Source organism: Cantharellus anzutake (assembly GCF_015039405.1).
Source record: "Cantharellus anzutake strain C23 chromosome Unknown EI90scaffold_43, whole genome shotgun sequence".
NCBI classification, from domain to species: domain Eukaryota; kingdom Fungi; phylum Basidiomycota; class Agaricomycetes; order Cantharellales; family Hydnaceae; genus Cantharellus; species Cantharellus anzutake.
In genome coordinates this window covers 476,217-547,676 of record NW_024066993.1, presented here as the reverse complement: position 1 = coordinate 547,676, position 71,460 = coordinate 476,217, and the positions used below count along the sequence as shown (strand labels likewise).

General features: G+C 50.6%; 4 protein-coding genes across 4 annotated transcripts; 1 reads left to right on the top strand and 3 right to left on the bottom strand.

Annotated features, from left to right (window-relative positions):
- Positions 1-20,370: 20,370 nt before the first annotated feature.
- EI90DRAFT_2929153 (ARM repeat-containing protein) lies at positions 20,371-25,144 on the top strand (the record flags this gene model as incomplete). The annotated part of the gene is made up of 20 exons (XM_039054981.1): positions 20,371-20,532; positions 20,597-20,798; positions 20,871-21,153; positions 21,213-21,288; positions 21,346-21,571; positions 21,643-21,761; positions 21,834-22,094; positions 22,159-22,383; positions 22,452-22,552; positions 22,631-22,784; positions 22,841-22,957; positions 23,022-23,267; positions 23,320-23,475; positions 23,534-23,627; positions 23,689-24,061; positions 24,129-24,258; positions 24,329-24,564; positions 24,634-24,714; positions 24,803-24,887; positions 25,001-25,144. 20 exons carry the CDS (start codon positions 20,371-20,373, stop codon positions 25,142-25,144), a joined length of 3,471 nt encoding a protein of 1,156 aa, XP_038913276.1.
- Positions 25,145-27,062: 1,918 nt separating this feature from the next.
- Positions 27,063-28,474, bottom strand: EI90DRAFT_3068854 (uncharacterized protein). The gene has a single exon (XM_039061121.1). It carries the CDS (start codon positions 28,135-28,137, stop codon positions 27,292-27,294), a length of 846 nt encoding a protein of 281 aa, XP_038913275.1. The 5' UTR covers positions 28,138-28,474; the 3' UTR covers positions 27,063-27,291.
- Positions 28,475-30,678: 2,204 nt separating this feature from the next.
- Positions 30,679-31,758, bottom strand: EI90DRAFT_3068848 (uncharacterized protein; the record flags this gene model as incomplete). The annotated part of the gene is made up of 4 exons (XM_039061120.1): positions 30,679-31,107; positions 31,193-31,225; positions 31,312-31,624; positions 31,686-31,758. 4 exons carry the CDS (start codon positions 31,753-31,755, stop codon positions 30,720-30,722), a joined length of 804 nt encoding a protein of 267 aa, XP_038913274.1. The 3' UTR covers positions 30,679-30,719.
- A 745-nt stretch (positions 31,759-32,503) lies between these two features.
- On the bottom strand, positions 32,504-33,784 carry EI90DRAFT_3127502 (uncharacterized protein; the record flags this gene model as incomplete). Its single annotated transcript, XM_039064016.1, has 2 exons — positions 32,504-33,465; positions 33,538-33,784. The coding sequence occupies 2 exons, from the start codon at positions 33,782-33,784 to the stop codon at positions 32,504-32,506; spliced, it is 1,209 nt and encodes a 402-aa protein (XP_038913273.1).
- Positions 33,785-71,460: the final 37,676 nt, after the last annotated feature.

Here is a 71,460-nt window from a genome sequence, read left to right as displayed (position 1 = left end):
GGCCACTGAAGTGGAAAACGTGAATTGTTATTAAAAGGAAGAACTACACTACTTACCTGAAGTGGAAAACGTGAGAAGAAGGTTACTTCTTCAGTTCCCACTTCAGGTACATTTATGTACATGCGGCTTGGGTCACATGATGGGTGCCACGTCATCTACGGAGAGGGCCGCAGCCATCCGGGTATCCCCATGGGGGATCCCGAGGGCGTCCGCTGCAGGTGCACATGCTGGGCGTAGCGGGAAGTCGTCCGGGGTGTCCGAGCCGGACGGGTCAACAGTACAATGATACAAGGGAAGGTGGTCCGTGTAAATAGAAAGAATAAACAGAAAGGGAGAGTGAAATAAGGGAGAAAGAGGAAAGAGGGAAGAGGGAGGAAAGGGGGGAAGGGGAAGAGGGAGGAAGGATGGGTAGCGGGGAGCGGGTGAGCGGGTGAGCGGGTGAGCGGGTGAGCGGGTGAGGTGGGCCCAGGTGGGCCCGGGTGGAACCGGGTCAGGCAGGTGTGCCCTGACAGGTACCCATTTGTATTCTTGCATCCTAATCCTCTGTAGGTATTGTTCATTGTTATACTAAGTCATCCACAATGATACCATATTTTATTTGGGGCTTGAGACCTCTAGAAGTTGTCTTCCCATGTGTCTTCAGGTGTCAGGGCACACACCCTGACTAGCCCAGACCCGGACCCACATGTATGCTTCCACCCTGCACGCTCCACAGGCCGCATGCTCCGGGCCCGGTTCCTATCCTTCATGTGACTTCCGGGTATCCCCGGAAGTTTTTGCCATATTGGGCCACTGTGGGAAAGTGAGAAGTTAACCTTCTTCTCACTTTCTTACCCACAGTAGCATTGTGTCCTAGGATGGGCTGTTACAGGTCAGACTGTGGGATGTAGAGAGAGGGGTCATGGGGACCCAGGGTCCATCCCCTGACATCAGGTTACCAACTTCATTTCCATATATCTCACTCATTTCTGAATGGTTTTTCACGTTCTTAGCACCATAAATTTACATTTATTCCAACCTTTCTAACAATACTAAGGTCGTACTCTAACTCTCATTATTCACCAAGTTAGTAAAAGTTCACATGCACAGTTGGCAATCATGTGTATTGTCCCCATACTCATTTGTATGCAGGTGACATTTGTGTTTAATTATTTGGGATTATTGTATGCATGGGTGTTTGTAACCTTAATACAGGCTTTCATGATTTATTTCAGATTTTTCCATGATGTTCTAAGGTGTATTCACATTCTCTGTGCTTTGTTTTGACCAGAGTCTTCCATATTTGGGCAGAAATTGGTCCTTGCAATCTCCAAAAGTGTGGATCTCAGTTCTGATGGCCGGTTCCCTTCACATCACCACCCTCATGTGTCCTTCGACATAGTGCAGGATACTCTATTCCTGTCACTGGCATAACTTCACAATGGCTGGGCTGATTGGCCTGAAAATTTACGCAGTGCTAGTATCTGATTTATTATATTTTCAATGTAAATTTCGTTATATGTTTTCAATATGGATATTGCGTGAACGTCGGCTTTTCCCTGAGCTATGACTTCAATGTTGCTGAACCCATTAATGAATATCTCCATGATGCATGACCCTTTTGCTATGAAATTTTGTGTGAATTGAGAGTAGATCCCTCCCTTTTCAATGAGCTATCAAACTCGTCTCAGTCGTTACTGGTTGTCCTTTGCACTTTCCTTTTGAACATTGTCCTTGTTTCCCATGAATTTCAGCTATTTCTCCACCCTCTATCAGTAGTTTTTCCTGAAATCACCTTCATTGAGTTTATCTAAAAGGCATCTACATTCCTTATTATAAACACAACATCGAGTTTTACATTGGTTCCTACAGAATCCTTGTTCTGCAGTACTTCTGGCCTCAGCTAAATGTGTGGATGTGGGAAAGCAGTTTCTGTGGAGGTTTTCTGGTTGGTTTCATGGTCAAATCTTACCCGATTGGCCTCGTTCTTGCTTTGATATTCGTTATTGTCAGGGCACACACCCTGACTAGCCCAGACCCGGACCCGCATCCGGACCCGCATCCACCCGTGGTGCTTCCCACACGTGTGCACACTGTCAGAGACCAGATTCGAGACAAGGGAGTGTCTCCGTAGCAGAGGGCTTTGGCCTCAGCGACTTCTGCCAAGAGCGCTGTGCCTAGTGACATGTCCGTGCCCTAACTTACTGACTGGCAATCAGAACCGAAGGGGGGGTAACTCTAGTTGATTTTACTACTGGGGTGTAACCTATGTACAAGTGGGATATATATATGGTTACAGCGAAGACGGGTCCGCAATTGGCGGAGCCGAACAGAGTGGAGCTAACGGGGTTTAAACATTAGCTGACTGAATATTACCGACGAGTCGGGTCGCAGGGTTAGCGGAAAGGCAGGCGATAACCCAGAAACGGAAAGGAGGGATAGGCCCGAAGGTGGGCTCTGCAGGGCAGGCGAGTGTATTGCCCAGCGGAGGCGGGGGTGTGCTAGCGGACGTCGGAGCTGTCCGGAAGTCTTTGGGGCTCCGTACTTAGGGAGGCGTAGGTAATAAATTGAAATGAGGGGGTGGTGACCATCGAGGGGTACTGAGAGGATTGCGGAATATGGGAGCTCCGAGGTTAGTGAGGGAGGAGCGGAGTTAGACCGGAGGGATCGGAGGAACCGTGTCAGGGCACACCCGCCTGACCCGGCCCCACCTAACCCGGTGCCCCACCATCCACTCCTCCCGACCTCCCCCCTCTTCCCCTTTTCTCCCTTCCCTTCCTCCCTCTCCTTCTTTTCTATTCTCTCTCCTCTTTATTCCTTTCTTATCACACAGACGACTTCCTTTGTATCAATGTACCATTGACCCGGCTGCAGCGTAACGCGCCCGAACCCGGACACACCAGACGACCCCCCGCACACCAGATGCTCCTAGGACCTCTTACGGAGGTACCCAGACGGAGGTGGCTGTGTGCTCGGATGACGTGGCGCTTCCCACGTGGCCTTCAACCACATGTATATAAACACAGCCTAAGTGGGAACTGAGAAGCAACCTTCTTCTCACATTTCCCACTTTAGGCAAGTAGCTTACACTTCCCTTGATAATGACAATAACACATTTCCCACTTTAGTCTTAGTGGCCAGGGACCCTTGTCTGCTTCGGGCCCGCTGCTACGCGTGCCCGCGTCATACCTACCGGACCCTCAGCCTCGGGCGATACACCCGGGCGCTCTCGACCCCGGGTCGGTCCCTGACAAACCGGAAGTCGATGGCCGGGGATGGATATGACACACACTCCGCATGCCGCATGCTCCGGGCCTGGTTCCTACCCCTTCATGTGACTTCCGGGTATCCCCGGAAGTTTTCCTGAAATGGTGGCCACTGTGGGAAGATGAGAAGTTAGCTTCCTTCTCATCTTCTTACCCACAGTAGGTTGTGCCCTGGATAGGGCTGGTTACACCAGTAGGCTGTTGTCAGGGCATGCCGCTCCACTCCGCGCCACACCCTCCCATTGCTCCTCTTTCCTTCTTCTCCCTCTTTCCCTTTCTCCTTTGTCTCCCTTCTTTCCTTTCTTTCTCTATACGGATGACCTTTCCCCTTGTCAGAGACCAGATCCGAGATGAGGGAGAGTCTCCGTAGCGGAGGGCTTTGGCCTCAGCGACTTATGCCAAGAGCGCTGTGCCTAGCGACACGTCCGTGCCCTAACTTACTGACTGGCAATCAGAACTGAAGGGGGGGTAACTCTAGTTGATTTTATTACTGAAGTGTAACCTATGTACAAGTTGGATATATATATGGTTACAGCGAAGACGGGTCCGCAATTGGCGGAGCCAAATGGAGCGGAGCTAACGGGGTTAAACATTAGCTGACTGAATATTACCGATGAGTCGGGTCGCAGGGTTAGCGGAAAGGCAGGCGATAACCCAGAAACGGAAAGGAGGGATAGGCCCGAAGGTGGGCTCTGCAGGGCAGGCAAGTGTATTGCCCAGCGGAGGTGGGAGTGCGCTAGCGGACGTCAGAGCTGTCCGGAAGTCTTCGGGGCTCCATACTTAGGGAGGCATAGGTAATAAATTGAAATGAGGGGGTGGTGACCATCAAGGGGTACCGAGAGGATTGCGGAATACGGGAGCTCTGAGGTTAGTGAGGAAGGAGCGGAGTTAGACCGGAGGGATCGGAGGGACCGGAAGTTGATGGCCGGGGATGGATATGACACCCCTTACCCATGTAGCATGGACACATCCGGCACTGAGTACTCCATGTGGATACTGTGCCGCGGGATACGCCGCGCATCTTCACTTGTACTTCTCCCCTCTGACACTCGGGATCGCCCATGGAGCCATCTGCGATAACCCGGCTCCACCCAGGCTGACGTGGCACCCCCCACATGACCCGTTCCCACCTGTATATAAACCGAGCTGAAGCAGAACCAAAGAAGCAGCCTTCTTCTCACTGCTGCTTCAGGCAAGTGTCTTTAGTCTTTCATCCTAATAACAATCACTACTGCTTCAGCCTAAGAAGCCAGACAGGGATGCGAGCCCAAGTGAGGGCCATTTGCTATACAATCCCACTACTCTGCTGCCACCTGGGCCACTAGTGCTGGGGGCTATGCCGCCACTCCCACCTCTCCTGTACCATCCCTGACAGCTGTGGACCATAGGGGAGGGTCATGGGGACCCAGGAGTCGTCCCCTGACAGTTATATATTCTCCTGAGCATCCCATCTTGTTGATGCTAAGCTTGAAGTATTCTTATTAATTTTCTATCCTCATATTTGTCATATGTAGTTGTAAGAATTTGTAAAAATTTGTGAAAATTCATTAAAATTCAAGTTCTTCTATCCTCTCATTTCTACTTGTTGTACAGGGGTTTTGTGATTTTCTGGCATATTTCCATAATGAGGTTTCATAGAGTGACCATTATTTCTCCTACACCATTCATACCTCCACCCTGAGATCCCATGATGGTCCCAACCTCAGACTTTGACTCCACCCCGGTTTAAGTCCATTGCATTGGTGACCTCATTTCATGTAAACACCATTGCCAATATTCCTCAGACTACCAACCCTGCCTCTGTAAGCTCTGCAACCTCTGAGCTTCATGGACCTACCTCGGCACTTTCACCATTCATAGTGTATATTTCACACTTCTCCCTCACCCTTATTGGGACTACTGCTTCTTTCTATTTAGCCAGTTAGTCATCCACCCCACTTCCCCACTTCCCCTCGTCCTCCTGCCCCTCTGGGCCCTCACCCTCCCTACCTCCTTTTGGATGCACCATAGAGTCTAACCCTCGACCCTCAGTGTAGTTCCCCATCTGTATTTCCCTTTGTCTTCATTTGGACACCTTTGTTCCATTTTGGACCCCCTTGCCTCCATCTCTCCATTATATATAGACATTTGTACATACTCACTCGCTCCTCACTCAGTAAACAACCTGAGCAACCTGAGCAACCTAAGCTACTTGAACAACTCGAGTAACCTATGCCCCTGTGAGGTCTCAGTGGGGTAGCTCAGCACACAGAGCTGTAAGTGATACAAAGATGTGTATTTTATGGTGTGTGTAAGCAGTTAACAGAAGTTACCGCTTACCCACGTGACTATATGTATCTTGTAATTACATATGGCTTGGGGTTTGGGGCTATTGCCCTGACATTCTCCCCCCTTGCATTGCATTTGCAACACATACAAGGTTGATGATGAAGAGAATAAAAATAATTAAAAAATGGGTTACATTGAGTTTGAGATTATCAATGAGTGTTTTATTGTCACCACTTTAAAGTGGACGATTTATATATGTCAGTGAGAGGAATTGAGAGAATAAATGGGTGTGGGGCTGTCACTTTGAAGTGAACGGTGATACATGGGTATCACAGAGGGGAAAGTGATGAAGGGAAGGAGTTTTTTGAAAATAGATTTCGACCCAAAGGTTATGTCTTTGGTGTTCCTCCTCACTTGTTCCATGAGGATTCATGTGTAAATGGTGTTTACACATGAGCGGTGGTGGATGTGGGTTTTTGATGAAGTAGAGATTTCCACAATTGTTACTTGCAGTTCCTTGCATACAATATTGTGTGTGGGGCCTCAAATTGGGGGAAGGTGTTTTCACAGGCGCCTCAATGGCGTATTACCATGTCACTTTCCCTTTCCTCAAGGGTAGAGTTATTGCCCTGGAGGAGGGTTTTCCTCTGGGTTGTTCATCTGGACATCCGATTGCTGTGTCAGATGCGATGACATAGCCTGAGCTACACTGTTGAGCTGTGGGCTCAACAAAGTGGGCGCTTCCTGGGTGGGAGTGGGTTGTTGCGTTCCTGAGCTACTTGGCTCAGGTGTAGAGTATGGTAGGTTTACCGTTCTTCCTGTGGGGAAGGGTGGTTGCTGGCCTGTTTGTCCAGCATGGAGACTTGCATCTCTTTCCCGGTATTTGGAAGCTTTCGCTTCCTGTTCCGCAGATCTTGTGGTGTGTTCCTCAGGAGTCCTGAGTGGTTTGAACTGGGACTTTATATAGGCAGCTTTGCCTAGACTTTCCCAGGAGATTTTTCCCTTGTTCTCCAGGGAATTGTACTCCTCTGTGAGTCTTGTGATACTCAAGAGTCCTGAGAAGTATTTCTTGGTTTCCTTCGCTTTTTTGCAAAGGACTCTATGTACCTTGCCGCTTTTAAAGACAGCTTCAGCCTGTTCGTACCAATGTACGAATTCTTTCCCACTCATGCTTGTCCACCAAGCATATGCGGTATCATGTGCCACTTCTGACCCCGCTATTCTCCTCATGGGGAAGTTGGGGTCGATTGTTACATCGACTGGAGCTTCGACTTTACTGAACTTGTTGAGTTCGGTGGTCTCATATAGCATGTGGACACTTCCCTGCAGGGTAGCTTGCCCATAAAGTGCTGAGGTACTCAGCAGCCCGCCGCCTCTGGCAGTGGTTCCCGTTTTGGGGTCTGCCGTCGGTTGCCCACTGCTCTCCCTCTTCCCCTTGACATGGGTTTGCCCTTCTGAGGGCGGCCCTTATGCAACCTGGACAGGGTCGCCTGCCCACAGGGTGGTGGGATAGTCAATTCCCCAGCACCATATCCCCTCCCCCTGACCTGGGAGGCCCCCATCATGATGGGTTTGGCAGCGAGGTCTGCCAGTGTGCATGCCTCTTTGAGCTCGCATTTTAGTAATTCAATCTCCCTCTTTTGGAGATCGACTTCTCTCTCTGTGTCTTTCAGAGAGGTGAAGATGCCCTCGGCATCTCTTCATGCTCTATTGTACTTGCACCTCCAATGGGCACAATTATCACAGGTGTCATCTGATGCCCTCGAGTTATCAGACTGTGCCCGTTTGGATGGCCTGGACGAGGAGCCACTGTCGCTCCCTCATCTCCCTCCTACGAGGGACTTCATCTCTTTCAGCTCCTGGCAGAGTTGACCTGTCTGAGCAGCTACTGCTGATGCAATGGCTGAGTCCCAGCCTGCATTTGGCTGAGGCGTTGTTGGACCTGGGCTGAATTGGCTGATCCAGGGGGTGATTTGGCCAGGGAAATTCCCTGGGGAGTATGCCTGGGGCTGCAGCAGCAAATGCTGCCCCTGGAATGGTGCTTGTTGTGCCATCAGTGCAGTTTGCACCATGTATGGTTGGAAGCCCCTTTGAGGAGGCTGGGGGTATGCAGTGCTTGTTGGCATTGCAGATGGTTGTTGGTTTGCAGCACTCATTTGTGCCACATGCATCATATAGTCCATGGTGCTTATCTGTGCCTGGTGTCGTTGTTGTTCCAGGGAGCCTTGCTCCTCGGGTTGTTGTATCTCGATGTCCAGTGGCTTGTTCAGATCAAATCAAGGGTTGCCTCCCCCAGAGAATGAAATTTTCATCATTTTGTTTCTCATGGTGGTGGGAGGGGTTTAGGTTCTTGTGTGCGTGGGATTCACCACAAGTGTGTGTGGTTTTATGTACATGTGAGCCTGTGGTTCATGTGATCTAGGTAGATTACTCCTAGCCCATGTGATGTCTAGCACATGGTGTGGCTGTCCAGGCAAGTTGCTCGCCCAGAGTTTTCCCATGCTCTTGGCGGTGGGCAATTGCCCCTCAGCTTTACTTCTTCCCCCTCTGTTTTTGGGGGCATAGTGATGCCAAGAGTTCCCTATCTTCTTTGATAGGGAGGTTTTCTGGTTCCCTCACATTTTGTAATGTGAGGTACTTGTCCAGGTGGACAAGGTCGTTGCAATTTCCTAGGGGTTTGTCAGAGACCAGATTCGAGACGAAGGAATGTCTCCGTAACGGAGGGCTTCGGCCTCAGCGACTTCTGCCAAGAGCGCTGTGCCTAGTGACACGTCCGTGCCCTAACTTACTGACTGGCAATTAGAACCTAGGGGGGGTAACTCTAGTTGATTTTACTACTGGGGTGTAACCTATGTACAAGTGGGATATATATATGGTTACAGCGGAGACGGTTCCGCAATTGGTGGAGCCGAACGGAGTGGAGCTAACGGGGTTTAAACATTAGCCAACTGAATATTACCGACGAGTCAGTTCGCGGGGTTAGCGGAAAGGCAGGCGATAACCCAGAAACGGAAAGGAGGGATAGGCCCGAAGGTGGGCTCTGCAGGGCAGGCGAGTGTATTGCCCAGCAGAGGCGGGGGTGCGCTAGCGGACGTCGGAGCTGTCCGGAAGTCCTCGGGGCTCCGTACTTAGGGAGGTGTAGGTAATAAATTGGAATGAGGGGGTGGTGACCATCGAGGGGTACCAAGAGGATTGCAGAATATGGGGGCTCTGAGGTTAGTGAGGGAGGAAGCAGAGTTGGACCGGAGGGATCGGAGGAACTGGAAGTCAATGGCCGGGGATGGATATGACAGGGTTCCCATGTGGTGTCCCCTAGCTCCCATTTAACCTTAAACCAGAGTTCATCGTGAACCCACACATGGTTTAAGATTTTGCGAACTACTGCTTTGCAATCAGGGTCTTCCCTGAAATCGTAAAATATGTTTACTTCCCTATTCAGGAAGGTTTCTTGGTCATTTGGCTCGTGAGGCACAAGCTAGGATACGTGGAATCTTGGGTGGATTCCACATTGTTCAAGTTGTGGTGGCAGCTTGAGGACATAGTTTGACGTCTCTGGAAATGTTTCCAGAATTTTGTAGAGTCTACAGCTCGACACCATAGCTCAGGCTACATCATTGCATCTGACACAGTAATCAGATGTCCAGATGAACAACCCAGAGGAAAACCCTCCTCCGGGGCAATGACTCTACCCTTGAGGAAAGGGAAAGTGACATGGTAATATGCCATCGAGGTGCCCATGAAAACACCTTCCCCCAACTCAAGGCCCCACACACAATATTGTATGTGAGGAACTGCAAGTAACAATTGCGGAAATTTCTACTCCATCCAACCCACATCCACCACCACTTGTGTGTAAACACCATTTACACATGAATCCTCACGGAACAAGTGAGGAGGAATACCAAAGACATGTAATCTTTGGGTCGAAATTTATTTTCGAAAAACTTCTTCTCCTTATCACTTTTCCCCTTCACAATACCCATGTATCACCGTTCACTTCAAAGTGATGGCCCCACACCCATTCATTCCTTCAATTTCTCTCACTGACATGTACAAATTGTCCACTTTAAAGTGGCGATGACAAAACACTCATTGATAATTTCAAATTCAATGTAACTTCTTCTTTCCTTTCTTTTCTTCATCATTAACCATGTATGTGTCGCAAATGCAATGCAAGGGGGAGAATGTCAGGGCAATAGCCCCAAACCCTGAGCCATATGTAATTAGGATGTACATATAGTCACGTGGGTAAGCAGGAACTTCCGGTTAACTGCTTACACACACCATAAAATACACATCATTGTATCACTTATGGCCTCGTGTGCTGAGCAACCCCCACTGAGACCTCACAGTACATCTGTGACCGGTTATTGCTAGGCATTGTGCTGGTGGAGGCAAAGGTCCATGGTGTCATATCCGTGCATACCCGACCCCTACCCGACTTCCGGACCTCCACCCTCTTCACCTCCGGAGTCATACCCTACTGTCAGGGCCCGGCCTCGGACTCGGAGGCACCCTGACCTCAACCCCTATCTAACCTGTCCTCACACTATGTGGGGCATGAGATGTATAGTAAAAGGAAAGATAATATATACACTTGCCTATGCGGGGCATGAGATGAGAAGAAGGGTAAAGGTCTCATCTCCCCGCATGGTTGCTATATAAAGGAATGGGTCACATGCCCACAACTATACAGCTCTTAGAGTTGTGTAGTGTGACCCGGAGGGAACATCCAGGTGGCAGTGCCCAGTAAGCGTGGGAACGTTCTGGGTGAGTTGCTTGCCCAGAACTGTGGCTGTGACCCGTGGGAACATTCTGGGCGAGCTGCTCGCTCAGAAAGTTCTCACGCTATCCCGTGCGCGCAGATACACAACACAGAAAGGCAACAACAAGGCAACAATGAAGGAATGGAAGGAAGGGATTGGTTGGGGAGTCTGGGGCACCCTAGGGCAGGGTGCTGAACCCTGACACCTACCGCTGCCATTCTGATACTCACCTCCGGTCCTGGCAACACACCTCCTTCTACCCTCCCATCACCCTCCTATGCTTCCCCCGTCCGCTCCGATACTCACCTTCGGACCTGACAACTCTCCTCTCCGCCACTCCTCCTCCCTTACCTTTCCCCTCTCTCCTCCCTCTGGTACTCCTCCGCCACCCTCCTGCCAAGTTACGACCTTCCACCGCTGTCCTGTACTTCGTACTTGGACACCTCTCGTACCTTTGCTCCGAGCCTCCATCATAGTCCCTACCTCGGACTTTAACTCCACCTCGGTCTTAGTCCATTGCATTGGTGACCTCATACTACGTAAACACCATTGCCAATATCCCTCGGACTTTCAACCCCGCCTCCGTAACCTCCGTAACCTCCGCAACCCCCGAGCTTCACAGATCGCCTTCGGCACTTTCACCGCTTGTAATGTATCTCTCACCTTTACCCCCCATCCCTATTTGGACTACTGCTTCTTCCCATTCTAGCCAGTTAGTCATCATCCCCACTTCTCCTCATCCTCCTGCCCCTCTGGGCCTCGCCCTCCCTACCTCCTTTCGGACATACCACAGGTCCTACCTTATGACCTTCGGTACCGCTCCGCTTCTTCTACCCTTTGTTCCCGTTCGGACGTCTTCGTTCCAATTCGGTACCCTTTGTTTTCCTTGTGCTTTTGCCCCCTCCATTATATATATTGGCACTTGTACATACTCGTTTTGGTTCAGTCCAAAATCGACCTGAAATGCCCCCTAGAGACTTCCTGCTCACCTACTGTGAAATTAAGGACCAAATGGACAAACAGCAATGGCACAGCGCTCTGCTTGAGTCGCTGAGGCCAAGGTCCCTCCACGCTAAGTCTCCGATTCCACTCCAGAGTCGTCTGTTTCCACCCGGTTCTAACACATGGCGTATGCCTGATTCACAAGATAGCTGTAAGGGATTAACCTTACTTCACTATAATTCCAATTATAGTGATATTTATATTATGTTGCATCGCTATAATTCCCATTATAGTGATGCTGTTCTTTCTTTATTTATTTGTGCCGAGATATGTAATTTACATATATATACCTTGGAGTAGTTGTAAAGGCCTGGTAGCCTTTTACCTCTACCCCATTGAATATACAGCACATTAAAGCTTATGTTTAGATGGACCTACTGAGGCCTGAGGCAAATGGGGGAACGGAACGTTACCATCCCCAAAATAGTAAGCAACCTTTCAATAGCAAAGTTGACAGACTCCAGGAATTCGATGAGCATTCATGCAAGGTAAATAGATTGGACTGTCGACAGATATCCAGCTCCAACCATGGTAGAGCACAAGTATTGTATGAAGTCCTGCTTGCTGAAGGTGTCTGGAGAGCTTCACTGAATGTGAGGCCAAATTTCTCATGATAGCAGTATACAGCCATTTTCAATTGAATTGTCATGTGAGCAATTTTCGGTTCCGCACTTGCTCGCACTTGAAAACGAGGCCCAACACAAAGTACTGCATATCTTGGCACCCACATGAGCTAGCCTCTTGCAGTTTGCTGAAAAATGTTTGTCACTTCATTCCCTTGAGACCTTTTTGAGCGATAGTCGTAATTCTCATTTTTTGTGAGTTTAGGTTTTCCACCTTTATGCATGATTTCCTTGACAATGGCTTGGCAGAATTGGCTGAAATTTAGGCAGAACAGAGTACTACCCTATACCTTGGGTGTTTTTTCTTTGTTTGTTGGTGCGTTTTATTTTTGATTTTTTATCATTTATTTGGTCTCAATCACATTGAAATGTGTTTGTGCACAGTTTCCTTGACAACAGCTGGGCAAAATGGGCCAAAATTTAGGCAGGGAGGAGTGAAACCCTATACCTTGGGTGCTTTTTTTTTTTCTTTTGTTGGTGCATTTTGTTTTTGTTTTGTTATCATTTATATGATCTCAATAGTGTTAAAGTGCATTTATGCACAGTTTCCTCAACAACTGCTCAGTGGAACCGGGTGAAAGCTGGGCAGTAAGTAGTCTTACCCTTTACTTTACCTCAGGTTCTCTTTCTGATTTCTATCATTTTCATCTTCCTTGTGGCTATCTTCAAGTACATCCAGAACACTACTAATTTATGTATTGTTCAAGTGTACATAGTGGCTCCTTCCTTCATCACATCTCATGGTGCCTCTGAACTTTTCAAATGATGATTTTAAAGTCTGGATTGGGGTGATTGCTCTTTGTGAGGTCAGTTGGGGTTCCAACCTGGGTGACTCCTCAGTCCTCTGGCTGTGTCAGGGATGCGTCTGGGGTCGAGGGGGCCCAGGTGTAATGCCTGGCACTGAGGCCGTCATGGGGTGTGGAGCAGGCATGCATACTGACAGGCCCAATGTGGGACGATGGTCCCTGGCCACTCAGACTGAAGTGGGAATCATGAGTTGTTATTAAAAGGGGAAACTATGCTACTTACCTGAAGTGGGAATCATAAGAAGAAGGTTACTTCTTCGGTTCCCACCCCAGGTACCTTTATGTACATGTGGCTTGGGTCACATGAGGTTTGCCACATCACCCTGCATACAGCCGCAGTCATCCGGGTGTCCCCATGGGGGATCCCGAGGGTGTGTGCTGCACATGCACGTGCTGGGTTGCACCGTGAGGCTGTCTGGGTCATCTGGGGCTGGGTGTGTCATGCGCACATTGAAGGAGGGAAAAGCCGGTAGTACCCTGACACTGCTATATCATGGCCTACAGACATTACCTAGCGCCTGACACACAGTCCCCCCGTCCCCCAAAGTCCGTTGAATCTCCCCTATCATCTTCATATTTTTTGATAATTTTTCAGACCAGGTTACGGCCCACCCGGACATGTTACCAGGCCGCTTTCCCAGTAATTTCGCCATATCTCCCCCGGTTCTTCTCCGATCCGGACGCACTTGGCATCGTTGGAAAGATACCATCAAGACGAGTAGAACGAGTCCAATATCGGGAGATTTGGTGCAGCCGTTGCGGAGATCGTCGGAATTTATCGATTGTGTGGCCGTTCCTATATATTTTTCATGTTTTCTGTTGTTTTCTTTCTTCTGTGTTGTTCCATCCGCTTCTGTCCATCCCTAACACCGTTGAATTGCTCGGACTTTAGTTCGGATGACCATGGTTTATATACAACATGTATCTAGTATGATACAGAGATTCTCCCCTCAGCTCCGCTAAGTACTAGGTCCATGTGCCTGGGGTGGTGTCTGAGTGCTTGTAGTCTTGGGGACAGTGCTTCGCAGGCAGTACTGCTAGCTTGTCTTCCAGGGAGGTCCACCTAGTGTGTTGAGATTTTTAGGCTGAGTTAGTCGGGACCGGGGTCACAGTGAGTCCGAAACCCTAGGTGCCCTTTCCACCCCCCCCCCTTCTTCTTTCCCTTTGGTGAGGGAGCAGCTGTGAGAGTGGCGACGTGACCCTTGACTGTGGTCTAGCCATCCTCCCCACTTGCAACATCATGGGCAGGTCAATAATACATAGATATGGGGAAAGGTTGTCCATGTAGATAAAGATAGAAGAAAGAACAAAAGGACAAAAGGAAGAACAAGAAGTGAGGAACAGTGATGAACACTGAGGAAAGTGATTCCATGATAAGGTCATGTAATATGACGGGATTTTGTCAACTATCATGTCATTTCACAGACCATCACCTCTGGCTTGGTGGTGGGCTGAGAGGAGCACGATTTAATCACGTAATTTCACGGACTGCCCCACAGCTTTCTGGAGGCCGAATAGAGCAGGATTTTTATTGTGTGTGCACTCAGACAAAGTTGCAGCAAATTTTCGGGTGCCAAATATGATTTCAATTCAGTATCTACATATGCACGTTTCCAAGGCCCGAATGAAATGTGCAATGAAATTATAGGAAACAATACAAGTCCAAACTAACATGCAGGTGGCAATAATTAATCAATAAATTCATTATCCAGAGCAAGTTAAGCTAGTCCTAAATGCTCAAGAGCCCATCCCAAACAATGGCTCAGATGCAGTGAAAGCAGGCGGTCTCCTAAAGAAACATGGCCCAGAGCACAGGGGTTGAGCATGTGGAGAAATGGCATCCATACCAAGTTCGAGCCAAGTCCATGTAACTGAGATCCCTTAAATGGTCCCAGAGAGCCATCAAATGTGCATACGAAGTTCAGAGGGATTTGACGGGCTATGGAGTTGCACAGAAGCGGTCGGAAGGTGCATCAGCTCCCAGATAACCCAAATGCTGGCTGGAGCAGACCATTCCCAATCAAGCGAAGTCAGCTCTGAGCCCCAAAAGCTAGCTATTGAGGCTAAAATGGGCATACAAATGTCCTTGACCCCTATGGTTCTCCCAGAAGTGGTAGCTGCGAACACTCAAAGATGCGAGGTCGTGCAGCTGTTAAGTTAGTGCACACCGGACATTTGGGTATGGCTGCTTGACTTTCCGAGCATCCTAGTGACCTTGACCGAGAGAAATCCGATGGCCCTAGACTCAGGTGGTCAGAATGAACGAGTGCTGCACAGTCACGATCATTATTTGTTTTTGTTTGGTCCGAGTCCACCTGATTCGGACTTAACCTTTTCTCCCTCTCAGCATCCCCAACAATGTAGCGCTGCCTACTCAGAATGCATCCAAGTGTCCTGCTGGGTAGTCCTGTGCCTGGAACAGGCTTTGAAATGGTTGTGATGCACCGAACTCAGTCCGAAACGCATTACTCATCAATATCGCTGTCGTTGTGGGAGGGATGAGCCAGTAGTACCCAAACACCACCATATAACAGTCTACAGATGCTACCTGGGACCCGACACACAATCCCCAGCCCATTGCACTTCCCCCATCATCTCTGTAATTTTTGATATTTTTCCGGACCAGGTTACGGCCACTCAGTTTCCATATTGGGCCGCTTCTATAATATTTTCACCATATCTCCCCCAGTTCTTCTTTGATCCAGACGCATTTTATATCGTTAGAAAGCTACCGTCAGGACGAGTCGAACAAGTCCAGCATCGGGTGATTTGGTGCAGCCGTTGTGGAGATCGTCGAATTCTATCGATTGTGTGGCCGCACCCATATATTTATCATGTTTTCTGTTGTTTTATTTGTTCTATGTTGTTCTGTCCGTTTCTGTCCGTCCCTAACACCGTTGGATTGCTAGGACATTAGCTTTGGTTATATACAAACATGTATTTAGTATGATAAGAGATCTTCTCCTCCTTCCCCGCTTTAGTGCCAGTCCGACAGTACCGCTTCTGGGAGCGTGTGAACGAGTTCAGTTAGGTTCAGGGCGACGTTGAGAAAGCAGGACGCCTTGCTCGGCCCTAGGGAAGGTCCACCAGTTGGTTTAGTTGGTTTTTCACGGAAGTTTGAGTTTTCGGACTGTCAGGGCACACCCCACCTGACCCTGCACCGTGCTGCCCTACCTGCTCCCCCACTATCACTCCCTGTTTCTTCTTTTCCCTTTCCTTCTTTCTTTCTATTTCCGTTCCACAGTTGACTTTCCGTTCTCTATGTATCACTACACACCTAACCCCACTCCCCTGATCGCCGCGCCCACTGCGTGCATTCCCGCTCACAGAGTGGCACACCTCCAGGATCTCCTGCAGAGATACCCAGGGCAGTGCGGCTGTGTGCGGAGATGACGTGGCTCCTCCCACATGACCCCAACCGCATGTATATAATAGTGCCTGGGGTGGGAACAGAAGAAGCAGCCTTCTTCTCAACTTCCCACTTCAGACTAAGTGGTCGGGGATGCTCACCCCGCAATGGGACCGCTGCTACGCATAGCCGACATCTGTCCCATCGAGTCCCTCATGCTGGGACCTCGCCACTTTCGGAGCTGTCCCTGACATGGACCTAGTAGTAGGAAGGTCTGCCAGTGAGTCTGTCAATGCTGCAGTTTTGCTCCTCCCCCTTCGTTACCTGTGTGTGTGTGTGAGGGTGGTCTGCCCAGGTTCAGAGGTCTTGTGCCCCTGCAGCCTTTCAGCCATTCTCCCCGCTTGCATCGTCACCTCCCAAGCCCCAAGCCCCAAACCGCAATCCTTCCATTCCACCAACATCTGGGTAGGCCTTGAATGGACACTTGCATACAACAGTACCAGAGATAACTTTATCATACATCTACATCAACCGTCTAGCTTCTTTTGATCTGTAATCCTGCTAACACACTCATCTCAATACCGCAACCAAAATGTAAGTTAATTTTTCACACACACTCTTTTCAACATGCTGACCTTCAAATAGTGCATGCTCTTCTGGGGAAAACCACCTCTCTCATTGAGGAGAATGGAGTGGAACCTGACAGCAATCGCATGTGTACCAAAGCTGGAAAAGGTACTCAATATTTTTCCTATTTGATTGGATGCTCATGATTTCTAGGCACTCTTCACTGCACCGGGTGGACACACAGACTTAAGGGGCTTGGGCCCAAAAGGAGGTGATGATGGCCATGGGAAAGTGCAGACATGCAAGCATGAGGGGCTCTGGTCAGAGAGGAAATGACAAACCGGGAAGGGCTAGATGTGCGAGCCTGAGGGGTTTGGGACAGAAAGGTGACAATTGTTCATCTGCTGTCATGCCTAACCAACTCTGAATCTTCCAGTCTAACGAACATCATGCTCACTTTGCTTGTAGTCTCAACTTCTCTCATTGCTATCATTTCACCTCCAATCTTCTTGTTCCACCGACTCTTCATCAACCCCACCTGTCATATCCATCCCCGGCCATCGACTTCCGGTCCCTCCGATCCCTCCATTCCAACTCCGCTCCTCCCTCACCAACCTCGGAGCCCCCGTATTCCGCAATCCTCTCGGTACCCCTCGATGGTCACCACCCCCTCATTTTAATTTATTACCTACGCCTCCCTAAGTACGGAGCCCCGAAGACTTCCGGACAGCTCCGACGTCCGCTAGCGCACCCCTGCCTCCGCTGGGCAATACACTCGACTGCCCTGCAGAGCCCACCTTCGGGCCTATCCCTCCTTTCCGTTTCTGGGTTATCGCCTGCCTTTCCGCTAACCCCGTGAACCGACTCATCAGTAATATTCAGTCGGCTAATGGTTAAACCCTGTTAGCTCCGCTCCGTTCGGCTCCGCCAATTGCGGAACCATCTCTGCTGTAACCTTATATATATCCCACTTGTACATAGGTTACGCCCCAGTAGTAAAATCAACTAGAGTTACCCCCCTAGGTTCTAATTGCCAGTCAGTAAGTTAGGGCACGGACGTGTCACTAGGCACAGCGCTCTTGGCAGAAGTCGCTGAGGCCGAAGCCCTCCGTTACGGAGACATTCCCTCGTCTCGAATCTGGTCTCTGACACCGCCCTCATACTAGAAGCACGCTTCCGCACCGCCTTTACTTAAATGTAATATAGTGCGCTTGCTGAGCTTCCAATGAGATAATGTCCTTCATAAATATGTGATAAAGTCTCGGATTAGTCATGGCAGTAGGATGAAATATTGGTGATACTATCGTGAATCTTCACAGATAAATTGATTAAGTCCCCTGCAAACCAAGATTTTACAACACAATTCTGGTCAAATTCGTGAAAAAATGGGGATTTATGATGCAGGCAAGTCAAGATTAAATTGGGTTTATGCGCAAACCCCTGTCGCATGCCACACCTGATTTTATCATGGAATCACTTTCTCAGTGTGAAGGGTGAGGAATAGAGGTGAGCAGGATACTGGGTGAGGGTGGGTGGAGCTGGGTCGGGCAGGTGTGCCCTGACAGGCTGTCAAGATCTAGGCTGTATTGAGCTATGATTCGACAAGTGGGTGAGGGTAAAGAGTGAAGAACCCTTACCCAAGCCTGAGCTATACATATATGTAAATACAGTTGTTTTACATTGTATACATGTCAGGGCACACCCAACCCCCCTCCACCCAGGTCCACCCAGGTCCACCTCACCCAGTACCCCCTTCCTTCCCCCTTCTTTCATCCTATGTTCTTCTTTCCTATTCTTCCTCCTTTCTACCTTCTCTTCCATTTCTGTTTCTATCTCTATTCCTATTTCTATGTTACACAGACGACCTTCCTTTATATCTATGTACTATTGACCTGCCTGTGATGTGCACATGACACGCCCAGCCCCGGACACCCCAGACAGCTCCAGGGTGCAACCTAGTACACGTGCACACAGCATACACCCTTGGGATCCCCCGTGGGGACACCTGGGTGACTGTGGCTGTATGCAGGGTGATGTGGCAGACCTCATGTGACCCAAGCCGCATGTATATAAACACACCTGGGGTGGGACCCGAAGAAGTAACCTTCTTCTCATCATTCCCACTTCAGGTAAGTAGTATAGTTTCCCTTTTTTAATAATAACTCATCATTCCCACTTCAGTCTAAGTGGCCAGGGACCATTGTCCCATGTCAGGCCCATCAGTATGCATGCACGTTCTGCACCCCATGAAGGCCTCAGCACCAGGTGATACATCCAGGCCCCTTCGACCCCGGACATGTCCCTGACAATACAATGGAATAAAGATTGAATAAAGAAAGGGAGGACATCCAACACCCATTCCTTACACTCTTGCAGCATATTCATTCAGTCCCTACTTGAAGTGTTCATAGCTGCAAGTGATAAAAATTAGAAAGAGAACCTGAGGTAAAGGGTAAGACTACTTAGTGCCCAGCTTTCACCCAGTTCCACTGAGCAGTTGTCAAGGAAACTGTGCATAAATGCACTTTAACACTATTGAGATCATATAAATGATAACAAAACACACCAACTGTCAGGGTTCAGCACCCTGCCTTAGGGTGCCCCGGACTCCCCACCTACTTTACCCCCTTCTATTCTTTGACTGTTGCCTTGTTGTTGCCTTTGTGTGTTGTGTACACGCGCGCACGGGATAGCGTGGGAACTTTCTGAGCGAGCAGCTCACCCAGAATGTTCCCACGGGTCACAGCCACAGTTCTGGGCGAGCAACTCGCCCAGAACGTTCCCACGCTTACTGGGCACTGCCACCTGGATGTTCCCTCCGGGTCACACTACACAACTCTAGGAGCTGTATAGTTGTGGGCATGTGACCCATTCCTTTATATAGCAACCATGCGGGGAGATGAGACCTTTACCCTTCTTCTCATCTCATGCCCTGCATAGTGTGAGGACAGGCCAGATGGGGGTTGAGGTCAGGGAGCCTCCGAGCCCGAGGCTGGGCCCTGACACCAACAAAAGAAAAAAAAAGCACCCAAGGTATAGGGTTTCACTCCTCCCTGCCTAAATTTTGGCCCATTTTGCCCAGCTGTTGTCGAGGAAACTGTGCACAAACACATTTCAATGTGATTGAGACCAAATAAATGATAAAAAATCAAAAATAAAATGCACCAACAAACAAAGAAAAAACACCCAAGGTATAGGGTAGTACTCTGTTCTGCCTAAATTTCAGCCAATTCTGCCAAGCTGTTGTCAAGGAAATCGTGCATAAAGGTGGAAAACCTAAACTCACAAAAAATGAGAATTACTGTAGTATAACGACTGTTAGTTCATTCCCACGGCCTCCGGAAGTTGCCGGAGGCTCCAAATCAATTCAATCATGTTCATTTTCAATTCAATCCAAAATCTTCGTGCGACATGCAACGAACTTATGGTCGTTATAGTACAGTACAACTATCGCTCAAAAAGGTCTCGAGGGAATGAAGTGACAAACGTTTTTCAGCAAACCGCAAGAGGCTAGCTCATGTGGGTGCCAAGATATACAGTACTTTGTGTTGGGCCTCGTTTTCGAGCGCGAGCGAGCGCGGAACCGAAAATTGCTCACGTGACAATTCAATCGAAAATGGCTGTATATCGTTGTCGCGGCGGAGTTGTCCGAAGCCAGTCACCGAGAAGCCGCACAGACTGTTATTATTCCGATATCTCCGGCGCCACACTCCTTGACACTTCGCTGGCTCACGCCTAGGAACTATGGAGAAAGCTGATAATGAAAATCTCCAATTCACGAAATTCGAGCGCGCCGATGACTATTTCAAGCTTTTGAATGACCTCCTCCAAGCCAATCTTTGGGTGGAACCGAGCTCAGAAGAGGATGGTAATGATAAATGGGCATTATCCAAGCTTCAACTCCTTGTAATTCCCGTGTACCCCCTTTTTTTCCCCTTTCGGGGCTAACAACGCGATTTCTGATCTTCAGTTGGATGAATATCAGGAACAAGCATGGTTGCTCGATCCGTATCTGGAGCGAATGCTTACACCCCCGATCGAGTCGCTTCGAAATTACACGCATCAATATGTTAGGACCGAAGCTAAGAAGCGTCCCAGGATTTCCTCTCGCGTCACCCAGTTGGCCATGCTTATTTATTGGATAACAAAAACGAGAGGGCACAAGACTGTTGGTATGTTTGTCGACGTGCTATTTCCTTACTTCCATTCAGGCTACCCGCCTCATTCCCGTGATACCCACACAGCTCGCTTCTTTCCTCATCAAGTCCAAGATGTATCGACAATGGTTTCCTTCGCTAGAAACTCAGATCCAATCATGCATGAGTCTACAAGCTGGCCCTTCCGCTACATATTGATCCTCTGGATATCCGTCATTGCAAACATACCGTTTGATTTGACTCGTTTCGACCAAGATGCAAGTGATTTGGATACAGCGTCGACGTTGGAAAATTTGGGGAAAACTTACTTGCAAAAGTCTGGTATGGAAAGCGAAAGCTCTGCGCTGCTGTTGTCTAGGCTATATACAAGGTTTTTGCGCGACAATTCGTTGATGAGCTTTGACGCGTTTCCTGAAATTTTTCCGGCAGGAACGACACATCGTCGCGATTACCAAGCTTCCTGCAGTGGGCGAGGGAATCGCTTTCCAGCAGAAATGAATTTCTTGTACGCAAAAATATTCCCATGTTGATCCCCCTTCTCCGACTGGACAGCTGCACATAGGTAATAGGGATCCTTCGAGTGATGGGCGAAATCTTCCAATCCTCCACAAATCAGCAGTCTCTCGTCTACCGTGACCAGATGATAGACTTCATTCGATCAATTCGCGACGATACAGACTACACTGGCAATACGGTGATTCGAAAATGGCTGAGCAAGCTTACTGGTCGTGCAATGCTGGTCGTTCTTCCTCCTCCCAGGAGCTCAACGTCCCGGAAACGGGGTGAATGTTAATAACACTCAGCTCCGCATATAGCCACAAGCCACAAACTAATGATGAGTTTATCACTTCAGCAAAAGTTCTCAAAACCGAAGGGCCTGCGGATTCGTATGGAAACTTAGTAGATGATAACTTATCAGACGTCCCAGAAGCCGTGGAAGAGGCACTCGAATATTTGTTCACATCATTAGAGGATCGGGTACGTGACTGACCCCTTTTCTCTTCACATTCTGTACATGGTTCTCACCACATCTCCCTTCTATCACATGAGGACACAATCGTTCGCTACGCCGCTGCGAAGGCATCAGCACGTATCGCCGAACGACTCCCGTACGACTTCATCGATCAAATTCTCGATAACATCTTTTCGTTATTCTCTGTTCATATCGTCGAAGAGGAAGGAGGCCAACTAGACATCCCAGCCGCTGCGGAGGCTACATGGCATGGCGCCTGTCTTGCATGTGCCGAATTCGCTAGGCGGGGGCTCATCTCCGATAGAAGACTCCCTGATCTCCTTAATTGGATGTACAAGGTGCTTACTACGCTGATCACCTACGCTGATCACATCTATCACATTTAAAAAAAATTATCCATAGGCTCTATACTTCGATGTACGAAGAGGCTCCCACTCCATCGGCTCAAACGTCCGCGACGCCGCCGCATATGTCATTTGGTCACTTGCTCGAGCTCAGACAAACGATAGTCTACTACCATTCGCCACTGAGTTGGCAAGAAGACTCGTCGCGGTTTCGGTGTACGACAGGGAAATACACATTCGCAGAGCGGCGAGCGCTGCCTTTCAGGAGAACGTCGGTCGACAGGTCAGTCCATACGGTTTAACACCCGCCTCCTCCCCCCTCCTAGCTCAATCGGATTGTTTGCTTCCAAGGGAATCTTCCCTCATGGGATCGACGTACTACGCAAGACAGATTTTTACGCTGTCAGCATTAGGAGGACAGCCTTTCTGAAGTCCGCGCCTCAAGTAGCGGTGTACGTCTGAGGCGATTGAACGCCAACCGTGAAGCAGAATACAAATCCCTTTTTTCTTTTTTTTTTTGAGGATAACAGGCACTTGGAATATCGGTCCTACTTCATTGACCATCTCGTTAATGTCTCCCTCAAGCATTGGGATCCAGCTATACGGTCGCTTTCCGCCCAGTCCCTTGGTTGTTTATGCCAATTAGACTTGGGGAACCTCGGTCCCGAAATGCTGCATCGATTGGTGTGTACTTTCCTTCGAAAAGACGCGCTCAAGCCCAAGTGAATAATTTTTTGTAGTCTCCAATGCTGAAATCAACGGAACTGAATGAAATTCATGGCTCTCTTTTGAGTCTTTCTGAATTGGCTTTGGCGTTTCATTCTGCCATTCCGCCTCGGGAGGCCGATCGAGTCGAGGTACTGTTGTACACAAAATACCCACCACATTCTCGACAATGTTCATATTGACTTCTTACCTCAGGTCTTCAAACTGCTGGGAAGAGTACCCCCTTCCGTGCTCAAGAAGTATGGCAATGAACTCGTGCTCGGAGCCCTTTGCGACCTCATTGCGACCTCTGCATCTGAAATTGCCTTAAGTCTCCCCGAAGCTTCTACATGGTGGCGCCCCGTTCTTGATCGATGCATTCAACATCGTAACGTTGCAGTGCAAGAAGCTGTTGCGCGTGCATTTGCGTCCACCAGCCAACTGGTGTTGTGCAAGGATGTCGTTAATAGATAGGGCCATTTCCATTCGACGCGCAAAAAGTGTTATTGAAAAGCTAACATATAATTGCACAGCTGTAACGCAACTCCATACCAGTCCGCCTTCTGCACAACAGAGTCTGGCTCGAGTATTGGGTATCCTATCATACTCCAAATTGCCTCACGGCGCCAATGACGCCATTTCTTGCCTTTTAAACTGTGTGGACGTCAATGTGAGTGGACCCACGTTTCCAAACCGACCGTGACCCCGGAAGATTGATCTCCTCACAGTCATCAAAGTTCTCGAAAAATGTGGAGGCGCGTCGAAATGCTCTGGATGCCTTGGCTCGTATCGTGGAAAATTCATCTTTCGGCACCCTTCAAGGTATATATACATATAGCTGCAAACGTGGTTTCGAGGCTCAGGCTTTTTCTTCCCATCGCAGAGATTGGCCAGTCAAAGTTCCAGGAAATATTCGGAGCTTTCATAAATGGCCTTAATGACTACACCACTGATGAGCGTGGAGATGTGGGCTCCTGGATACGGATAGCTTGCGTACGAGCGATCGGCGCGTCTATATCTCGACTTTTCGTAGAAAAACAACTAGCGACCTTGGAAGATTGGTTACCTCAGCCAACGTATCACCTTGCTATTTCCGGAACGTTGAAGCAAGGCGCGGAACGTCTCGACAATGTTCGTCAAGAGGCTGGGATCCAAATACGCAGTGTACTGCAACGAATCGGTGGCCGGACAGGGACCAAGGGCTATGATGCATATCACCTGGATGGAGAAGAGACGCTTTGGAAGTTATTCGATTCGTAGGTTGGATGCCGAATGTCGCATTCATTATCGTATCCAACCAATTCCTTTTCCTTCCTTCCGCAGGGAGCAGACTGAGTGGTTAAATCCTGCCTTCATCTTCCCAAGAATCGTGGAGGTTCTTCGAATTCCTACCTACCGGAAACAAGTGCTTCAAGGGTTGACACTAAGCGTCGGAAGCCGGAATGAAAGCACCGTACGTCCTCCCCCCCTTTCCCTCGAGCATATCGACTCTTGCCATTTTTCAAATCTAACCTCCCTTCTAGCTTCGACCGGCGTCTGATGCATTAGTCCAACTATCCTCAACTCTTCCCATTGTCTCTTCAAATCCCGATGATGATGATGACACCAGCCTTGTCACATTATTGGATGATTTACACTTCATCGGACGTGAGAACTATGCTTCCAATCAAAGCTTTGTGCCAGTGATGCTAGCTTTCGAGCTGATTTTACGAGAGGCATCGATGGAGCGAATCAGCGACTCCGAAGACGGTAGCGCTATGTACGTCCAACGGAGATTTCGGGGTTGCACGGCCTTTGTAGATGATAAGTTTTTTTTTTTTCTTTCTAGTCTCAAGAAAACCCTCGATCTTGCATGCAGAAACTTGAGCAAGTTTAAGAACATTCAACGAATCACGGCTTCGATGAAAGTGTAAGTCTTCCGCGACGGTTTGATGATCGCTACATTTTTTTTTTTATTTAAATTTTTTATAACACAATGGGGTGGGTTTCTAATATAGGTCAATCGTCATGCTTTCTTGCCCACGTTTACGACGACAAGCGGCTTCCTACGTAGAGTTTTTCCTGAGTCATTCGTTCCCAACTGTGAGTATTGAAACCATTTTTTAAACAACAATCAATCACCCCTTTGGAAAAAAAAAAAAAAAAAAAAAAACGGCCGGCGGGGATACTGAGTCAGTTTTGTTGGCGTGATTGAGATTCGTTCTGCGACCGCCGAGCAGCTATACTTGGCCCTACAGACATATCCGATAGTCGAGGAGGAGGATGAAGAAATCGATCGCTTACTGCTAGAGACTCCATGGTGCGTAAAGGGATCAAAAACTTTGCTTTTTTTTTGCTGACGTTCTCGTGAAGGTCGGGATCACTCGAGGAGTACTCAAGTGCTTTAGCCAGTTTAGGAATACTATTGAAGGGCGATGGGACGTGACATGACATGACCCTGGAGCTACACGCCTCTCGACGTTGATGTCAAGCAGGCTACCAGCCCTCTATGGATGTAATGCGATTTCCATGTCAAAGTGTATATGTAATTATTGGCCAAATTTTTGAGCTTCAATCATCGAGTTCGTTACTGAGCACAAGACCTGGCCGGAATCACTTCCCCCCCCTCACCACTTCGATGCATCCAATCCGCAACCCAACCCGGGGTCGAACGTGGTCTCCCACGGCAATTAATTTAGGCATGGGAATGTCCGAAATACACGTAATCCTCCAGCCACTAACTTATCCCTGCAGGTGGTAGTGTGAGCCAGAAGATACTACGACAGCGGCTTGCCAACTCTAAGGCGGGCATGAAAAAAAAGGGCGCGGTCACTCTCTCTCAGTACTAGTATATGCCCCTCGTTCTAGCTGCTGAACTTTGCACATTATTCAGCAAGGGCCCGCCTTTCGGTCCGGAAGGACTGCTTTGGAGCTAATATTTCTATGGCTGTGCCCGTACGTACGTACCTTGGGGTGTGTCTAGATTTTCCACAGCTTGCTTTGCTTGCTTGGAAAGATCGAAAGCTGATCGTAAGAACTGAGTACAAGTTATCATTAATCAGCTAAGGAAGCGGTCCGGTTTTTGGCGACGTATATAGTTTGGATGGGCTGGCACTATATAATGGCCCCCCAGTGTTATTGCATGTGTGCATGTGGGGCAGCATGCCATGCATCGCAAGAGAAAATTAAAACCGAAAAGCTGCGCGAGCGACTAGCTCGGTGTGATGTTGCGAGTGTTTGCGAAACCCCCATGCACCTTCTCCACCGTCCAGACCAGCGGTTGCGACTTGGATCCGTCCGTTCCGTCGGGACCCGACTCATCGGGCAGACTGTTGACTCAGCGATAACATGGAAGGTGGGGGGGGGTGGGGGGGCGTATCTATCCCCTTCATGATTCTTAGTTAGCACCGCACAAAAAAAACGTGGGATTAATGTTCAAAAAGTTATTCCGAATTATGTACATAAGAATAGGAACTACATATGTAAAAAAAACCATGGATTAACGATCAGCAACTGAGTTCTTCTTCTTCTTCCGACGACCATTCATAAGAAGTGGCGCGTGGGGCTGGGCCCCCCCTCAACATGTGAAAGAAGGCGAAAGGCGCGGAGACCTTTTTCCAACTTCAACTTATGTACTCTAGATCATGCGATGGAACCAGTTTTACATATTTCCGTCCTTTCCCCACACCGTCGTCGCCGTTGCGTTGGAGATATGTAAAGTAAGAGGATCTGAATTGTGATATATATATATATACGTAGGCAAACGCCAGATGCTTTCCTGTATCTGTTCAACGGTACGAATAGTAGGAGCTTAGGGGTGGTTAGGACGACACCTTACGCGCAAGCACATGCATGTCGGCGTTTACTGTCACCAGAATATTTTGGCGACATGTAACACGAGGGGCCCCCACTAGGCAAGGTCACTGGCCTCTATTGGAATAGAGGGGTCCTCCCTCCCCCACACGGTGTAGATTGAATTGGTTGCTATTTAGAACGATATCAATCCACTTCTGAGCCACAATCAATCTGCAAGCCCTCACTCCCCTCACTCCCCTCACGTGTACGCATACACGTACTGAATTAGTAGAATTCTAGCCAACTTCTATACGGAAGACACCCCAGTCCAGACTTATCAGGTAAATTGGGGGGAGGGGGGGGAGGGGAGCCACTCATGGATACCGAGATAACCAACGCATATCTACTATGTATGAGGCGCAACAACGAAATTGATTTTTTCAGGGGAACATGGATAAAACGACAAACCACAAGATCAAAACGTGCTGGGATGACAATTCATCTCCAAATTTTTTGTTTGTATCCAAAGAGGGGTCGCGAGAAGAAATGGGAATAAGTGCAAAGGAAGAAGAAGAAGAAGAAGAAAAAAAAAGGGGGGGGGGAAATATGCATGCAGCGGCGGTTCAACGACGCGAGAGAGAGAGAAAACGAAAACTTATCCAACTATGTACTACATGGAGTGACAAACCAAAAAAAGAAAGAAAGAAAACTATTACACCGCGAGCGCGGTCGCCCACATGATATTGCTCCCTGGAGCGGTAGCGACAGAGGTAGTAGTACTAAGCCTCCTCCTCCGTTGTTGAGCCAATTTTTCCAAACAGCAAACGTGTCTCTTCGTTCCAGCGATTCGAAGGTTCTTGAGCCTACACTCCCGACTGCACCAAGCTTCGCCACACTTGCCACATCGAGGGAAATCCTTTCCGTCGTCACCACAGACCGCACATCGAACGGTCGATTTGAGTAGTTTGCTGGCACGTTCGACGGCTTTGAGAGCTGGATCTAAAGGAGGGAGAGGAAGAACTTTGTCGTCGTCTCCCATGCGAGGTACTTCTTGTGAAAGAAGAGTTGCTTCAAGAGTGTTCGGCGGAGTTCGCGAGAGACGGCGGTTTGATCGTGGCGGACCAGATATTTTAGAGGGTCGAGGTGAAGAGGAGATTGGCGTCGCCGGTTGTATTGGTTTATTTTGAAGAGTTGGAAGTGTAGTAGTACCAGCAGGGATTATTTGGGACACAGGCATGGAAGAGGGGGTAGGCGATTCCGAGTTGGCACGCGGGGGTTGTGTATGTGTCGTCGCAACCTGAACGTTTTGCTCTTCCGGGGCCGCGGGTGTAGTAGAACTAGTCGATGGAAAGAAAAATCTCATTGACGGATGAAGTGTTGAAGCGCGTGCCCGGACGCGTGCAAGAAGGGAAGGGGAAGGGGAAGGGGATGACGCTGTTGAGGCTCCCGCCTCATTTTGTGGTGTTGGCCCGGTCAGGGACCCCGTTTTAGAGTGAATTTTGGACAAAGCGTCCTTGGCTGGCGAACGGTGTTGCGCGTTTTGATTTTTTGCGTCCATCTCGGAGCGAATATCTTCTGGTTCCGCGACGAAGGCTCGGTCCCAAAAGACCAAAGAAGGGAGGGAGAGGGAGAGACTGTCATGCCTGAGTCGTGTGACAACGGAAGGTGTGGTTGACGTCGTAGACCAAATTGATTCGACTTCACCGGGAGTAATGACCTCTTGCGCCAGCGGGGATTTGTGCAAAGTGTATGCCGTGTGAATTGCGTCTACAGGGGTGATGTCGAACACTGGAGATTCTCGAACCAGGTTTGACTTTTGATATTGATATTGCGAGGATTCAAGGATCGTAGGGGACGCCGGAGGAGAGGGTAAGAATGCTCGTGAAAACGAAATGAGCGACCCCACCCTTTGACGTTTACCTTTCCCAATGGTGATTGTGGCAGGAACGTCTCGTACGGTGTCACAAACGGTTTCGACCGTTCCGGTGTACGTGCTACTAACCGTCATCGTCAACGAAGGCACGCTACCAGAGCGCGATGATGACGTCAAGACGGAGCTTTGACGCGTATTGGTCCCTTCCAGGGATTCATCCGAGCTCGATAACGACATGTTTGACATGCGATCGTCGAAAGATATCGCCTTGACACGATCACCCTTGGCCTCGTTATGGAGCTCATACCCGCGCTCGTTGTTGCTGTTATTGTCCGCGTCGACGATAGAGGACGGGAACGGAATCGCTTGCGACGAGGGAGGGTGGGCCATGTGAGAAGGGTGTTCATCGCTGGTAACAACCTTATAGGCACCACAGCGGTGCAAAGGATCGGTGCAGCCGAATTGCTCAGGCGCCCTTGTCAGGTGAGGATTCTCGCCTGATTCGGCTGTCGCACCACCGCCAGTACTGTGGCTGATATCGAATTCGGAGGCTTCCGCCTGCGGAAGCGGGAGATGACAACTTTGGCAAATAATACCCTGGATGGGGAACGGTAAAAACGGTGTGAGAAAATCCAGACGCAACATTTGAATTGATCGCGCCTTCAGGGATAGAAGGGCGAAGAAAAAAAAAATAATAGAACGGGATCAAAATTTTAATTGTTGATAAGGAAACTCACGAGACACTGAATTGAAGCCTCAAGTGATCTCCTGGTTGCGTCAGGCAATAACGATAGTGCTCGTGTGACACCTTTATTGTGCGATACCAAGTAGTGAATAGTGTTGGTCAGGGTGCACAGGTCCTGAGGCTCGACCGATATGTCCGAAGAGTGCCAAAGGAAAGCAGAGGATTCGGATTTCGACTGTGCGGAGTGAAGGGAATCGCCGGGATCAGGTTCACTGTTATCCCACAACGTTTTGAGTGACGAAATTAGCATGTTCTAGTGGGGAATGAGTTGGAATATTGGTAGATTCAATAGATGTAGCGCAGATGCATGTGAAAAAAAAAAACGCAACGAAAGATTGCGTACCAATCGTGTGCTCAACGACTCTCCTCCGTTGAGACTTGGATGCATCGAGTCAAGTTCATTTTCTCTCGATCTCTGAGATGATGAAGGTGGGAATGGATCACCGGTCGAAGTCGAACCCGCACTAAGACTAAGTTGACCATCCGACCTGATCAACATGGCCTGTAGGACGGTGACTATCTCGGTAATCAAGTTTGACGCAGTCTGGTTAACCGAAGTGAGAGATAAAGATGGAGAGCTTGTGTTGTTGAGTTTGTTCTGAGGGAGAGGGCCTGCTCCTGATGACTGGACCGAATGGGTGCAGTCGGGCGCATTCCCCTCGGGGAGGTGTCTCAGTGTGGCCACAGATGAGTTAGCGGTCCAATTCGGACTTCGTACCCCTAGAGACCCCATAGCCGCCTGAGCTGGTGTGTACGACGCGGCCACAATGGTTGGCTCCTGCTTACTCCACACATCAGATTCGAGCGTCATGAAGGTCGACTCAGGTCAATGTGTTTAGAAGTCTTGGCAGATCGCGGCGGAAAGCTTGGCTATTCTCCGTTCGAGTACGTATCTCTGGTAGGGGGAGGAGCGTTACAACAGGGACACGCAGTGATTGATAAAAACCAAGGGGGGGGGGGAAACAAAAAAAATTGTTCAGATGTTGAGCTTCTGAAAAGGACCATTAATCGCGAAGTATTACATAACCAGTCCGTCACTCTCGCACGGCCACACTCAAAAGAATACATTTCAAGACACCAAGACCAGGCCGAAAACCGCTCAACTGGGTAAAAAAAAGATACCATCGATTGTTTGCAGAATTGGCAAGGCCGCTCAGTCACGCTCACCCTCAGGAAATGCCCCTTATCGATAAGGCAAGTTTCTTCCCATCATGAAAATCCAGAATATGAGCATTACACCATAATAATGATCTACGAGTGTGGTAAAGAGAATTGGCACTTCTGGGTTCAAAACGTGGCTACCGTTAATAAGATACAGTTCGCAACAGATCATTCATTTCCAAACAATGGCATAGGAATCTACGTTGGAAAAGGATTAGTGTATCTGAGCCTCAAAAAAAGAGAAGCAAGAGCAGGCGAACACAAGGGCACGCACTGATAGAAACAACAGGACGAACAGTCTCAGCCAGGAGGTATTGGCATTACTAGGAATGCAGGTATGATGCAACTGGGCGCTGTATCGTCATCGAATCGGACTTTGTACATGCGGTCTGCTTTTGCTGGTGCAACCGTCTACAGAAAAGGGAGGGAACGGTTCAGCAACGTGGAACGACAATTCAGAGGAAATTGAATATAACGAAGGAAGGACCACAATAAGCGAGAAGAGAAGCCAGCGGCCAATCTCTTCCACTTTTTGTGGCTTGAGATCCGCCTTTGTCATGGTAATGCTCACCCTAGCCCCACCCGCGGCTGGAAAGCGCCTGGGACCCTCGAGAATAGTTGCACGATAGAAAGACGTTGTTTCAGGATATAATCCATATATCCTCGTACCCGGAGAGTACTCTGGAAATAAATTGGGAAAGTTGGGATCGGGGAGCACGACCAGAGAATCCGAACTAGCTTGGTAAAGGCTAACAGATCCCAAGTCCAAGTGTAGTCGTCATATTAACAGGGATCAGGAACCGAAGGTCACACGACGAATGATGGTTGACGTACGCTCCTTCATCATCAGCATCTTCAACTTCATGCCTAAATTAGGCAAAGGGCACAGGACCAGGCGAATCATAGGATGATTTAGTTATTGCCCTTATAACGGGAAGATTTACTGGACTTACAGCTTTGCATTAAGTTGCCGTTTGAATTTCACAAGGATCCATTGACTATCTCTTCCCTCACCGGTGGCAGGGTCTATCCCCGCGGGTTGATGATATGCAACTTTTCGGCCAACTTCGAGCCCTCCCAATCCACTTGGCGGGTGGCCTTTCTTGTTCTTTCCTGTCCCTGTAAAGCCAGAGGCACCTCCTACACTAGCCAATGCAGTTGGGCCAGCACCAGAAGCAACTCGTCCATGTGGTATTTGCGATGTTGTCGATGACGCAGAGGCGGATGCGGGGGAGTCCAATCGAAGCCGGTTGTTACGCTTTTTGTCTGTAATAAAAAACGTTAACAGGCGGGTGTGAAATAATTGACAAATGGAGAGGGAGAGCACCTGATATTGGCGCATCTGGTGCGTTTCTTAATGCAATTATTACTTCCAAGCGTTGCAAGGCCAGGTCCATGAGACTAGACCAGATTGAGTGAATGAATTTCAGGAACATTCCTGCAATTGGCTAGCGCAAAAAATACGCGAGAAGCTAAAGCGTTTTGCTCACTTGACCTCTTTACGTGCACCATCCCGTAACTCCTCCAATCCATGAACGAATTTCTTCTCGGTCGACTTGAACTGTTCGAATCCAGCTTCGGTCTCGAGCTCAGGAAGGTCAGCGATGAATCCATTAACTTTCGCAAGCGTTTCTCGCGGCCCAGCAGAATTGCGAAGTTCTAGGAGTTCATCGAGTGCTTCGACTGCTTGGGCCCAGTACTGAGACTCGTCTGTGGCTTCGGCGGAATAGAAGTGCAGTATTGAAAAGCGAGCACACGCAGTAAGACAACTTCGGGCCTCACTCAGTTTCTGGACGTACCGTCATTACCACTACTCCTGGCTGTCGTACCGCTGGCCGCTCGCCTCATAGGAGCTCACTTGTGCCGTCTGGTGCGGTCCAGGTCGTTTCTTACAGTTGTGACCAGGAGAACGTGTGTGATGAACGGAGCGCTCCCTCAAGCAATTCGGCGCCCGGTATCAGCCGGTCAATTTAGGCGCCCATTTCCATCGATAGGGATCGATCAGCAAAAATGAAATTGTGTACATACAAAGTTGCTAGATATGTCCATCTCCGGTTGGTCTAAGGAATCACGCTACCCGAGCAAAAGAAGCCACAAAGTGAAAAAAAAGCTACAGGCAAAACAACCTCAGCGCTCTGGGGCGACTCATCCCCTGGATGAGTGGATGAGGTAAGGCATCATCATGATCATAGATCCCCGAATGGCCTGTGGTCTTCCATTGGCGGTAGTGTGTCTTCGTTGTATGCTTCTTGACGTCACTGAACCAGAATTGCTGGTAGTGATACTCGCGCGAGCTCTTTGAACCACAGATCTCGAAGCATATGTCCCAGGGCGCAGCGGCGGTCGGTAAGTCTTGGGTGGTACTGGGGGCGAAATAGAAGATGGTTTAGGACTGGGACTCTGCTGCCGAGCAGCTTCTCCCCGATCAACGTTTGCCAATGCGTCATTCTCCCTTTCCTTTAGCTCCCGCTCCTTCTTCGTCTCCCTTTCCTGCGCCTTCTGTCGTTCCTTCGTGGCTTCTCGCTCCCGTACCCGCTCTTTCTCGTGCACCTTGATCAACTCCCTTTGAAGCACCTTTTGGCGTTTCGTTCGTTCCCTCTCCAGCGTCTGCTCCTCCCGCGTTCTTTCTCTCTCCCTTCCTGCCTCAGCCCGTCGTTCCTTCAACTTTTTGATCCTCATGGCCAACTTCGCTCGTTTTTGAGCGGTAGCATCCACAACGGCTCGAATCGCCTGCGCCATTTCTTCCATCCCTTTCTTACACCTATAGGCTATCGGCAGCGGATCGCTTGCTGTACCCAATCCTTCTGCATCTAGCTGTACAACAATAGCGATAGCCTTCTCGGGAGTAGATCCAGGTCTCAGAGTCGAACTAAGTAGATCTACTTTTGTGTAATCAAGGGCTGGCGAACGGTCACGACGTGAGAGGTATACGCTTGCACGCGAGGGATGAAACTGCTCTCGGTTGCAAATATACCTCTTGAGGTTCCCAACAGTATGAGGAGGTGGTGCCCAGTCAGCGAAGATGGAGCTAAGCGAAGGGTCGTTTACATCCAGCGGGTTTTGAGCAAAGATGGCACCTTCGTCGCTGGCGTAAAGACGATAGTAGACTATGGGAAAAAGATTCGTCCACATCAGACCCTGAGAATAACACAGATCCTGGCATTGCCGCATGTACTCACTTCTGGGCAATTCTAACTCCGCTGACCCACCACTCGAAGTCGAACCAGACCTCTGCGTACTTGACATAGTTTCCACAGCAACGAGAGCATCCTTTTGAGCGCTCCTTGCATCCGCCGACTCCTCCTGCTCAGATTCCTGGGTGTCCGGCGCAAAGAAATAACTCCGTGTATTGATAAAGCTAAACGTTGAGAACTCCGGGTCCCGTTTCAAGCTATCCTTGGTGTCCTGCACCGTTGCTGAAGACATGCAGTCAAGACTGGTCTAGGAAAAGATGGTGCCGTTCTGCGAGGTGTCTGACGACGTGCGAGGGGAAAGAGAAAGATGTGAAGGCCGTCCATACGCCGTGTACGTTGAGGCATTGGCTCCTGAAAAGGAAAATTCTCCATTTTGAATAGGAAGAAACGTGTTAGGCGTGCGACGAGCCGCACCCCAACGGCTGAGAAACTATTGTCAGGGCCAAGTCACGAGAATCGGGAATCGGAGGGAGGGAGGGGAAGGGGTGCAGGACAACGTGGCAGTGGTGAGAGTCATCAGTCGCATTCAATGCGTCAGGTGAACGATGCTTCAAACACGTTTCATGATGTTTCTGCCCGCGATGTACAACGTGCTCTCGGTGTGGAAGTTGCGCGAAGGACCCTTCGAAGGCATAGTTGCCGAGAACAACATGCCGGAAGTTGAGCGGCTCAAAGCTTCTGGTAGCAGGGGATGAAGAGTAAACCTAACTACACCACCCGGTCAGTGAAGCGGGAGGTCATGTGCCAGAAAAAAAAATGGATAGCAATTCATTTCGAAACCAGCCAACGGTCACTATTACAAATCAAGTATTGCACCGCCATCCAACCCAAAAAATAGACACATACCCACCACCCAAACCCCCGACTAAACTCTCAACCCCCGACCCGACACCCAACCCCCCTTTACATTAAAAATAGACACATACCCAATACACAACCACCAACCCCAAATCCCCAACCCCCAACCCAAAAACCCAACCCCCGACCCCCGACCCAAAAACCCAACCCCTAACCACAACCCCCTGACCCAAACCCCCAACCCGACAACCCGGAAAAAAAAAAAAAAAGTCAGACCCACCCATGAATCGAACTGGAGCCTAACAGCTAAACAACATAAACCCACGCCGGCATTAGCCATCAGGCTAATGCATCATTGACAAAGTCACCGCACTTGATTTGTAGATAGCACTTTAATATTCCAAATATAGAAATCTGGAATCAGATTGCAGAATTAATTTTCTAAATTAATCCTATTTTTTTTTCACTCACATGACCTCCCGCTTCACTGACCGGGTGGTGTAGTTAGGTTTACTGGGGATGAAGTGTTGACAAGAATCAGCACAGACACGGATCCAGATGTATCCTGAGATGCACATGATTGCACAGCTGGTAAGTACGGAGGTGAAATAAAGAATCCGACGCGTCAATGTGGGAAATCCACCTCCCGTCCCCCTTCTTCCGCGTCACGGACCGTGCCCCAGGGACTATGAACAATATACACGACCAATGGACCGGCCTCTTCAAACTCTCAACCTTCTCGGGCGACACAACTGGAAATGGCCGCGCAGTTGGTGGTCTAATCTATTGCCACACATGCAAAGCCATCGATCACATCTTCTCTGTCTGCCCGATTCACGACCACTACGCATGGCGCGAGCTCAACCCATCCGTGGGAAAGCCAGAACCCGGCCCCTCTACTCCCCAGTCCCCCCCCACCCAACCGCAACTGGAAACCCCGCGGAAGGCCTAGGCCCCGGCAACCACGCCTGGTCCTAATCCCTGTCCCCACCCACTGTAAACCCCGGCCCAGTCCTTCCTTCCCTCCCCTCCCTCAACCTCTAAACAAGAGAGAATATAGTCCGGCCCCCCGATCAGCCGCTAGCTACTCCTTGTAATTACATCATGGCTATCCTTCTTTTTTCCTCTTCCTTTTACTTTCCCCAAAATACAATCCCCCTCTCACGTTTAACACTAACCAAAAAGATACAGAAAAACTAACCCCAAGCCTGTCCAAACCCACTCAGTGTTGAAGCGCGAAGCGTGAAGCTAGAGGTAATTCCGAAATAATAGAAAAGGATGGTGGCTGTCCGGGCGAGTTCCTCACCCGGCCGTGGGAACGCGGCTGTGTGAAAACTCGCGACCATGAGTGCTAAGAATAGCCGGGTCGGTTCCGCCATAACAGACGGTATCGCGGCCTTAGCAACCGCAATCCTGTCCAACCCTCCCACCCCAAAAACAATGCCGTGCCCTGCATAACACCCAACATTTATGTATGGCTGCGACAACTAATAATATATAATTAAGAAACCTCCCCCCACCCAACAATACTACGAGTGTGCCCAAATCTACTGGGCCGAAAGGTGACAGGAAAGCATGCTAGCCTTCCCCCAAAAACCTGTCAGGGGACACCTGCCTGACCCGGCCCCACCTGACCTGGTGCCCCACTGTCCACTCCTTTCAACCTCCCCCCTTTTCCCTTTTACTCTTTCTTCTTTCTTCTTTTCTTATCACACGGACGACTTCCATTGTATCAATGTACCATTGACCTGGCTGCAGTGCAATGTGCCCAGACCCGGACACACTGGATGACCTCCCACATACCGGACGCTCCTGGCACCTCTTGCGGAGGTACCCGGATGGATGTGGCTGTGTGCATAGATGACATGGCGCTTCCCACGTGGCCTTAACCACATGTATATAAACACAGCCTAAGTGGGAACTGAGAAGCAACCTTCTTCTCACACTTCCCACTTTGTCATGACCCAACATATCCGTCACTTCCGTCAATGCATCCTATTGCCACTTGGCTGTCAGGGACGCGTCCAGGGTCGAGAGGGCCCGGGGGTAATATCCGGCACTGAGGCCGTCGCGGGGTGTGGAGCGGGCGTGCATACTGGCGGGCCCGATCCGGGACAGTGGTCCCTGGCCACTCAGACTGAAGTGGAGAATGTGAGAAGAAGGTTACTTCTTCGGTTCCCACTTCAGGTACATTTATGTACATGCGGCTTGAGTCACATGACAGGTGCCATGTCATCCTCGGAGGCAGCCGCAGGCATCCGGGTGTCCCCATGGGGGATCCCGAGAGCGTCCGCTGCATGCGCGCGTGCTGGGCACAGCGGGAAGCCGTCCGGGGTGTGTGGGCCGGACGGGTCAATAGTACATCGATACAAAGGAAGGTGGTCTGTGTAGATAGAAAGAAATAAACAGGAAGAGGAAGATGAGAAGAATGAAATAAAGAAAGGGAAAAGAAGAGGGAAAAGAAAGGGGAGGAGAGGGAGGAAGGAGGGGGGAGGGAGGAAGGAGGGGGGAGGGAGGAAGGAGGGGGGAGGGAGGAAGGAGGGGGGAGGGAGGAAGGAGGGGGGAGGGAGGAAGGAGGGGGGAGGGAGGAAGGAGGGGGGAGGGAGGAAGGAGGGGGGAGGGGGATAGACAGCGGGGAGCGGGTGTGGTGTGGCCGGGTGGGTCCGGGTGGGCCCGGGTCAGGCGGGTGTGCCCTGACATTGGCCCGTCCCTCCTGCTATCATCATCATCCGTCCACCCACCCGTCCACCTGTCACCCTCATCTGCACTTCCTCCCTCGCATGCATACCTTCCAACCTAGGTTGCCCACTTCATTGTTGTCCACTCGCCAGCCAGACAGCTTGCTAGATGGCCAGATGGTTCTTTCTCTTTTGTCTGCTTGCGGACTATTGTTCTTCCTTTTGTTCCTTGCCTTTTGTTGACCAAGTTTGCCGATATTAACTATTTGTTCCTTTCTTCATTCATTAATATTGCACTTGATCCGCCACTCCTTCCGGGCCGGTCTCATTTAGTTACTTGTGTTTATAACATGTGTAGGTTACACCGGATGTACCTCAGTTCGTATATCAACTTGGATTCCCCCTCTAGACTCCTCTCCTCATCGTAAGGCTCCTGTCTGAAATTGGGACACTGTCAGGGCACACCCGCCTGACCCGGCTCCACCCGGCCCAACCTGACCCGGTACCCCGCCAGTCCACCCTTCCTTACCCCCTCCCCCTTTCCCTTCTTCCCCCTCATCCTCCCCTCCTCAGTTTCTCCTTATCTTACTTCTCCTTTATTCTCTCTTTATTCTACATGGATGACTTTCTCTGTATCAATGTACAACTGACCCATCTGCAGCGCGCCCACCATGTACCCGGCCCGGGCACCTTGGGCGACTTCCCGCTGTGCCCAGCATGCGCGCCTGCACCGGATACCCTCAGGATCTCCCACGGAGACACCCGGGTGGTTACAGCTGTGTGCGAGGGTGATGTGGCATCCGTCATGTGATCCAAGCCGCATGTATGTAAACGAACCTGAAGTGGGAACCGAAGAAGTAGCCTTCTTCTCAACTTTCCACTTCAGGTAAGTAGTACAATATTTCTCCTTTAATAATAATAACAACTTTCCACTTCAGTCTAAGTGGCCAGGGACCACTGTCCCACATCGGGCCTGTCAGTACGCACGCCCGATCCGCCCCCCGCCAGGCTCTCGGTCCCGGATGCTATACCCGGACCCCCTCGACCCCGGACGAGTCCCTGACAGACACCAATGTAAGAACGAAGTGCAGCACTCCACCCAAGTCGCTGAAGCTAAAGTCCTGCCCCTCCGACCTTATGAGTCCAGATGACCTCGTGCACCTTGCGGGTCACCCGGATACGTGTCTGACATGTTCCTGACAGTATATATGAACTCAAATCGCTCTTACGTTCTTTCCTTGCTCTATCATTGTTTCACTGAACTATGTCCAGAGCTTATCAGACCTGTTCACAGACGCGCACCGAACCTGGTTCTTCTAGGCTTCCAGGTCTCGGGATGCTTGAAGAACTTCTGCGCAGACACGATCTAGACCCTTCTGAACGTCTGCCATTCCAAAGCTTTACAGCTGACTGTGATGTCCCTACCTCCTCCACTCCAGCACCCTCCCGTCGATTTCGTCGTTCGATATTCCAAGACCATGACGAGGCTGCTGTTGAGAGAGACGTCGACCCGGATAGCCAAGCTGATGACTATGACCCCGAAGCTTCTCGTAACCCTACCCCACATCCTGATCCCGCTAATCCTCTGGACCCGCCAGACGCCCCACCCAACCATGGTAACGGTGGTGGTGATGGTGATGGTGGTGGTATTAGAATAGTGACTATGTCATGTTAGACTCAGACTCGAATAAGAGTTCTATATTGTAAATACCTATGTCGCGTTAGACTGCGACAAAGATTATACATGAGTCATAAGATAAAATACTGAGAAATAGTTCTCACCTCAGACTCGAATAAGAGTTCTGAGGGAGAAAGTCTAAGAAATTCCTCATATACGCGACATTCCTGAGTGGCAACGTCGTCGTACAAAGGGAGTTTTAAGTTGAATAAGGAAGGGCAAAACGCCCCCAACACCTCATAGCGCCCCAGAATAACTGCTACGAATAACCGCCACACAACTTCCTGATGTAAACAAAGTTGGTGTTCTAATAGGTGGTGGTGATGACGGTGGTGATGTGTCAGGGGACGGACCCTGGGTCCCCATGACCCCTCTCTACAGTCCACAGTCTGGCCTGTAAACACAGCCCATCTCAGGGCATAGCTACTGTGGGTAAGAAAGTGAGAAGAAGGTTAACTTCTCACTTTCCCACAGTGGCCCCAATATGGCGAAAACTTCCGGGGATACCTGGAAGTCACATGAAGGGTAGGAACCGGGCCCGGAGCATGCGGCACGCGGAGCGTGCAGGGCAGAGGTGCACATGCAGGTCCAGGTGCAGGTCCGGACGCGGGACCGGGTCCGGGCTAGTCAGGGTGTGTGCCCTGACATGATGATCCGCCTGAGGATCAGCTGCCAGATGACCCGGGTAGCTGTGTGTTGGCCCAGTTGACGGACACTATTGCCGCCCTGGCCCACTCAACCACTGCCGCTTGTCAACCCCCAGACCCCAGCCATAGGACGAAGCTTCGTGAGCCTGACCAATTTGACGGTACTGACCCTCAGAAACTCCATACCTTCCTTGTTCAGTGTGAACTCAACTTCCAGAACCACCCCCAAGCGTTTGTCAACGAGCGTACCAAAGCCATCTACGCTACGTCATTCCTCAAGGGGATTGCTCTGAGTTGGTTCGAGCCTGAACTTCTTCACGGTAACCCGCGTCGCCGTCCACGTTGGATGGACGACTATGAACTCTTCGTCTGAGAACTCGAAGAGAACTTTGGCCTGCATGACCCCTCTGGTGATGCTGAGCGTCGTCTGAGTACTCTGACTATGTCAGATAATCACAGGATCGCCAAGTACGTCGTCGAGTTTAATCGCAATGCTTCACAGTTACCTGGATACGGTGAGGTTGCCTTGAGGCACCATTTCTATAATGGGTTGCTGGATAGGATCAAGGATGAGATCACTCATTACGGTAAGCCATGCTCGTTGCATGACATGCACTCTCTTGCCCAAGATATCGATGGACGATATTGGGAGCGCAAGGGCGAGTTGTCGCACCGTCCAAGAGATCGAGCTACCTCACCCGACTCCTCCAAGCAGAACGCAAAATCGGGCAAGAACCCGAAGTACTCTAAGTCCTCCAACCCTCCTGACACCACATCCGACCCCTCCACCTCCACTGATCACTCTACCAAGGACCCTAAGAAGTCTAAGGGAAAGCAACCCGACTCTGATCTGTCCTCGAAGCTTGACAAGAGTGGCAAGCTCACCAAAGAAGAACGCCAGCGTCGCTTTGAGAACAACCTCTGCCTCTTCTGTGGGCGCTCTGGGCATGTGGCCAAAGAGTGTCCTAAGTCCTCCTCCCGTGTGGCCAAAGCTAGGGCAGCCCAGGCTGAGGATGTCGCAGATTCTGTGGTTGTTATGGAAATGGGAATTTCCCATTTCTAGCCTCTTATGGGCTCTGTACAGTACAAAGTCACGTGATATGTAAATAAGAAGAACCTAGCCAACAATTACTACCTAAAAACCCGATGTCAATGTTATTGTAAACACCACTGTTACAACATCTGTTACATTAATTGTAACATCTTCTCAATGTCACGGCCCCCTCCTGCACCCGAACGCTATAGAAATGGGTCAATTAGGCCCCATTTTTATAACAGTGGTGGATTCGGATGAGGAAAAAAACTAGATAGTGACCCTCCGGGCCCCGTACGACTGGTTGGTCACGCTGACCCTCCTCGTACGTCTAGAGTCCTGTGCTTGAATGTGTCTGGACTATCTGCTCTTCATTCTCTTTCTGTTCCGATCTCTTTTTCTCCTTGTTCTGATGATGGTCGATTTCCGACTTCAAGGGAGTGTGCTCCCGGCTCTGATCTGTTTTCTGTTTCAAGGGAGAATGCTCCCAGCTCTGCTCTGTTTCCTTCTTCCAGGGGGTCTGAACCCCGTAAAAATATGTCTTTTCCTTCTTCTCTTCCATGTGGAAACTTTCCCGCTCTTATTGACTCAGGATCTTCTGACACATTTGTAGATACATCCTTCGTCAATAAACATCACATCTCCACGTATCCTGTCGCGCCTCTGCAACTCCGACTATTTAACGGCTCCATGAACTCCATGATCACCCAAGCCGCCAATCTGCCCATCCAATTCGCCACTGGTGAGGTTACTCCGACAACATGTTATGTCACATTGTTGGATGGCTCTTGTGCTATCGTCCTAGGACATGACTGGCTCACCCGACACAATCCATTGATTGACTGGGTCTCGAGCAGTATAAGTTTCCGGACGTCTGTGCAATCCAGTCCAACCACCCTGAGCTCTCCTCCCATAGTTGTGGACCCAGTCCCAATGCAAGGGAATCTGACCTCCGACCCACAGTGTACATCCATCCGTCAGGCAATCACCATCGAGATCGTCAGCCCAGCTGTGTTCGCCTGGACCACCCGACTCGATGGATCCGTCACTTTCTGCCTGGAAAATTTGTCCGCATTAGCAGAGTTGCGCTCGACATCCACCTCATCTGATCCTGTCGACCTCTCAACTGTTCCTAAGGCTTATCACGAGTTTGTGGATGTCTTCAGTAAGAGTAAAGCCAATACTCTCGCGCTGCACCGTGAATATGACCTGAAGATCGAGTTGGAGGAAGGCTCCCATCCTCCCCTTGGCACCCTATATTCCCTTTCCCAGTCTGAGCTTGAGGCTCTCCGTACATTCCTTGACGAGCACTTGGCGTCCGGTTTCATCTGTCCTTTGTCTTCAACCCACGCCATGCCAGTGCTCTTCATCCGCAAGAAAGACAGTTCTCTGCGTCTTTGTGTGGACTTTAGGGGCCTCAACAAGATCACAAAGAAAGATAGGTATCCGCTGCCGTGTATCTCTGACCTCCTCGCGTGGTAGTCTACTTGGACGACATCCTGGTCTATTCGGAAGATGAGACTCAGCATGAGGATCACGTCCGGGAGGTCCTGAGTAGGCTATGCAAGCATGGGCTATTTGCCAATCCGCAGAAGTGTGAATTCTCAACCGACACTACGGAGTACTTGGGTTATATCCTTTCGCCGACTGGACTCTCCATGTTGCCCGAAAAGATTCAGTCCATTCAGGATTGGCCTGAGCCCCGTAAGGTCAAGGACATTCAGTCCTTTTTGGGATTTGCCAACTTCTATCGCTGTTTCATCCATGATTATTCCAGTATAGTTCTTCTGCTGACCAGACTCACCCGAAAAAATGTGGCTTGGTCCTTCTCTGATGAGTGTCGTTCCACCTTCCTTCGTCTCAAAGAAGCCTTCACATCCGCCCCCATCCTTACTCACTGGGTACCTGATTGTCCGCTAATAGTTGAAACTGACGCGTCTGTCACGACCCGGCAATTCCCACGGTCAGGTGATCACTCCCCACACATTCTCCCTCCCCCGCTTCGACCCCGTCAACCCCGCTGCCCGCCCGACGCCGCCTGAACAAGCCTGTCACCCTTCCCTGTCACCACTACCTGTTTCCACAGCCCGTCACAGGCCTACGAGTCTTTCTTTATCATGCTTGTTTTTCTTGATGGCCGTACACGGCCGTCCTTCTCCCACACTCTTTGTTTGTTTTCGTTTCTTCTTAACCCCGCCCACAATCTCCGTGAGATCTGGCGACTTAATTCCATTCATTCCGTTATACTTAAATACCGGTTGTACACTACCTCGTACTGTAGTTCGAAAATCAACTAGGGTTACCCCCTGCACTCTCTGTCTGACCCAGTCGCACCTCCTGCCTCCTGAAATATCGGGGCCGCGTCAAGTACGAGGCACAACGCTCACAAACAAGTCGTTGAAGCCGAAACCCCTTTCCACCGCGATTGTCATCCCCGCCCTTGTGTCACGACCATGCATTCCGGCCCGTTAGCCGCCCGTCCCGATGCCACCGAGCCTATTCCCGCTGTGCAAGCGTGAGCGCGAGCCCCAACCTCAGCCCTATCCTCCCTGAGGGCTCCCTGCTCACTCCCCCACTTGCCCCTAGGCTCCCCTACACTTGGCTGACTCCCCCACAGCCACACCGACCTCCCTGCCCCGAGTCCGCCTCTGGTACCGACCTAGCGTGACTCCGCGACATCGCCTACTCCGCTATTGACACCATCGCTGCTATCGCGGCCCTACACCCCTTCGTTATTTATCTGTTATTGTTTGTTTTGACCCTCGGTCATTGCCGGCCGCGGTGCGGCCAACCCCGCTCTTTGTTCCTATTTGCTTCCGGACCCTTCGGCCTTCGGCCCGGGTCCGCTTCTATTCATTCCACCTTCATATATATATCCTGTATACTACATTATAGTACCTTAGCTCTAATATCGATGTGACCACGACCCCTAAGCCCTGACCCCAACAAGGCAACCCCAGTGAGTCCGAAATGAGGGCCAAGAGACAGCTAGGGGGCACAGCACTCCCTTTAGAGTTGCTGAGGCCAAATGCCCTACCCCCGGGCCTTGTCTACGGCATCGCGGCCATCGCGGCCTATAGCGGCCCGCATAGGCGACCTTCGGTGCCGACCCCGGACCAGTGTCTAACACCTTGATGGGCTGTTACGCTGAAGCAGCGGACCTTAACGGTCGCCGACGGCGAGTCGCGGTAACGTTTTCCCATGCCCTGACAGCGTCCGACTATGCAATCTCAGGTATTCTCTCCATCCGTTGTGAGGATGACGAGATTCGCCTGGTTGCTTTTCGCTCGAGAGCACCGACAGCGCCCGAACTCAACTACGATACCCATGATAAGGAGCTCCTGGCTATCTTTGAAGCTTTCCGCTCTTGGAGACACTATCTTGAAGGCTCTGGCACTCCTATTGACGTTGTCACGGACCATAAGAACTTGGAATATTTCACCACTACCAAACTCTTGACCCGCAGGCAGGCGTGCTGGTCAGAGTTTCTCTTGCAGTTTAACATGGTTGTCCATTTCTGTCCAGGAAGACTTGGTGCGAAACCCGATGCGTTGACTAGACGCTGGGACGTCTACCCCAAAGAAGGGGATAGGGACTACGCCCACGTCAATCCACAGAATTTTCGCCCTGTCTTTACCACAGAACAGCTCTCGGCTGTCAGGGACCGACCCGGGGTCGAGAGCGCCCGGGTGTATCGCCCGAGGCTGAGGGTCCGGTAGGTATGACGCGTGCGCGCGTAGCAGCGGGCCCGAAGCAGACAAGGGTCCCTGGCCACTAAGACTAAAGTGGGAAATGTGTTATTGTCATTATCAAGGGAAGTGTAAGCTACTTGCCTAAAGTGGGAAATGTGAGAAGAAGGTTGCTTCTCAGTTCCCACTTAGGCTGTGTTTATATACATGTGGTTGAAGGCCACGTGGGAAGCGCCACGTCATCCGAGCACACAGCCACCTCCGTCTGGGTACCTCCGTAAGAGGTCCTAGGAGCGTCCGGTGTGCGGGGGGTCGTCCGGTGTGTCCGGGTTTGGGCACGTTACGCTGCAGCCGGGTCAATGGTACATTGATACAAAGGAAGTCGTCCGTGTGATAAGAAAGGAATAAAGAGGAGAGAGAATAGAAAAGAAGGAGAGGAAGGAAGGGAAGGGAGAAAAGGGGAAGAGGGGGGAGGTCGGGAGGAGTGGATGGTGGGGCACCGGGTTAGGTGGGGCCGGGTCAGGTGGGCGTGCCCTGACATCGGCCTCCCTACGAGCCACCTGTCTAGCCACTCCAGTCCTCCGGGCCAGCTCTATGGTTGACGTCGAAGCTATCCACAAGGACATCCTCACCGCCCTGCCATCCGACTCCTCTGTTGCTGAATATCTCTCTGGTCCTATCCCTGCAGACTCTTGTTGGTCCTTAGACGCAGACGGCCTATTAAGGCTCGACAAGCGTATCTACGTACCGGACACAAACGATCTTTGCCTCAGGATCTTGAGATACAAGCACGACCATCCACTCTCCGGACACTTTGGTCAGAACCACACATTGGATCTGGTCCGTCGAGAGTACACTTGGCCGGGTATCCATCCATTTGTTAAGGACTACATCTTGTCTGTTAGAGATAGGCGGAAACGGACGACTCCGGAGTGGAATCGGAGACTTAGCGTGGAGGGACCTTGGCCTCAGCGACTCAAGCGGAGCGCTGTGCCATTGCTGTTTGTCCATTTGGTCCTTAATTTCACAGTAGGTGAGCAGGAAGTCTCTTGGGGGCATTTCAGGTCGATTTCGGACTGAAAACAGACGAGTATGTACAAGCGCCGATATATATAAGGAAGGGGCAAAAGCACAAGGAGAACAAAGGGTGACCGAATCGGAACGAAGACGTCCGAACGGGAACAAAGGGTTAGAGGGAGCGGAGCGGTACCGAAGGTCATAGGGCAAGACCTGTGATACAACTGGAAGGAGGTAGAGTGGGCGAGGCCCAGAGGGGCAGGAGGATGAGGGAAAGTGGGGGTGATGACTAACTGGCTAGAATAGAAAGAAGCAGTAGTCCAAATAGGGATGAGGGGGAATTGCGAGAAATACATTACAAACGGCGAGAGTGCCGGAGGTGGTCCGCGAAGCTCGGGGGTTGCGGAGCTTACGGAGGTTACGGAGGCGGGGTTGGAAGTCCGAGGAATATTGGCAATGGTGTTTATGTAGTATGAGGTCACCAATGCAATGGACTAAGACCGAGGTGGAGTCAAAGTCCGAGGTATGGACTATGACGGAGGCTCGGAGTAAGGTATGAACGGCGTCCGAGTGTGAAGTACGGAGCAGCGGTGGACGGTCGTAACTTGGCGGAAGGGTGGCGGAGGAGTGACGGAAGAAGGAGAGAGGGGACAGGTAAGGAAGAGTAGTCAGGTCCGAAGGTGGATATCAGAACGGACGGAGAAAGCGTAGGGGATGACGGGAGGGTGGAGGTGTGGTGAGGGGGGAGCGGAGTTGTAGGAAGGGTGGCGAGTAGGGCGATGTTCGGTCTGAGATGAGTATCGGAACGGACGGAGAAGGGGTCGGAGAGGTAAGAGGAGGGGTGTTTTGCCAAGACCGAAGGTGAGTATTGGAAAGGCAGCGGTAGGTTATGACTCCGGAGGTGAAGAGGGTGGAGGTCCGGAAGTCGGGTCGGGGTCGGGTATGCACGGATATGACATTGTCCTGTACCGCCTGTGCCTGTGCCAAGGTCCCTCATCACAAGCCCTATGGCTTACTAAAACAACTCCCCATCCCCGGTCGCCCGTGGAACTCGATATCCATGGACTTCATTGAACAGCTTCCCCCGTCCTCTGGCTTCACGGCCATCCTGGTAGTCGTTGACCATCTTTCTAAGCAATGTGTCTTTATTCCTACGCACGATACCATTGATGCACCTGGTCTTGCCAAGCTGTTCCTCCTCCATGTATTCTCGAAACACGGCGTACCCTCTCACATCACTTCGGATCGAGGATCCGAGTTCGTATCCCATTTCTTCCGCTCCCTAGGTAAGGCTCTTGACATCCGCCTTCACTTCACTTTGGGTTATCACCCAGAAGGGGATGGTCAGACCGAGCAGATGAACCAGACGTTAGAACAGTATCTTCGGGTGTATTGCAACTACCAGCAGGATAATTGGGCTGAGTTATTGACCCTGGCTGAGTTTGCGTACAACAATGCCCCCAATGCTACTACTGGCGTCTCCCCATTCTTTGCCAACAAGGGATACCATCCAACGCTCTCCGTCCATCCGGAATGAGATTTGACTTCAGTACGCGCCCAAGAGTACTCGGTTGATCTCGATTCTTTACATCAGTTCCTACATGAGGAAATGTCCTCAGCGCTGTAGGAGAAATAACGGCCACACTATGGAAACCCATTATGGAAATATGCCAGATAAATCACAAAACCTCATACGACAAGTAGATATGAGAACATAGAAGGACCTGAATTTTAACGAATTTTACGAATTTTTACGAATTATTATGACTATACACGATAAATCGAAAGAAAGAAAAATAACAAAAATACTTCAAGCTTACCATCAACGAGACGGAATTCTCGGGGGAATTTATAGCAAATATTAAACCAAGAATTAGGACAATCGACCAAGATTTGACTATAAAAATAATCAGAGAACCTCCACGGAAACTACTTTCCCACGTCCGCACACGTAGCAAGGATGGAAGTACCACGGAACAAAGATTCCTCAGGAACTAATGCAAAAGTCAAAGTCGTGTTTATAATAGGAAATGTAGATGTCCCCCAAACGGAACCAATGAGAGTAATTACAGGGGAAACTACCCATAAACGACGGAGATATGACTAAAACTCCTGCAAAACGAGGACAATGTCTAAAAAGCAAGCGCGAAGATTAACTAGTAACGACCGAGACAAGCTTGATAGCCCATTAGAAAGGAAGGGATCTACTCTTAATCCTCCCAAATTTCCATAATAAAAGGATCATGCGTTAATGAGAAATCCAATAACGGGAATAGCGACATCAAAAGTCCGAGCTCAGGGACAAGACGATGATTGCGTAGGATCCATAATTAAAACATACAACGAAATTTACACGGAAATTATAAAAAATAGGAAACTATAGTTATGCAAATTCTCAGCCCAAACGGTCCAGCCGTTGTGAAGTTATACCCATGACGGGAATATAGGAATCCGCATCATGTGTAATGACACGTGAGGGTGGCGATGCGCAGGGAACCGGCCATCGGAACCGAGATCCGCACTTCGGCAGATCGCGAAGACCAATTTCCGTCCAAATAAGGAAGAGCCCGGTCAAAACAAAGCACGGAAAGTGCAAAACAACCTTAGAACATGAGGGAAAAATCTGAAATAAATCACAGAAGCCCATATGAAAGAAATAAACACCCACGCATATCATAAATCCCGAACAACTAAACAAAAACGGCTCCTGCATACGAACAACTATGGGAACGACGCATGTGATTACCGAATGTGCGCGCGAAACTTTGCTAACTCAACGAATACAGGGAAATAGGACACAACCTTAGTACCATTGGAAAGATGGGAATAAATGAAAATTTATGATACCAAGAACGTGAGAAAACATCCAGAAATGAATGAGATACAAGGACATGAAGTTAGAAACCTGAAAACACGCGGGAAGACAGCTTCAAGAGGTCTAGAGCCCTAAATAAAATACATAAAAATATGATATCTTCGAGGACGACCTACTATAACAACGAACAATACATATGGAGGATTAGGATGTGATAATACAAAGGGGAATCAGGGAATATGAACGAAATTCACGAAAACTACTAAACTACGACGGACCATGGCGGGAATTTTAGGGAACGATGTTCTAATGAAGTAGAGAGCTATAACACATTCGTTTGAGTAATTCTTGATTACTAGCAACTTTTTCTTTCAGTTTTAAACCTGAATAATTCACTCATTTATCATTTCAGTCTCATTTTAACTAAATGTCACTAAATAAAATTGGAATAAATCAGCTGAAGGTCTCAGCACAGTCGCACGCATAGTAATGCGAGGTTTGAATTCAGTATGACCGAGTCATAGCGAACTTAATGGGAAATATGGGGAATTTGAAATAGGGAACTGCGGCAAATGCGGCGCAGACAAATTCTAATTAACCATTAAAATAGCTTAGGCGAGGAAGGACAATAAGGATTCCAGGTGCAGTCTGACCGCAGTAGAGCCGCAGTTCAGCGCAGCAAAGCGCAGTGGAACTATAGCGTGAAAATTTCACTTTTTATTCAGTTTGAGAAAAATACACTGTAAATAAATCCTGTAAATAGAAGGTAGAGCGTGAAAAAGGAAGGCGACCCAAGGAGTATAAAAGGGAGACCCTTTCTGTGACTTTTCGCCCCCCCAGAGAAGTAAGAAAATAGAGTATTATTTTTCTCAAGCATTTCTGGTTGTCACTCCAGTGCGAAAAAGTGATATACAGTTAAGATTGCCACTGTAGTAAAAGGCAGCAATTAAGGAGAGAAATATTAAGTAGATATTTCAACAGGAGAGCTGGTTAACACTCCAGATTTCAAAGTGTAAACACAAAACAGTTATTTTGCTACTGTTAAAACAAGCGATAAAATAAAGACAAAAATAAAACGAACTCAAGGGACACTCCAGACACCATCCAAATTCATTAACTGAATAGAATCTTTGAAACTTCACCAAGTAGAAGATTAAATTCAAGTTTAAATCCAAATTAAACAACGCTACACAGAATTACACCTAGACAAATTAATAAATTTCAATAAAGAAACAGCTCCGCAGGGCTCGGTTTATCTGTAAGTCAATTCCCAGGAACTTTAAAACTAACCCATAAAAATAGAATTAGCCAAAACACTCGGATTGGTACTTTATTTACAATAAATAACACTAGTACACTTCCCCATCCTAACTAAAGAACCAGGGAACAGCTTGGTGGTGGTCTCGTTTGAACCTCCCAACTGACCTTCCTTCGTTCTCTCCTTCAACGTGTCACTAGGCACAGCGCTCTTGGCAGAAGTCGCTGAGGCCGAAGCCCTCCGTTACGGAGACACTCCTTCGTCTCGACCCTGGTCTCTGACAGAGACAGCCACAGCCATCTGGGTGTCCCCATGGGGGATCCCAAGGGCATCCAGTGCAGGTGCACGTGCTGGGCACAGTGGGGAGCTGTCTGGGGAGTCTGGGTCGGGTGGGTCAATAGTACATTGATGCAAAGGAAAGTGGTCCGTGTAAATAGAAGGAATAAACAGGAGGGGAATGATGGGAAGAATGAAATAAAGAAAAGGGAAAAGAGAGAGAAGAAAGAAAGAAAGAGGAGGGAAGGAGGGAGGGAAAGGATGGGGAGTGGGGTAGCGGGTGAGGTGTGGCTGGGTGGACCTGGGTGGGCCCAGGTCAGGCAGGTGTGCCCTGACAACAATGGTCCCTGGCCACTCAGACTGAAGTGGGAATTGTGAGTTGTTATTAAAAGGGAAACTATGCTACTTACCTGAAGTGGGAATCGTGAGAAGAAGGTTACTTCTTCGGTTCCCACCCCAGGTACCTTTATGTACATGTGGCTTGGGTCACATGAGGTTTGCCACATCACCCCACATACAGCTGCAGTCATCTGGGTGTCCCTGTGGGGGATCCCGAGGGTGTGTGCTGCATGCACGCATGCTGGGTTGCACCATGAGGCCATCCAGGTTGTCCAGGGCTGGGTGTGTCATGTGCGCATTGTGGGTGGGTCAATAATACATAGATATGGGGAAAGGTTGTCCATGTAGATAAAGATAGAAGAAAGAACAAAAGGACAAAAGGAAGAACAAGAAATGAGGAACCATGATGAAGGGTGAGGAATAGAGGTGAGCAGGATACTGGGTGAGGGTGGGTGGAGCCGGGTCGGGCAGGTGTGCCCTGACATCACCCCCTCCTTAAGCCGCTTCACCTCAAAGCGGCCAGGGGTTTCGTTCTCTCCCTTCCTGGGGCATGGGGGTGTGTTTGGTGGAACTCCTCGATCCGGTCAGGGGCATGGATTAGTTGGTCTCGAGGGAGCCATTCATTCTCTGAGTTCGGCCAGCCTGCAAACTTTACTAAATACCAGAGCTTCCGGCGTAACCACTTAGAGTCCAGTATTTTCTCCACTTCATATTCCTCCTCTCCATCTACGAGTTCTGGGCCTGGGTGGGTGTCGGGGGGTCGCTCTGCAATCTCGTCCAGGCAGTAGGGTCTTACATTTGTCAGGGATATGACTGGGTGTACTCCCTTCTGCCATGCAGTGAGCTGGAGCTTGACAGCAGCCAGGGAGACAATTTTGACGACCTTGAAGGGGCCTAGCCACTTATGGTCTAGCTTCTTGGTTGGGCGGTCAGTCATATAGTTTTGGGCACTGAGCCAGACTCGGTCACCCTCCTGGTACTTGGGGGCTGTCTCTTGGCCCCGGTCATAGTAGCAGGCCATCTCGTCCACTGCATGCTCCAGAGCTGCCTTCGCCTCTTCCTGCATCTTCATCATCCTGGATGAGAAAGTGTCGGCAGCTTCTACCTTGGATGTATGTGTGGGTTCCATCCCCATCCTGGGATGCTGCCTGGTGTCAAGCTCGAAGGGGGTTCAACAGGTGGACAAGTGAATGTGGTTGTTGTAGGCAAACTCTGCCAGTGGGAGCCAGTCCACCCAGTTGTCCTGGTGGTGGTTGACAAACACCCAGAGATAGGCTTCGATTTCCTGGTTGACCCACTCTGTCTGTCCGTCAGTCTGGGGGTGTGTCAGGGCACACCCGCCCGACCTGCCTCCACCCGGGCCTACCTCACCCGGTACCCCTTCTCTCACCCTGCACCCCTCCCTCATATCCCTTCCCCCTCTATCCCTCTTTCACTTCTATTTCTATTTCTATTTCACACGGACGACCTTTCCCTTATATCTATGTATTATTGACCCACCCGCAACACACACACGACATGCCTAGCCCTGGACGACCCCGGACGGCTCTAGGGCGCAACCCAGTGCGCGCGCGTGCAGCACACACCCTCGGGATCCCCCACAGGGACACCCAGGTGACCGCGGCTGTATGTGGGGTGATGTGGCAGACCTCATGTGACCCAAGCCGCATGTATATAAACACACCTGGGGTGGGAACCGAAGAAGTAACCTTCTTCTCAACATTCCCACTTCAGTCTAAGTGGCCAGGGACCGCTGTCCCACATTGGGCCTGCCAGTCTGCACGCCCGATCTATCCCCTGTGAGGTCCTTAGCACCGGACGCTACGCCTGAACCGCCTCGACCCCGGACATGTCCCTGACAGCAGAAGAAGGTTTCAACTACACTTCCTCTACCTCCTCCCCTGCCATGGTGTCAGAAGAACAATATGACGACCTGTTGGCCTGGTTTGAAGAACTACAGGCCATTGTCGAAAGTCACGCCCTGAACCGGGCCGCACCTGCACCCGCCCCCATACCCACTCCTGCCCCCCCCCGCCTGCGCCAACACCCACACCCAGACCCAAGGGCCCCAAGGTCGCCCCTCCTACCCCCTTCTTGGGAGCCAGTGAGGATCTAGACCGCTTCAAAGCTGAATGTGGTATCTACTTCCACATCCGCACAGCCGAGTTCCCCAGCGCCCTCTTGCAGATCCTCTTCATGCTCTCCTACATGAAGGGAGGGACCGCAGGAGCGTGGGCCACACAACGCACCATCACGTTGCTGACGGCCGGCTCGCCTGCACTCACCATGGACGAGTTCAACACAGAACTCGACGCCATGTTCCAGGATCCGAACTGGGAAGCCACAGCCTGGCAGAAACTGGCAAACATCCAACAAGGGAGTGACTCCGTGGATAAGGTCATCCAGGAGTTTGAAATACTGGGACCCACCTCGCAGTTGGGTGACGTTGGGCTAGTCGACCGCTTCGAGCAAGCAATCAACGCCCAGCTCCATGAGAGCATTTACCGCCTCCGCCCCATGCCCACCACCTGGGCTGAATGGAAACGCGAGGCCACCCTCCTCGATAACCAATGGTGACGTTTCCAGGCAACGCAGCCTCGCACGCCCCCGTCCAGACCCCCACGCCTGCTGGGACGACCCCTACCAACTACCGCCCCCTCTCATGCATGCCCCACGCCCGCATCCCCGCGACCCACACCTGTACCTGTACCTCTGACCCCTACAGCCTGCCCTGTGAGTGGAGCAGGCCCGCAGCCAATGGACCTTGATCACTCAAGAATCGACCAGAGGAGGAACGGGCTGTGTTACAACTGTAACGCCCCAGGGCACATTGCCTGGGAGTGCCAGCACCCCAAGGTCCATCGAGTACAACGCCTCCACCCTGAAGACCTCCGGGCACTGATGGAAGGACTGAGGAGCCAGTTGACTGGAGAGTCAGAGACGGAGCAGAGAGGGCCAGAGGAGAGTCCCCAAGAGGATTTTCAGGAAGGCGACCGGTGAGGGATGCATCCCAGCCGCCCGTAGCAGACAACTCATGTAGATACCACAGCACGTGTAAGCCAACACCAATGCAGAAGTTCCACCGAGTTATCGCAAAGAAGAAGGGGGAAGACGCATCCTCAGCCCATGAAAGCAAGAGAGACTCGAGGGTAGCACCTGAAGTAGCAGTATCCCCACCCGCTATCTATGTCCTCTCGAAGCAATCCCCCAGGTCACTCAACCTTACTGTGAAGCTGACTACCCTGACCTCCCTCGCCTCTGTGTCCGTGTTCGCCCTCTTAGACTCCGGGGCCACCGGGAACTTCGTGAGCCCCGAGTTCATTTGGAAGCACAAGCTCGAGATGACCCCGCTCCCACAGCCCATCCCTGTCTGTAACGTCGACGGGACCCCAAATGAGAATGGAGCCATAACTGAGGAGCTAGAAGCCCTCCTAACATTCAGGAGGCACACAGAGCAGGCCCATTTCGCTGTTGCGAACCTAGGACGACAATCCCTCATCATAGGGCACTCATGGCTACTCCACCACAACCCGGAAGTGGACTGGGCGCGACAGAGGGTTGTCATGTCCCGCTGCCCGTTGTCCTGCCAGTCACCACGGGTGCCGGACGACCAGGACCCTCTGATAGAACCTGGGGATGGGATCTATGCTGCAATCATCCCCTCAGGGTGGGGCCATGACTTAAGGGTGACTACAACACCCTCCCAGCGAATGGCCCAAGAGGCCCATGAGCCGGATGCAGAGCCTGCATCGTTCGAGGAGTTAGTGCCAGGTCACTACCAAGACTTCCGGGACGTGTTTTCGAAAGAGGCTTTCGACCGACTACCCCCCCGGAAGCCTTGGGACCATGCCATAGACCTGGTGCCGGATGCCAAACTGCCCAGAGGAAAAACTTTCCCCCTCTCATGCCCTGAGCAGAAAGAACTAGATGAGTTCTTATGCGAAAACCTACAGAACGGGTGCATACGGCCGTCCAAGTCTCCAATGGGAGCCCCAGTCTTCTTTGTCAAAAAGAAGGATGGGTCGCTGCGGCTGGCCCAAGACTACCGAAAACTGAATGAAATCACGGTAAAGAACTCATACCCCCTCCCACTCATCTCAGACGTTCTCACCCGCTTCCGCAAGGCCAAGTACTTTTCGGCCCTAGACCTTCACTGGGGGTTCAACAACGTCCGGATCAAGGATGGGGACGAGTGGAAGGCAGCATTCGCAACCAACTGGGGGCTATTCAAGCCCATGGTGATGTTCTTTGGCTTGTGCAACTCCCCCGCAACCTTCCAGACGATGATGAACGACATCCTCCAGGACTTCATCAACCGGGAGGTTGTCATCTGTTATATGGATGACATACTCATCTTCACTTCCACCCTAGAGGAACACCGGAAGGTCGTCCAAGAGGTCCTGGAGACGTTGCAGATGCGGAAGCTCTTCCTGAAGCCGGAGAAGTGCAAGTTCAAGCGGACCCGGATCGAGTACCTCGGTCTCGTCATTTCTGAGGGCAGCGTTGCAATGGACCCGGTGAAGGTCTGTGGAGTTCTCGACTGGCCGACCCCAACCAAGGTGAAGGAGGTACAATCCTTTCTAGGGTTCGTGAACTTCTACCATCGATTCATCAGAGATTTCTCCGAAAAGGCGCGACCCCTCCACGCGTTGACCTGGAAGACCAAGACCTGGAGTTGGGGGCTGGACAAAGACAAGGCCTTCCATGCCCTTAAAGAAGCTGTCACCTCTGCCCCCGTCCTCTCCTTCCCCACAGATTCAGGCCATCTCAGGCTTGAATGTGACGCCTCCAACTTCGCGACCAGCACGGTCCTCTCCCAGCTCCAGTCAGATGGAGAGTTCCACCCGGTAGCCTTTATGTCCAAAAGCTTTACGGACGTAGAGCAGAACTACAAGGTGTACAACAAGGAAATGCTTGCGATCGTCCAGGCCCTTGAAGAATGGCGGCACTTCCTAGAGGGTGCTGAGGAGAAGGTCGAGGTTTACACTGACCACCGCAACCTGGGGTACTTCTGCACAGCCCAGAGACTTAACCGATGTCAAGCACGCTGGTCCCTCTTCCTCTCCCGCTTCTACTCCACCCTCGTCCATCGCCCAGGGAAGCTTATGGGGAAACCGGACACACTCTCCTGCCATCCTGACCACCCGAAGGGAAGAGATGACAACGAGGGGCTGACACTCCTCCAACCAGCCTGGTTCAAGGCCCGTGCAATGGAGGCAGTCTCAGTAGAGGGCAAGGAGGCGGATATTCTGAAAAGGATAGGAGAAACGAAGGGTCATGACGAGCGGGTGGTGAAGGCCATGAGGGAACTAGGGGAGGGGACGTTGAGGTCGGATGAATGGGAGAGACAAGGAGAATTAGTCCTCTACCAGTGAAGGGTGTACGTTCCGAAAGACCCGCAACTCTGCCATGATCTGGTATGGGACGCGCAGGCGACGGGGCACCCAGGATGATGGAAAACCCTGGAACTCGTCTCCTGTGACTACTGGTGGCCTCAGATGGCAGAGTATGTTGGGCGGTACGTACGTGGTTGCGACACCTGTAACCTGTCAGGGACTTGTCTGGGGTCGAGGGGGTCCGGGTGTAGCGTCTGGGACCAAGAGCCTGGTGGGGGCGGATCGGGTGTGCGTACTGACAGGCCCGATGCGGGACAGTGGTCCCTGGCCACTTAGACTGAAGTGGAAAGTTGAGAAGAAGGCTACTGTCAGGGCACACCCGCCTGACCTGCCTCCACCCGGGCCCACCTCACCCAGTTCCCCTTCTCCCACCCTGCACCCCTCCTTCATACCCCTTCCCCTCTATCCCTCTCCCACTTCCCCTTCTATTTCCATTTCTATTTCTATTTCTATTTCTACTTCACACGGACGACCTTTCCCTTATATCCATGTATTATTGACCCGCCCGTGACGCACACACAACGTGCCTAGCCCCGGACGACCCCGGACGGCTCTAGGGTGCAACCTAGTGCGCGCGCGTGCAGCATACACCCTCGGGATCCCCCACAGGGACACCTGGGTGACTGCGGCTGTATGCGGGGTGACGTGGCGGACCTCATGTGACCCAAGCCGCATGTATATAAACACACCTGGGGTGGGAACCAAAGAAGTAACCTTCTTCTCAACATTCCCACTTCAGGTAAGTAGCATAGTTTCCCTTTTAATAATAACTCAACATTCCCACTTCAGTCTAAGTGGCCAGGGATCGCCGTCCCACATCGGGGCTGCCAGTACGCACGCCCGATCCACCCCCCGTGAGGTCCTCAGCACCGGACGCTACGCCCGGACCGCCTTGACCGCGGACGCGACCCTGACAGCTACTTCTTCGGTTCCCACTTCAGGTTCGTTTATATACATGCGGCTTGGATCACATGATGGGTGCCACGTCACCCTTGCACACAGCCGTAACCACCCGGGTGTCTCCGTGGGAGATCCCAAGGGTATCCGGTGCAGGCGCGCATGCTGGGCACAGCGGGAAGTCGCCCAAGGTGCCCGGGCCGGGTACATGGTGGGCGCACTGCAGATGGGTCAATTGTACATTGATACAGAGAAAGTCGTCCATGTAGAATAAAGGGAGAATAAAGAAGAAGTAAGATAAGGAGAAACTGAGGAGGGGAGGATGAGGGGGAAGAAGGAAAAGGGGGAGGAGGTAAGGAAGGGTGGACCGGCGGGGTACCGGGTCAGGTTGGGCCGGGTGGAGCCGGGTCAGGCAGGTGTGCCTGTCAGGGACGCGTCCGGGGTAGAGGGGGTCCGGATGTATCGCCCGGCAGAAGGGCCCTCGCGGGGTGCAAACCAGGCATGCGTGCTGGCGGGTCCGGGGAGGGACGGCAGTCCCTGGCCACTTAGACTGAAGTGGAGAATGTGTTATTGTTATTAAAAGGGAAAACTATACTACTTACCTGAAGTGGAGAATGTGAGAAGAAGGTTACTTCTTCGGTTCCCACTTCAGGTACATTTATGTACATGCGGCTTGAGTCACATGACGAGTGCCACATCACCCTCGGAGGCAGCCGCAGGCATCTGGGTATCCCCATGGGGATCCCGAGAGCGTCCGCTGCATGCGCGCATGCTGGGCACAGCGGGGAGCTGTCCGGGGTGTGTGGGCCGGACGGGTCAATAGTACATTGATACAAAGGAGGGTGGTCCGTGTAGATAGAAGGAAATAAACAAGAAAAGGAAGATGAGAGGAATGAGATAAAGAAAGGGGAAGAAAGAGAGAAAGGAAAGAGGAGGAGAGACAGAGGAAGGAAGAGGGAGAGGGTTGGACAGCGGGGAGCAGGTGTGGTGTGGCTGGGTGGGTCCGGGTGGACCCGGGTCAGGCGGGTGTGCCCTGACAGTGCCCTGACAACCATGTCAAATCCTTCCCCACATGGAAAGTTGGAAAACTCACCCCAAACAAAGTCCCCACCCATTGCTGGCAGGTGATCTCAGTGGACATGGTGGGAGAGCTCCCAGACTCGAAAGGCTACAATGCCATCCTGGTCGTAGTGGACCGCCTGTCAAAACGTATCCACACGGTCCCCACTGTGACATCCGTAGACTCGGCTGGGATCGCCTGGCTCTTCTTGGAGCACGTTTGGAGACATCATGGGTGTCAGGGCACACCCGCCTGACCCGGGCCCACCCGGGCCCACCCGGCCACACCACACCCGCTCCCCGCTGTCTATCCCCCTCCCCCCTCCTTCCTCCCTCTCCTCCCCTTTCTTTTCCCTCTTCTTTCCCCTTTCTTTATTTCACTCTTCTCATCTTCCTCTTCCTGTTTATTTCTTTCTATCTACATGGACCACCTTCCTTTGTATCAATGTACTATTGACCCGTCCGGCCCACCTGGATGGCTTCCCGCTGTGCCCAGCACGCGCGCATGTAGCAGACGCTCTTGGGATCCCCCACGGGGACACCCGGATGCCTGCGGCTGCCTCCGAGGATGACGTGGCACCTGTCATGTGACTCAAGCCGCATGTACATAAATGTACCTGAAGTGGGAACCGAAGAAGTAACCTTCTTCTCACATTCTCCACTTCAGGTAAGTAGTATAGTTTTCCCCTTTAATAATAATAACACATTCTCCACTTCAGTCTGAGTGGCCAGGGACCACTGTCCCGGATCGGGCCCGCCAGTACGCACGCCTGCTCCACACCCCGCAACGGCCTCAGTGCCGGATATTACCCCCGGGCCCTCTCGACCCCGGACGCGTCCCTGACAATGGGCACCCTGAAGAGATCCTCAGCGACAGGGGAAGCGCCTTCATCTCGCGCTTCTCGAAAGAACTTGCAGACCTCCTGGGAGTCAAGCTGACCCCTTCCACACCCTACCACCCCCAGACGGATGGACAAACAGAGCGGGTCAACCAAGAGATCGAAGCCTACCTCCGGGTATTCGTCAACCACCGCCAAGACGACTGGGCGGATTGGCTCCTGCTAGCAGGGTTCGCTTACAACAATTGAGTCCACTCCTCCACCCGCTGGACCCCCTTCGAACTCGACACTGGACAGCACCCCAGGATGGGGACAGAGCCCACACGCACGTCCGAGGTGGAAGCCGCTGACGCCTTCTCATCTAGGATGATGAAGATGCAAGAGGAGGCGAAAGCAGCACTGGAACATGCAGCAGACGAGATGGCCCGCTACTACGACCGGGGTCGCGAACCAGCCCCTAAGTACCAAGAGGGTGACCGGGTCTGGCTCAATGCCCAGAACTACACGACAGACCGCCCAACCAAGAAGCTGGACCATAAATGGCTAGGCCCCTTCAAGATCGTCGAAGTTGTCTCCCCGGCTGCTGTCAAGCTCCAGCTCACCGCCTGACAGAAGGGGATACACCCAGTCATGTCCATGACGAACGTAAGGCCCCACCGCCCAGACGAAATTTCAGAACGACCCCCTGACCCCCCGCCCAGGCCCAGAACTCGTAGACGGAGAGGAGGAATATGAGGTGGAGAAAATATTAAACTCTAGGTGGTTACGCCGGAAACTCTGGTATTTGGTAAAGTTCTCTGGCTGGCCAAACTCCGAAAACGAGTGGCTCCCCCGAGACCAGCTGACACATGCTCCCGACCGAATCGAAGAGTTCCATCAGGCACACCCCCAAGCCCCAGGGAGAGAGAGGGAAAACCCCTTGGCCGCTTCGAGGCGAAGCAGCTTAAGGAGGGGGTGATGTCAGGGCACACCGACCCGACCCGCCTCCACCCGGGCCTACCTCACCCAGTACCCCTTCTCTCACCCTGCACCCCTCCCTCATATCCCTTCCCCCTCTATCCCTCTTTCACTTCTATTTCTATTCCTATTTCTATTTCTATTTCACACGGACGACCTTTCCCTTATATCTATGTATTATTGACCCACCCATGACGCGCACACGACATGCCTAGCCCTGGACAACCCCGGACGGCTCTAGGGCGCAACCCAGTGCACACGCTGTAGGAGAAATAACGGCCACACTATGGAAACCCATTATGAAAATATGCCAGATAAATCACAAAACCTCATACGACAAGTAGATATGAGAACATAGAAGGACCTGAATTTTAACGAATTTTACGAATTTTTACGAATTATTACGACTATACACGATAAATCGAAAGAAAGAAAAATAACAAAAATACTTCAAGCTTACCATCAACGAGACGGAATTCTCGGGGGAATTTATAGCAAATATTAAACCAAGAATTAGGACAATCGACCAAGATTTGACTATAAAAATAATCAGAGAACCTCCACGGAAACTACTTTCCCACGTCCGCACACATAGCAAGGATGGAAGTACCACGGAACAAAGATTCCTCAGGAACTAATGCAAAAGTCAAAGTCGTGTTTATAATAGGAAATGTAGATGTCACCCAAACGGAACCAATGAGAGTAATTATAGGGGAAACTACCCATAAACGACGGAGATATGACTAAAACTCCTGCAAAACGAGGACAATGTCTAAAAAGCAAGCGCGAAGATTAACTAGTAACGACCGAGACAAGCTTGATAGCCCATTAGAAAGGAAAGGATCTACTCTTAATCCTCCCAAATTTCCATAATAAAAGGATCATGCGTTAATGAGAAATCCAATAACGGGAATAGCAACATCAAAAGTCCGAGCTCAGGGACAAGACGATGATTGCGTAGGATCCATAATTAAAACATACAACGAAATTTACACGGAAATTATGAAAAATAGGAAACTATAGTTATGCAAATTCTCAGCCCAAACGGTCCAGCCGTTGTGAAGTTATACCCATGACGGGAATATAGGAATCCGCATCATGTGTAATGACACGTGAGGGTGGCGATGCGCAGGGAACCGGCCGTCGGAACCGAGATCCGCACTTCGGCAGATCGCGAAGACCAATTTCCGTCCAAATAAGGAAGAGCCCGGTCAAAACAAAGCACGAAAAGTGCAAAACAACCTTAGATCATGAGGGAAAAATCTGAAATAAATCACAGAAGCCCATATGAAAGAAATAAACACCCGCGCATATCATAAATCCCAAACAACTAAACGAAAACGGCTCCCGCATACGAACAACTATGGGAACGACGCACGTGATTACCGAATGTGCACGCGAAACTTTGCTAACTCAACGAATACAGGGAAATAGGACACAACCTTAGTACCATTGGAAAGGTGGGAATAAATGGAAATTTATGATACCAAGAACGTGAGAAAACATCCAGAAATGAATGAGATACAAGGACATGAAGTTAGAAACCTGAAAACACGCGGGAAGACAGCTTCAAGAGGTCTAGAGCCCTAAATAAAATACATAAAAATATGATATCTTCGAGGACGACCTACTATAACAACGAACAATACATATGGAGGATTAGGATGTGATAATACAAAGGGGAATCAGGGAATATGAACGAAATTCACGAAAACTACTAAACTACAACGGACCATGGCGGGAATTTTAGGGAACAATGTTCTAATGAAGTAGAGAGCTATAACACATTCGTTTGAGTAATTCTTGATTACTAGCAACTTTTTCTTTCAGTTTTAAACCTGAATAATTCACTCATTTATCATTTCAGTCTCATTTTAACTAAAATGTCACTAAATAAAATTGGAATAAATCAGCTGAAGGTCTCAGCACAGTCGCACGCATAGTAATGCGAGGTTTGAATTCAGTATGACCGAGTCATAGCGAACTTAATGGGAAATATGGGGAATTTGAAATAGGGAACTGCGGCAAATGCGGCGCAGACAAATTCTAATTAACCATTAAAATAGCTTAGGCGAGGAAGGACAATAAGGATTCCAGGTGCAGTCTGACCGCAGTAGACCGCAGTTCAGCGCAGCAAAGCACAGCAGAACTATAGCGTGAAAATTTCACTTTTTATTCAGTTGGAGAAAAATACACTGTAAATAAATCCTGTAAATAGAAGGTAGAGCGTGAAAAAGGAAGGCGACCCAAGGAGTATAAAAGGGAGACCCTTTCTGCGACCTTTCGCCCCCCTCAGAGAAGTAAGAAAATAGAGTATTATTTTTCTCAAGCATTTCTGGTTGTCACTCCAGTGCGAAAAAGTGATATACAGTTAAGATTGCCACTGTAGTAAAAGGCAGCAATTAAGGAGAGAAATATTAAGTAGATATTTCAACAGGAGAGCTGGTTAACACTCCAGATTTCAAAGTGTAAACACAAAACAGTTATTTTGCTACTGTTAAAACAAGCGATAAAATAAAGACAAAAATAAAACAAACTCAAGGGACACTCCAGACACCATCCAAATTCATTAACTGAATAGAATCTTTGAAACTTCACCAAGTAGAAGATTAAATTCAAGTTTAAATCCAAATTAAACAACGCTACACAGAATTACACCTAGACAAATTAATAAATTTCAATAAAGAAACAGCTCCGCAGGGCTCGGTTTATCTGTAAGTCAATTCCCAGGAACTTTAAAACTAACCCATAAAAATAGAATTAGCCAAAACACTCGGATTGGTACTATATTTACAATAAACAACACTAGTACACTTCCCCATCCTAACTAAAGAACCAGGGAACAGCTTGGTGGTGGTCTCGTTTGAACCTCCCAACTGACCTTCCTTCGTTCTCTCCTTCAACGTGTGCAGCACACACCCTCAGGATCCCCCATGGGGACACCCAGGTGACTGTGGCTGTATGTGGGGTGACATGGCGGACCTCATGTGACCCAAGCCGCATGTATATAAACACACCTGGGGTGGGAACCAAAGAAGTAACCTTCTTCTCAACATTCCCACTTCAGTCTAAGTGGCCAGGGACCACTGTCCCACATCTGGCCTGCCAGTACGCATGCCCGATCTACCCCCCATGAGGTCCTTAGCACCGGACGCTATGCCCGGACCGCCTCAACCCTGGATGTGTCCCTGACAGGGTGGTGGGCGTTGAGGGGGTTAGCTTGACCCCCAGGAGATCTGCGAGTTCTTTCAAGAAGCATGAGACAAAGGCACTCCCTCTGTTGCTGGGGATTTCCTCTAGGAGCCTGTGGTGCTTCCAGACATGCTCCAGGAAGAGCCAGGCGATACCAGCCGAGTCCATGGACATCACAGTGGGGATCATGTGGATACGTTTGGACAGATAGTCCACTACAACTAGGATGGCATTATAACCTTTCGACTCTGGGAGCTCTCCCACCATGTCTACTGAGATCACCTGCCAGCAATGGGTAGGGACTGTCAGGGACCAGTCCGGGGTCGAGAGCGTCCACCCAGCACTGAGGGCCTGGTGGGGTATGAAGCAGGCATGTACAGCAATGGGTCCGGCGCAGGCAGATGTCCCTGAAGTGGGAATGGTGAGAAGAAGACTGCTTCTCTGGTTCCCACCTCAGGTATGTTTATATACATGGCGCTTGGGTCACATGGGAGTTGCCACGTCGTCCTCACACACAGCCCCAGCCACCTGGGTATCCCTGTGGGGGATCCCGAAGGGATCCACTGCAGGCACATGTGCTGGGTGCACCTGGGGGTTGTCCGGAGCATCTGGGGCTGGGTGTGTCATGCGTGGGTTATGGGCAGGTCAATAGTACATTGATCAAAGGAAAGTCATCTGTGTAAATAGAAATAGAAAGAATAGAGAATGATACAGAGGGAGAATAGAAAGAGGGGAAAGTAGAGGGAGGAGGAAATAGGAAGGGGGAGAAGGGGGTAGCAGGTGGAGTGGAGCCGGGTGGATGTCAGGGACCAACCCGGGGTCGAGAGTGTCCAGGTATATCGCCCAGGGCTGAGGGCCCGGTAGGGTGTAGCATGGGTGTGCGTAACAACGGGCCCGAAGCAGGCAAGGGTCCCTGGCCACTTAGGCTAAAGTGGGAAGTGTGAGAAGAAGGTTACTTCTCAGTTCCCACTTAGGCTGTGTTTATGTACATGCAGTTGGAGGTCACATGGGGAGCGCCACATCATCTACATGCACAGCCGTGTCTGCCCAGGTATCTCTGTCAGAGGTCTCAGGAGCGTCCGGTGTGTAGGGCGTCACCCAGTGTGTCCGGGTCCGGGCATGTTGCGCAGCCTGGTTAATGGTACATCGAGCAAGGAAGTCGTCCATGTAGTAGAAAAGGAAAGAAGGGGAAAGAAAGGAAAGAAGAAGGAAGAAGAAGAGAAAGGAAGAAGGAGAGAAGGGAGGAGGGAGGATGGGGGCACCGGGTGAGGGTAGTGGGATTGGGTGGGGTCGGACCGGGTGGAGTGGGGTCAGGTGGTGTCAGGGATGCGTCCGGGGTAGAGGAGGCCCGGGTGAGACGCCCGACACTAGAAGCCTCGCGGGGTGTGGAGCGGGCGTGTGTACTGGCGGGCCCGGCTCAGGAGGCAGTCCCTGGCCACTTAGACTGAAGTGGAAAAGGGTGTTATTATTATTAAAAGGGGATACTATGTTACTTACCTGAAGTGGAAAAGGGTGAGAAGAAGGCTACTTCTTCGGTTCCCACTTCAGGTATGTTTATATACATGCGGCTTAGGTCACATGACAGGTGCCACGTCATCCTCGCATACAGCCGTAGTCACCCGGGTGTCCCCGTGGGGGATCCCGAGGGCGTCCACTGTGGGCGCGCGAGCTGGACATAGCGGGGGTCACCCAAGGCGCCCGGGCTGGGCGTGTCGTGAGCACGCTGCAGGTGGGTCAATGGTACATTGATACAAGGAAAGGTCGTCCATGTAGAATAAAGAGAAAATAAAGAGAAGGTGAGACAAGTAAAGAGAGAGTGGAATGGAGGAAGAAAGAAAGAAGAAGGGGGGAAGGAGGTAGGGGAGGACTGGGTGGCGGGGTACCGGGTGAAGTGGGGCCGGGTGGGGCCGGGTCAGGCGGGTGTGCCCTGACAGGTGGGTGTGCCCTGACAGGAACTTTATTTGGGGTGAGCTTCCCAACCTTCTGTGTGGGGAAGGATTTGACATGGTTACAGGTGTCGCATCCACGTACATATCGCCCGACATACTCTGCCATCCGAGGCCACCAGTAGTCATGGGAGACAAGTTCCAGGGTTTTCCATCGCCCTGGATGTCCCATCACCTGTGCATCATGGTGTAGCCATACCAGATTGTGGTGGAGTTGTGGGTCTTTTGGAATGTACACCCTGCCTCAGTAGAGGACCAACTCTCCCTGTCTCTCCCACTTGTCTGTCAGGGCACACCCACCCCACCCGGCTCCACCCGGCTCCACCCGGTTCCACTCCACCCACTACCCCCTTCTCCCCCTTCCCATTTCCTCCTCCTTCTACTTCCCCCCTCTTTCCATCCTTCCTCTGTATCATTCTTTATTCTTTCTATTTCTATTTACATGGACAACTTTCCTTGATCGATGTACCATTGACCTGCCCACAGCCCATGCGCAACACACCCAGCCCCGGATACTCCGGACGACCCCTGGGTGTACCCAGCACGCGCACCTGCAGTGGATCTCTTCGGGATGGGATACCCGGATGGCTGGGGCTGTGCGTGAGGATGACGTGGCAATCCTCATGTGACCCAAGCACCATGTATATAAACATACCTGGGGTGGGAACCAGAGAAGCAGTCTTCTTCTTCTCACTATTCCCACTTCAGGTAAGTAGCTTAGTTTCCCTTCTAATGATAATTAACACTATTCCCACTTCAGGGACATCTGCCTGCACCGGACCCGCTGCCGCACATGCACATGCTTGCTTCATACCTACCAGGCCCTCAGCGCCAGGCGATATACCCGGACGCTCTCAACCCCGGACCGGTCCCTGACATTGTCCGACCTCAGCATCCCTTCACCACTGGCTCGTCATGATCCTTCGCTCCTCGTATCCCCTCCAGAATATCCACCTCCTCACCTTCCACTGAGACTGCTTCTGTCACATGGGCCTCAAACCAGGCCAGTTGGAGGAGTGTCAGCCCCTCATTGTCGTCCCTTCCCTTCAGGTGGTCAGCATGGCGGGAGAGTGCATATGGTTTCCCCATGAGCTTCCCTGGGTGGTGGACAAGGGTGAAATGGAAGTGGGAGAGGAAAAGGGACCGTCGGGCCTGACATCGATTCAGCCTCTGGGCCATCTGGAAGTAGCCCAGGTTACGGTGGTCAGTGTAGATCTTGACTTTCTCCTCAGCACCTTCCATGAAGTGCCACCATTCCTCGAGGGCTCGGACAATTGCAAGCATCTCCTTATTGTACACTTCATAGTTGCGCTCTACATCCGTGAAACTTTTGGACATGAATGCTACTGGGTGGAATTCTCCATCTGGTTGGAGTTGGGAGAGGACTGCGCTGGTTGCAAAGTTGGATGCATCGCACTCGAGCCTGAAGCGGCCATGGTCAGTGGGGAAAGAGAGGACAGGGGGTGTGGTGACAGCTTCCTTGAGGGCACGGAAGGCATCGTCTTTACTCAGGCCCCAGTCCCAGGCCTGGGTCTTCTGGGTCAGCCTGTGAAGGGGGTGTGCCTTCTCAGAGAAGTCTCTGATGAACTGGTGATAGAAATTTACGAATCCTAGGAAGGATTGTACCTCCTTCACCTTGGTTGGGGGTGGCCAGTCAAGGACTCCCTGGATCTTTACCGGGTCCATCATGATGTTACCCTCCGAGATAACGAGACCGAGGTACTCGATCTGGGTTCGCTTGAACTTACACTTTTCTGGCTTAAGGAAGAGCCTCCTTCTCCTCAGCATCTCTAGACTTCTCGGACGACCCTCCGATGTTCCTCCAGGGTGGCCATGAAGATCAGGATATCGTCCATGTAACAGATGACAACCTCCCGGTCGATGAAATCCCTCAGGATGTTGTTCATCATGGTCTGGAAGGTTGCTGGGGAGTTGCACAGGCTGAAGAACATCACCATGGGCTCAAACAGCCCTCAGTTGGTCGTGAACGCTGCCTTCCACTCATCTCCATCCTTGATCCGGATGTTGTTGAACCCCCAGTGTAGGTCCAAGGCTGAGAAGTACTTGGCATTGCGGAGGCAGGTGAGGACGTCCGAGATGAGGGGGAGCGGGTACAAGTTCTTCACTGTGATCTCGTTCAGCTTCCTGTAGTCCTGGACCAGGTGCAGTGACCCATCCTTCTTCTTGATGAAGAAGACTGGCACTCCCATGGGGGATTTGGATGGCCATATGTGTTAGAGACTGGAAGCGAGACGAAGGAGTTGTCTCCATGGTGGAGGGCTTCGGCCTCAGCGACTCAGACCAGGAGTGCTGTGCCTAGTTACACATCCATGCCCTAATTTACTTACTGGCAGCGAGAACTAAAAAGGGGGATCAACTCTAGTCGATTTTATCACTAGGGTGTAACCTATGTACAAGTTAAGTATATACAGTTCTCCAAAAAACCGTTTCAATGTTTGGCACTTTTCACTTGATGGGCTTATAACATTATGGAAACACATTTTAAAATTCTTATAAAATCAAGGGATATTACCTAATATCTTATCTACAGATCTGCAAATTATCTAAGCAATATGTCCATTTTTGGTAAAGTTATTTAATTTACAAGGCACCCATGTCATCGAAACGGTTTTTTGGAGTGCACCTGGCACAACCTAAAAAACAAAATATCACATGTCAAGTCATGTGACATTGTTTACTGTACACACTAGTAAACAGACTGACATCGCTGGAGCATAAATACCAAAGGATTTTGCATTATAATGCCTCCAAATCTAAAATGCGAGCCTTATCTGCTTCACAAACTGCACAAGTCCTTTCCCTCATTGATTCTGGTCACAGTGCTCGCCAGATTGCATCTACTACTGGCCATGGAGCTTCCACTATCACTCGGCTCTGGTCTCAACACCGTCCTGATGTCCCTAAGCCCAGTGGTGGGCATCCACGCAAGCTGTCAGGGACTGACATTCGCCATGCCCAACGCCTCATTAACTCTGGCAAGGCTGACAACTCTTCCCAAGTCACCCAAATGCTCTGAAAAATTACCAACAAGAGCCTCTCACCTGAGACTGTCCACCTGCACTTGAAGGAAGCTGGTTGGAAAGCAGTGGTGAAGAAGAAGCGGCCTATGCTGAGCAGGAAGCATAGAAAAAACAGAATGGACTTTGCAATCAGCCACAAGGAGTGGACTCTGGAGGACTGGAAGAGAGTGGTGTGGTCAGATGAGACCAAGGTTAATCGCCTGGGCTCAGATGGGAGGAAATGGGTGTGGAAGAGGGTGGGTGAGCCTCTCAGTGACAGGCTGGTGCAAGGGACCAAAAAGTTTGGTGGTGGATCAGTCATGGTGTGGGGATGTATGATGTGGGATGGGGTTGGGATGGCATGCAAGATTGATGGGAGGATGGATGGGGAGCTTTACTGCCAAATCCTGGATGATGAACTCCAACAAACCCTATCATATTATGGCAAGAACCCTGCCCATGTCCTCTTCCAACAGGACAATGATCCCAAACATACCAGCAAAAGGGCCCATAACTGGTTCAACAATCATGGTATTAGGGTCATGGAGTGGCCCTCCCAGTCCCCAGACCTCAATCCAATCGAACACTTATGGAATCATGTGAAAAGGAAGCTTGGGGAGTATGAAGAACCTCCAAATAGTGTTCATGAGCTGTGGGATCGGTTTCAAGAGGAATGGGACAAGATAGAGCCAAGGATTTGTCAGAATTTGATTGAAAGTATGCCTAGGAGAATTGAGGCAGTGATTAAGGCAAAGGGTGGCTATACCAAATATTAATAAATGCTATTTTCTTCTCCCAAAAATCAACTCCAAAAAACCGTTTCGATGACATGGGCACCTTTTAAATCGAATAACTTTACCAAAAATAAATATATTGCTTAGATAATTTGTATATCTGTAGATGAGATAGCAAGTAATATTCCATGATTTTATGGGAATTTTAGAACATGTTTCCATAATACTATAAGCCCATCAAGTGAAAAGTGCCAAACATCGAAACGGTTTTTTGGAGAACTGTATAGTTACAGCGAGGGCGGGCCTGTGAATGGCGGGACCGAGCAGAGCAGAGCTAACAGAGTTAAATGTTAGCCAACTGAATATTACCGACAAGTCGGGTTATGGGGTAAGTGGAGTAGCACGCTATAACCCAGAAATGGAAAGGAGGGATAGGCCCGAAGGTAAACTTGCAGGGCAAGCAAGTGAATTGCCCAGCAGGGGTGGGAGTGTGCTAGCGGACATTGGAGCTGTCCGGAGTCCTTTGGGGGTCCGTACTTAGGGAGGCATAGGTAATATATAGAAAAGAGGGGGTGGTGACCATTGAGGGAGTCGGAGGCGATTGCGGAATATGGGGGCTCCGAGGTTAGTGAAGAAGGAGCAGAGGTAATCCAGAAGGATTGGAGGTAGTGGAGGAAGATGGCCATAGATGGATATGACAGTATGTGCCCATTCTGTAAGTTCTTGCGTAGGAACTCATCCAGCTCTTTCTGTTCTGGGTGCAAGAGTGGGAAGGTTTTTCCCCTGGGCAGTTTGGCATCCGGTACCAGGTCTATAGCATGGTCCCAGGGCTTCCAGGGGGGCAACTGGTCAAAGGCTTCTTTGGAGAACACATCCCGGAAGTCCTGGTAGTGCTCTGGTACTAGCATCTCAAACAATGCAGGCTCAGCCTCCGGGTCACAGGCCTCCTGGGCCATCTGCTGCGAGGGGGTTGTGGTGGCTCTCAGGTCATGGCCCCAGCTTGGGGGAATGATCGCAGCGTAGATCCCATCCCCAGGCTCCAGTGCAGGGTCCTGGTCATCCTGTACTCATGGCTGTCTGCAGGAGGATGGGCAGTGGGACATGACGACCTTCTGTCATGCCCAGTCCACCTCTGGGTTGTGGTGCAGCAGCCATGAGTGTCCTATGATGAGGGACTGTCACCCGAGATTTGCAACTGCGAAGCGTGCCCACTCTGTGTGTTGCCTGAAGGTCAAGAGGGCTTCTAGCTCCTCAGTTATAGCTCCATTCTCATTCGGGGTTCCATCGACATTACAGACGGGAATGGGATGGGGGAGGGGGTGTCACAGCCATGCATTCCGGCCCATTAGCTGGCCGTCCCGATGCTGCCCGAGCCCATTCCCGCTATGCAAGCGTTGAAGGAGGGAAAAGCTGGTAGTACCCTGACACTGCTATATCATGGCCTACAGACGTTACCTAGCGCCTGACACACAGTACCCCAGTCCCCCAAAGCTCGATGAACCTCCCCTATCATCGTTGTATTTTTTTGATAATTTTTCAGACCAGGTTACAGCCCACCCGGACATGTTACCAGGCCACCTTCACAGTATTTTCACCATAACTCCCCCAGTTCTTCTCCGATCCGGATGCACTTGGTATCGCTGGAAAGCTACCATCACGACGAGTAGAACGAGTCCAGGATCGGGAGATTTGGTGCAGCCGTTGTGGAGATCGTCGGAGTTTATCGATTGTGTGGCCGTTCCTATATATTTTTATGTTTTCTGTTGTTTCCTTTGTTCTATGTTGTTCTGTCCGTTTCGATCCATCCCTAACACCGTCGGATTGCTCGGACATTAGCTCAGTATAACTTGGGTTTATATACAAGATGTATCTAGTATGGCACAGAGAGTCTCCCCTCTGCTCCACTAAGTACTAGGTCCGTGTGCCTGGGGTGGTGTCTGAGTGCTTGTAGTCTTGGGGACAGTGCTTTGCAGGCAGTACTGCTAGCTTGTCTTCCAGGGAGGTCCACCTAGTGTGTTGAGATTTTTAGGCTGAGTTAGTCGGGACCGGGGTCACAGTGAGTCCGAAACCCTAGGTGCCCTTCCACCCCCCCCCTTTCTTCTTTCCCTTGGGTGAGGGAGCAGCTGGAAGAGTGGCAACGTGACCCTTGACTGTGGTCTTGCCCTTCCTTTCCCACTTGCAGCATGAGCATGAGCCCCAACCTCAGCCCTATCCTCCCTGAGGACTCCCTGCTCACTCCCCTGCTGTGTGATGCAGGCACACTGTCAGGGTACACCCACCTGACCTGGGTCCACCCAGACCCACCTCGCCACACCTCGCCTGCTGCCCCACTGCCCATCCCTCTCCTTCCTCCTCCCTCTACACATGCCCGGTTCACACCCTGCAAGGGCCCCTCTGCTGGGCTGTCACGGCCTGCAAAGTCCCCGCCCTTTTACCACTTCTATCATCTGCACCCCCATTCTTGCACCCATTATTTGCACCTGTTAATTGCACTGTTGTCCATCACTTAGTGGCACCGATAGTGGTTCCCATCTATGGCCCCGTAGCGGTGCCTCCTTCTTTCTCCCACCACCACTTGAGTTCCTCAGTCATTCAGCCGACACCGTTTTATTCTTATTCATTCGCTTAACTTATTAGCGGTTGATATTGTCGCCACTGATCCGCTCCTTATTGACATTTGGTTTATTCCTTTATTGACATTTGATTTATTCGTATATTGACATTTTGATCTGCCACTATATTGGCGCCTAGATTGTCGGCCTATTCATTCTGCCTCCCAACTTCGCTGTCCTCTGTTCCATTCATTTCTTCTGTTCCATTTCCCTGGTCCTCATCGCTCTTTTAGTTTTGTCATACTTACCATTCTGCTCCCATCCCACACCGGACCGACCAGCCCCTTCTCTGTTCTCCTTTCATACTTATACTTGTAGTTTACTGTCAATGTACCTCAGTTCAAATATCGACTAGAATTCCCCCCAAAGTACTCTTGTCCTAAGTTCGCCTCTCAACTTCATCTCCACCTGAGCCAACCTTGCTGCAAGGTCCCTCCCACTAACTTGAAATATGGGACAGCCTAGAACGCATGGCACAATGCTCTAGCCAAGTCGTTGAAGCCGAAGTCCCAACCCCCACGATGCCTTGCAACAGAGTAGCACATTAGCTAAGTGTCCACTCACACCACCGGACTCCACTCACGCCACCATACTCCGCTCCACTTCCTGTGAATACCTCGAATACTGTTTCTGACAGTATATTCGAACTCACTGCACGTTCCAAATGGCTTCTAGACACTACATAACTCGTTCGCAGACCCGCGAACCATCCACCTCCACACAGCAACACCAATCTGGTCTCAGGATTCCTGATGACTATGACCTCGACATCGACACACCCTTTGCTAGCTTCACAGCTGACCATGGAGGCCAATGATCATCGATGCCTGTTGTAACAAGGTCCCGATCTGAGGCTGAAGTGGAAGGCAATGTCAATGCCACTGCAGTTCCCGACCCTTCCGCACCTCATCCTCCACCATCTTTGACAAGGCCACCGCTGCCAGACCCAGTTGTTCCACCTCCTGATGGTCCTGTTGGTAACGACCCTGATGATCCTGCTAACATGCAAGATGAGGCAAGCATCCTGA

Bases quoted from the DNA above. Each gene is read 5' to 3' on its own strand.
- EI90DRAFT_3068854 (XM_039061121.1), bottom strand. From the start codon at position 28,137: ATGGACGCAAAAAATCAAAACGCGCAACACCGTTCGCCAGCCAAGGAC.